This window comes from Schistocerca serialis, chromosome 7, assembly GCF_023864345.2.
Source record: "Schistocerca serialis cubense isolate TAMUIC-IGC-003099 chromosome 7, iqSchSeri2.2, whole genome shotgun sequence".
In the NCBI taxonomy this organism is placed as follows: Eukaryota; Metazoa; Arthropoda; class Insecta; order Orthoptera; family Acrididae; genus Schistocerca; species Schistocerca serialis.
This window is the reverse complement of record NC_064644.1, coordinates 490,300,998-490,373,086: the sequence shown is the minus strand read 5'-3', so window position 1 is coordinate 490,373,086 and position 72,089 is coordinate 490,300,998. Positions and strand designations below refer to the sequence as shown.

At 41.9% G+C, this 72,089-nt stretch overlaps 1 protein-coding gene across 1 annotated transcript; it reads right to left on the bottom strand.

Annotated features, from left to right (window-relative positions):
• Nucleotides 1–30,043: 30,043 nt before the first annotated feature.
• LOC126412270 (DNA-directed RNA polymerase III subunit RPC7-like) lies at nt 30,044–70,758 on the bottom strand. Its single transcript, XM_050081777.1, has 4 exons — nt 70,684–70,758; nt 70,338–70,567; nt 53,140–53,430; nt 30,044–30,602 (listed from the first exon to the last, which is right to left on the bottom strand). The coding sequence occupies exons 2-4, from the start codon at nt 70,478–70,480 to the stop codon at nt 30,368–30,370; spliced, it is 669 nt and encodes a 222-aa protein (XP_049937734.1). The 5' UTR covers nt 70,481–70,567; nt 70,684–70,758; the 3' UTR covers nt 30,044–30,367.
• Nucleotides 70,759–72,089: the final 1,331 nt, after the last annotated feature.

Genomic DNA, 72,089 nt, shown 5'->3' with positions numbered 1-72,089 from the left:
TGCGAATACAACCAACCATTTTGCTTAAAATGAAGATATTCAAAGAGTAAACAAACGTATCTAACGAGATGTACCACAACTGCATGTGTACATTTTATCAGCAAATATCATTTCAAAAAATTACTAATAATATACTGTCGAGAATTTATTTCGCAGGCATAGTGTAAAATGAATTTATTTTAACAAATAAAAATATTTTGGCCCCATCCGTTTCGTGTTAAAACGCTTTTCACGGTATACAGGGAAATCTCTCACTTGAGAGGTGGTAACTGCACGCCTAGCACGTTAGAGCTTGGTCGCAGTGCGGGATATATGTTTAACGGGAGCCGGAACGAAGAAAAGGACAAAATTAACGTTTTTTGGTTTTTTCATTATACAATTATTTTGGAGTTTTCTGAATAAAACAAATCAAGTTTCACCCTTCTAAGTGAATTCTAAGTGTGTTTTTATCGCTGCAAAGTTGATGCGCCGTGTAAACGGTTTTAGCGACTTGGTGTGTCAACTCTGACGGCGCCGCTCACTGGCTGCAAGTAGGGTATCTTTGCGGAGTTAGACAGTGTTTTGTTTTCCAACGTCGTATGGCTTGATCTCTGTGACAAGTGACTGTTCATATCGGTAAACATAAACGCTATACCGTGTGTGTTGACTTGTGGAGTTTGCTTTGTGTTGTTTAGCTGTTCAATTTTGCGTATTTGACGAATTTTGCTCGTACCTGTTTTACATTTTTGGTTTGTGGATATCAATATGCCCCGTTTTAGTAATCGAGTGTTAAAGAAAAGGCACAATGAGTGGAAGAAAAAATCTTTTGTTGTTTTGAAGGGAGATGCTGCTCAGACTGCTTCACCGACTACTCGAAATGAATGTGATAGAACTTCTTCCAGCAAGAAACTTTGTCATGGCAATGAAAAATTTGAAAACTATGAATGATGTGAATGAAATAATTAAAATTTCCTTGCTCTCTAATATTTTGAAACATAACGTATTATGCCAAGTTTGCGAAGAAAGAGGACTGGAATTGAAAATAACTCCACACATTGGTTTGGCATGTAAAATGTTATTGAAGTGTAACAAATGTGCTGCAGAAGTTTCGTTTTCTAATTCTAACAGTGTTCCTCGTATTGGTAATACTGGAAAGAAGGTGTATCATATAAATGTTAGGCTAGTGTATGGCTTGCGTTGCATTGGCAAGGGCAGCGCTGCAGGGACAATGTTATGTGGAATTATGAACTTGCCAAAGCCGCCAACCAAGTTTGGATTTTATAATGAATTGGTGGGATCTTCTACTGAAGATATTGCTCAAGTAACAATGAAGAAAGCAGTTGAAGAAGCTGTGACAGGTAATGGGAATTGTAGAGATTTAACTATTGCCTTAGATGGATCATGGGAATGTAGAGATCATAAATCTCTAAATGGAATTGTGACAGCTACCAGTGGAGACAGGTACAAAGTAATTTATGTTGCTATTCTCTCAAAACATTGTAGATGTAAGGGCAATACCAAGGACGAACATAGTGAAAATTGTTAAGCAAATTTTCACAGCACGAGTGGAGCAATGGAAGTAGATGGAGGGAAAGCAATTTTTTCCAGATCACAGGAGTGGTATAATGTACGATATACTAACTATCCAGGAGAAGGTGATTCTAAGGGATATAAAGCTGTAGAGGAACTCAAACCTTATGACAATGAAATTCACATTAAAAAGCAGGAGTGCATTGGACATGTACAGAAGCACATGGGGGTCGCTTGCGCAAACTAAAGCAGACATTAGGATCCCAGAAACTTAGTGATGGTAAGACCCTTGGAGGAAGATGGACAGATGAAGCAATTGATAGATTGTAGAGGTGTTATGGGTGTGCAATTAGGCAAAATACAAGAAGTGCTGAGCATATGAGGAAAGCAGTGTGGGCATTATTTTTCATACTGCATTAACAAAGAGCATCCACGACATGCACTGTGCCCCATAGGTGATGACTCCTGGTGTAGGTACCAATCAGGAAAGGAATATGCCCATAAAAAACAGTTTTCCAAATGGTGTAATTGATGTAATTATGCCCACATTCAGAGATTTATCACAGCCACATTTATTGGAAAAGTGTTTACATGGGAAAACACAAAATCCAAATGAAAGTGTAACTAATTTAATTTGGATTAGGATTCCAAAAAGAGTGTTTGTACAGATGAAAACATTGCATTTTGGAGTGTATGATGCAGCGGCAACATAGGCTACAGTGAAGGAAACATTATCAAATGTGATGTGCTGAAATGTTTAGGTTTCCAACCAGGACACAACACCATTTCCACAATGCACCTAATTGATGAAGAAACACTAAGAGGTGCTGGAGGAAGAGAAAAAGCCTACAACTTGCAGCAAACGGGAAGAAAAGACCAGTGAAAAGGAAATTAACACTGGAAAAAGAAGAGGATGCTGATAATCCATCATAAGGGGCAGGAATGTATCTAAAAACTTTGGAAGCCGTTTCCTGTAACTTAAAATTTTCATCTTTGAGGAACATTTTCTCAAAAACTGCTAACAGTATACCAATGAAATTTATACACAATATTGTTTACTTGTTTTCCTTCTTTTTTATAACAAATTGTAAAAAAATATTATATAATTCAAGAGTTATAGAAAAAAATGTGCAAAATTTTAGAGAAAAAAATAAGCATCTGTTTGGAAAAAATGTAAAACAAAAACCAATAAATATTTCTTAACATGGCATTATAACTTTGTAGAGAAATATTCACTGAACATGTAGTCCAAATTTCAGTGCAATACGTTTAATGGTTTTAGAAAAAATGTTCCTTCTATTTGCTAAAATTAACATGGAGGAGATGGATCGTTCCGGCTCCCCTTCATTGGCAGCCCATTCAGTGCTTTAGGCTGCGGCCAGCTGAGTAGCCCAGTGCTGCTGGCTGGCAGTGCAGACACGTCACACGAGGAGCTGAGCCCGCACACTGGGTGGGTCAAGCCCGTCAGCTAGCAGTGCTGGGTGGCAAGCTGCCATGCAGGACTCTGCCGTGTAGTTACACATCGAGGGTCGCGACGTACTCAGAAGCTCACCCTTAGATCGGAGTTAATGCGGCATTTGACATCATCCACCTCTGGCACGCAGGTGGCTGTGCATAGGGGTGAGATGGCGATGGGATTAAGCTGAGCTTTTTCGGGTCCCTGTGGTAGAAGACAGTACAAAATTACTAGTATGGCAGATAATGAGGTAGGTATTGCGATGCTACGAAAATGAGATTCTGGGTTGGCTTCTTGGCCAGCTTCTTCACATATTTACAATGAACATGGAGAAGAGGTGAGACACTGGTTTATAGCTCAAGTGCTAAGACGCAATTAACGTAAGTGTAAAACATAGATGAGGCTTGTAACTTCACTTAATTATTAACCAACTAGCTTAGCGCCCACTGCTTGGCTCGCATAGGCTGTATGGTCTGCAAGATTTTTTTTGTTTTCCTTTACTCGAATTTTTATATTGATCACAAATTGCAACACCTTCTGAACTTTTCAAGCTATTTAAGACCACAGAAGCATGGTCTATTCCAAATATACAGTCTTAGACATAAAAACTGACCGCCATCCGGCTGCCACAGAGTCCGAGTCGTTCACTTAAGGTGGCCAATAAAACCGACCGCCCCTCACAACGCTAAGTCCGGCCATCTGCACAATCTGGCAACCCTGTTAGACGCAGAAGTGTCAGGAGGAAGTGTTGTCTACTTCCAAGATGACGTTGTGTTGGGTGAGCACGTGGTCTAATGGTAATCGTCGCGAATTGTAAGGAAGTTATGAGTCCGATTGAACATCAAAGATAATTGGCTTCACATTCTAACCACCAGTAATAACTAACACTGCCAGAAACAATTCCGCAGGACAGCTCGTGGCTGCGTCGCGATCACAACAGCTTACGCTCGAGTATTTTGTCGCGCTGCAGCAGCTACCGGCCACCGGCCAAACGCCACCCGCCACCTGAAATCGGTGCCACCCAGGTGAAGGTGGCGCGACGCTGCCAGTGTGTGTATTAACTGCCATTTTCAAATTTAAAGTTTTAGTTATCATCTTGCAGTTAAGCATTGGATTTTCCATACTTGAAAATCATGAACTACGGTTAAATATTGTAAAATTGAGTTGCAAGTGGAAAAAGGTGTAACATCAGCAACAAAATATTTACTTTTGGTCTAATAGAGGGGTGAATGCAGAGGAGGCACTCGAAAGATTTGAACTGTGTGTTGAGTGAGTGCTTTTGGGAAAAATATGCCTGAAACAAATATTCTTGTTTCAACAAAGATCGTTCCGGCATGAATGATTTTCCGCCTTAAGGAAGTCTCGACTACCTATATAACTGATGGATTACCATTTAACCATCATGCTACATTTACATTCAACAGACAAGGTCCAGAAGTCTGGTGTAGGTGTACTGCATGCACAAATTCGAAACAACAAAAATCAACAGTGGCTATTATTGCAGTTTTGTTTGAACGTCATGAGGTCGCTCATTGAGCATTCCTACGCAATAGTGTTACTGGTGATAAGTTATGATGCCTTTATCCTTAATTTCCTAAGAAGAAAAGAAAGACTGAGCCCTACAAAAAGACATAAACTCGAGCAAAGAGTAGTGTGAACACAATATTTTCCATCTGATAACTCCAAAAGTGTGTTTTGCACTACAAACTCTTCCACAACGATTTGCCCATCACAGCTGGAATTTGGTGCTAACAACTGAGACACCTTTCGGTCGCAGTGTAAGAAAATCGACCGACAAAACTACATCACGTCTGCTACTGCATAACACACTATGTTGATTTGAAAAACAAAACTATCCAGGAGCTCGATAGGGAAGTCATCTTTCAGGCACTTGTATTGATAGGTAAATCATCTCTCAGGCACTTGAGATCGATTACTCGTAACCTTTTACCTTTCCCGTTCTAGATCGATCAACTGTCAAGGCAGTTCATTTCTAGACGAAAATGCTCTTCAAACTACACTGATTTAATGATATCGTTAGATCCAGTAGGTTTCTACTGGCATAGAATTGGTAAACTACTTTAGCATTGTCAGATTGTTTTACATATTGTGGAAGAATATACTGTTGCTGATTAATTTCTCTTTGATGATTACTGCCATGTTCAATAAACTAATGGAGTCTGGTGAACTCCATCTGTCATCTGATAATTGTGAAAAATTACTTTTTTCATCTGCATAGCACGGCAGTATAAACTTAATGGTCTCGTAGGATTCCTACATTTAATTTCGTTGTGATCGTTTTCAATGACAGTAGAGGAGGAGCAAAACCATCTGACTTTAAATATACTTTACCAGCGAGATTTGAATCTCTGGCTACAGTTGCACTAGTACATCCAGTGAGGTATCAAGAATGTGAGCAGTCAATCATTGCTGTAGTATAGCCTGAGGCGGAAGAGGCAGGTTACCCACAAAGTAAGCGATGAGACACATTCTAATTATCGTATCTAGTAACCATCTCGCAAACATAAGTTTTACAAATCGCTGTCACTTATTAAATATGAATTGTTCATAAAATTACAACTATATCTAGTGAAATGAGTAGGTTAATGCTGCTCCAGTCCATCACTTGAGTTGCCAAACACTTTCCTAATAGCACTTAAAAAATAGAAGTATATATATAGGGAAACATTCCACGTGGGAAAAATATAACTAAAAACAAAGATGATGTGACTTACCAAACGAAAGTGCTGACAGGTCGATAGACACACAAACAAACACACAAAATTCAAGCTTTCGCAACCAATGGTTGCTTCATCAGGAAAGAGGGAAGGAGAGGGAAAGACGAAAGGATGTGGGTTTTAAGGGAGAGGGTAAGTTATATATATATATATATATATATATATATATATATATAGGGTTATTACAAATGATTGAAGCGATTTCACAGCTCTACAATGACTTTATTATTTGAGATATTTTCACAATGCTTTGCACACACATACAAAAACTCAAAAAGTTTTTTTAGGCATTCACAAATGTTCGATATGTGCCCCTTTAGTGATTCGGCAGACATCAAGCCGATAATCAAGTTCCTCCCACACTCGGCGCAGCATGTCCCCATCAATGAGTTCGAAAGCATCGTTGATGCGAGCTCGCAGTTCTGGCACATTTCTTGGTAGAGGAGGTTTAAACACTGAATCTTTCACAGAACCCCACAGAAAGAAATTGCATGGGGTTAAGTCAGGAGAGCGTGGAGGCCATGACATGAATTGCTGATCATGATCTCCACCACGACCGATCCATCGGTTTTCCAATCTCCTGTTTAAGAAATGCCTTTTCCGTAAGATTTTCCAAACCGTCGGCTGTGGTACGTTTAGCTCCCTGCTTGCTTTATTCGTCGACTTCCACGGGCTTTGCGTGAAACTTGCCCGCACGCGTTCAACTGTTTCTTCGCTCACTGCAGGCCGACCCGTTGATTTCCCCTTACAGAGGCATCCAGAAGCTTTAAACTGAGCATACCATCGCCGAATGGAGTTAGCAGTTGGTGGATCTTTGTTGAACTTCGTCCTGAAGTGTCGTTGCACTGTTATGACTGACTGATGTGAGTGCATTTCAAGCATGACATATGCTTTCTCGGCTCCTGTCGCCATTTTGTCTCACTGCGCTCTCAAGCGCTCTGGCGGCAGAAACCTGAAGTGCAGCTTCAGCCGAACAAAACTTCATGAGTTTTTCTACTTATCTGTAGTGTGTTGTGACGATATGTCAATGAATGGAGCTACAGTGAATTTATGAAATCGCTTCAATCATTTGTAATAGCCCTGTATATATGTGTGTGTGTGTGTGTGGCGTCTGTTCTTTCGGACACTACAATTCGAAACACTGCCTTGTTAATCAATTAAATGTCGAAGGAAGGCCTGTCACAGGGCGTTAAAATTACAGCTACGGCGGCAGATGAAAATTTGTGCTTGACCAGGTTCGACCCGGATTCGTGGTGTCTTTTCTTTCGCACATGTCCGAAAGAACAGACATCACATATATATGCATATACAGGGTGTTTCAGGAAGAATAGTAGATATTTTAGCAGGTGGTGGTGTAGACGAATTGCATTAAAAATTCCATATAAATGTGTCTACTTTTTATTGAGTACAGAGATACAGCTGTTAGAACGTAACCCTAAAAAAAACTCAAAGCAAAGGAAAATGAGCACGTTCAAAGTTTATTTTCAAAAATTCCCCTATCAATTTCAATGCCCTTTTGACTTCACTTGGTAACCAAAATGGTTCAAATGGCTCTAGGACTATGGGACTTAACATCTGAGGTCATCAGTCCCCTAGACTTAGAACTACTTAAACCTAACTAACCTAAGGACATCACACACATCCATGCCCGAGGAAGGAATGTGTGGGTTCAATGATTTCACATAAGTATTTATTGACCTTGTTTATTGTTCCATATTTTGTAATTTTTGTGTTTTGATGTGTTTTGTGGCAAGGAATTCGGTTTCTGAGAAAGAAATTTGTAGTAAAACTTTCTCGGCACATTCTTTGAAGACTTCAATCTCACGAATTGCTGTATGTTCAATTCCGGAAAGGGTTGCAAGATCATCAGCAAAGGCATGTTGGTGTTATGCTGTTTTATTCCTAGCCTAATCGGTCTCCATCTGTTTCTGTTTCTCATTTCTTTTTCCCATTCTTTGATGACTTTATCTAGGTCAATGTTAAGGAGTAATGGGGAGAGGACATCGCCCTGCCAGATGCCAGTCTTGATGGAGAAGGGTTGTGAGATATCTCCGTTGAATTTGGAAGTTGTGTCTTTTAGTGTTTGTTGGATGCACCTTGTTGTTTTAGGCTGGAGGTTGCTTTCTTCGAGTATATTAGAAAGGGATTGTCGGTAGATGGAATCGTAGATTTCCTCAAGTCGACGAATGTGCAGACGGTTGGGAGATTTCTTATGGCTTGTATTTTCAGTGTGGACTTCATGTTGAAACCAAGCGAAGTGGCGCAGGTAGCACACTGGACTCGCATTTGGGAGGACGACGGTTCAATCCCGCGTCCGGCCATCCTGATTTAGGTTTTCTGTGATTTCCCTAAATTGTTCCAGGCAAATTCCGGGATGGTTCCTTTGAAAGGGCACGGCCGGCCTCCTTCCCCATCCTTCCCTACTCCGATGAGTCTGATCACCTTGCAGTTTGGTGTCTTCCCCCAAACAACCCAACCCAATCCATGTCGAAAATTTGTTCGGTGCCAAATCTGTGTGGTCTGAATCCTGCTTGATATTCACCAATTAGGTAATCGATTTGTTCTTGTGCGCTTTGAAATAGGCATGCAGAGATGATTATTTAGGAGACTGAAAGGAAGGAAATTCCTCTGTAGTTATTCACATCAGATTGTCTCCTTTTTTGCGGAGTGGATGGATCAGTGAAAATATCCAGTCGTCTTGGAGTTTTTCACTTTGCCAGATTTCCTGCATGATCTGTGTGGATTCCTGTAGTGATCATGGTCCAAGATTTTTCAGTGGTTCTGCGATGATTCCGTCCCCTCCTGACGACTTTCCATTGTTGAGTTTCTTGATGTGGTGCTGGATTTCTTTTTGTGTCGGTGGATCGGCATCGGGTTTTGTGTATCTTGGGGACGTGTGTGGGAATTTTCTTGCTTGGTGATGGCGAGTTTTCCATTATGTTTCTTGAAGGTCAAATCTTGTGGTGAGTAACCTTTAATTTTGTTTGCGAAAGTTCTGTAGAAATTCCTGCTGTTGTAGTTTCTGAAGTTGTCCTCAATCGATTTCAGCTGTTCGGTGATGTAGTTTGAGTTTGGTTTCCTGATAGTTCTCTTTGTCTGTTTGCAGATGTCGGGGAAGTGTTGTAAGGTTCCTGTCTGTTTGTTGCTGTAGTATTTTTGGGAGGCTATGCCGGTGATTGATGATAGCCTGATAGCAGTTGGAGTCTCATCATGGGTGTTCTGCCTTTTTTTAAGAGGGATTAATTCTTTGGCTTTTCTCATAATTTTACTGTAGAAGTCAATCCAGTTGTTCCTCAGTTCTTTCTCCCATTCTTCTGTGATACTGGTTTCTTGAATTTTGCATGTATCGAATTTTTGGATACAGAGATTTTTGAGCTGAATTCTATTCGGAGGTAATTTCGCATTAACTCATGTGAGGTAGTGGTTTCACTCAATGTTAGTGCCTAATCGGACTTTGAATGTCGTGAATGATTCCGTAGTGGGCGTAGGAGATGACAACGTTGTCGATCTGATACTCACCAAGATGCTCGATCGAGGATCGCCATATTTTCTGTTTTTCTGTTTCTTTCCTAAAGTGGGTAGACATCATTTTGAGGTTGAGTTGTTGGCAAATGTCAATCAGACGTGTGCCGTTTGTATTAGTGTTTTGGAGTGCTTAAATTTTAACGATGATTTTTCTGTAGGTTTTTTTCTGTCCCAAACTGAGCGTTGAAGTCTTCCATTAGGGTTTCCACGCCGTCTTGGTGAGTTTTGCTCATCGGTTTTTAGAATGTGTTCCAGAATTTTTCGACATATTCGGGGTTTTCTTCTTTTCGATGTTGGTGGGGGCATGTTCATTGATGAGTGTATATATTTTATTGGCGCTCTGAATGCGCATAGTCGTAAGTCGATTGTCTATGGGTGTGATATCTGAAGTGTCGGCAGAAGTGCCAACACCGTGTTGTTTGAGGAAGCCGAAATGCACGCTATAAACTCAAGCAGGCTGGCGTGAGGTCTGAAACAGGATACGGAATGAATGCTATAAAGAAAAGTACGTAGCTGCTGGAATACTTAACTTTAATCCATCATTTGTATACATCGTTCTTGATGAGACATGCTTCATACGATAACTATCAATTGCTATGGCGCCTTGCTAGGTCGTAGCCATTGACTTAGCTGAAGGCTATTCTAACTATCTTCTCTGCAAATAAACGAGGTTTCGTCAGTGTTGCATCGCTAGCTAAGTCGTCCGTACAACTGGGGCGAGTGCTAGTAAGTCTCTCTAGACCTGCCATGTGGCGGCGCTCGGTCTGCTATCACTGATAGTGGCGACACGCGGGTCCGACGTACACTAACGGACCGATTAAAAGGCTACCACCTAGTAAGTGTGGTGTCTGGCGGTGACACCACAATATCTTTGAAAGAGTTGATGATGGGTCTGTGTAGGAGAAATGCCATGCTGTAGATTGGTACGCCTTTCGCTACCTTTTGTTGCGTTTCGTTCTTGAAGATGCGATAGTTTCCGTAGTGCAAGGTTTCATTGCCAGTAGTCATGTTTCTTGAAGAGCAAGGATGAGAATTTTTTGTCGGTCGATTTCTTATGCAAGATTATATAGTTTTCCTTTTTGGATCAATGTATAGATATTTAGTGTTCCAATGCATGGGTGCTAATTTTGAATTTGATTTAATGAAAATTATTGTTCTTTCTACTTTAAGACAAACTTTGTTTAATAATAAGAATTTTGGATATAGGTCTGCTTGTAGGGAAGTTTACCAGAGATCTCTGATATTCTCTACTGTGCTAGACTGGACTCCCCAGAATCCGAAAGTCAAATTACCATACGTCGACAGGTGGGTTGTGTACCACATGGGGTAAAGTTGAATTTACTTGCACAGTTCATGTTTGATTGTGTTTTATTGGTTTGACTTGAATGATACCAGGACCAGATAGGACAAGAGGTTGTTAAAGCCTTTGGAACCAAACATTTTCAGCCGAGCTCACTGAGCTAACAGAAGCTGACCAGAGTACCAGTGATTTTCACTCAGACGTGTCTGGTTTTTGGGTTCACCGGGTTGAATAGCTGTTGAGGATTGTGTTAGTATTTGGTCAACTCCAAGTATTTGATTCCCTCAGTACCACCCATATCTAAGAGCCTTCCCCTAGCCGCCATCTGCGGAGACGCCCGATGGAGTGTCTAAAAACCTCACACGGGATTATTACTATTATTGCTATTATTATTTTTATTACGTCATCAGCAAATCCGATATGGTGTATCTTCCCACCGCTGAAATAGATGCGTATTGTTCAATATTTGCATCACATAAATATAGGTTATAATGACGTTACATTGCTGCTATTTGACAAACTCCTCACTTTTTCTTAGCAGCTGCTGCCTGTTACTCTATCAAAGGAATTTATGTGTGCAGCATTTTTGCAATACAGACGTTCAAATTATCCGATTTCTGTAGTTTCAGGTCGATACCAGATCGTGCTAATCGGATTCAGCCAGTCAGTCTTAATGTGGACTTCCGACTTCGACTCTCATTATATGATAGACTCGGTAAATCATTCCTAATCGGACTGTTGGATCTAGATCACTTACCTGCGATAGGGTTTGAACTCTTAATCACTGTGGAAAATACTAATACAGTGTGCTGTTTACAAATACGTTATTTAAATATAAATATATGAAGTAACGAGATAGCAATTTATTTACAGGACCACAGCCCCATCCCACAGAGAAGAGCAGTGCAAGATTGGTTTCAGGGCCAAGAAAGGATAAAACTGTTGCCGTTTGTACCATGATCACCGGACCTCAACCCGATACAGAATATGTGGGCAGAGGTAACGAGCCTATTGCCATGTGGACCTACAAATGCAAGCGACCTTTGGGTGAACAGAGAAAACATATGATGGGAAGTAAACCATCACGCTACACTATCGAGGACCTTGGTGGAATCAATGTCCCGACGCCTTTGAGAAATCTTGCATAATGATGCTGGGTGAGTTGGTTACTAAATGTATACTTGTCCACCAAACCCATGTGGACAATCATATGATAATAATCAGTCAAGCTTTGCTTTGTCGCAGCTCTTTAGCATACAAGCCCATTTACTTTCAGTCTCCTCCTCACAATTCTTCCAGTGCAAGGTAACTGAAAAATCTCATCCACTCGATGCCAACTGAGGAATTGATTGACGCATGTGCTGTTCAACACACAGCATTCGCCACTCTCTCTGGAATCAATAACTATATGTGTGTGTGTGTGTGTGTGTGTGTGTGTGTGTGTGTGTGTGTGTGTGTGTGTGTGTGTTTTCATGTTCACGCACAATCTGAATCGATACTATTAACATGAGAGAGACAAGCAACAATGAATATTGCATCAAATATAACTGTAAAGTATTTTACTGTGATAGAAAGTTACAAACGGAATTTTTACCCAACCCATGTCCAGCATATTACGTTAAGTAAATAAAATCTATTAACTCCAAAATATCGTTAGTAGAGACAGTGCACTCTTGTTGTCACGGCTCGCGAAAAGTGCAGCGATTCGCAGTGCCCAACACCGCCGCGATCTGTTTATGTTAGCTGAGCATGGGCACTGCAGCAGACGCTTTGCCGTAAACAGAAAGAAATCGCCTTGGCTCTGACTGCAGTGAGCGGACTTCACTGCCTGCATGTTCTTATAGTAACCAACGTGAGACTCTACTCACAGGTGCCATGGAACAATTGGAACGGGTATCATGTCATCAGTCATCAGAATATTAACCAGTGATGAAATGTCCACTCTATTTGAATCTCATGAAAATAGGAACTTTCTCTCCAAGTAATGTGAGGTGATATCAAAATTTATCCAACGTACAAAAATTAACTGCAGAGCTTTCATGCACGCATTAGTAACTCACTAGGAAATATTATGTCTTGGAAGCACATTCTTCATTTCCTCCTCTCATATCAACGCCCCTGTTTTAGTATAACGTGAGGAAATAAACACAAAAAAACTGAAGTTTCCGAGAAGCATATAAGTAATTTACTTTTCTCATGTCATAGCTTTTCTTTTAGTATGAAGTGAAAAATAAGCCGGGCGGTGTAGCCGTGCGGTTCTAGGCGCTACAGTCTGGAACCGCGTGATCGCTACGGTCGCAGGTTCGAATCCTGCCTCGGGCATCGATGTGTGTGCTGTCCTTAGGTTAGTTAGGTTTAAGTAGTTCTAAGTTATAGGGGACTGATGACCTCAGATGTTAAGTCCCATAGTGCTCAGAGCCATTTGAACCAAGTGAAAAATAAACAGTTTAGAGTTCTGAAACATAATATGACAGCAGATTCTTATCGTAGGCCGAATGGAAACGCAAAAAGCAAGGAGCTCTTCATTCTTTTCTCCAACGGCCGCACGGGATTAGGCTATCGGTCTAAGGCGCTGCATTCATGGACTGTGCGGCTGATCCCGGCGGAGGTTCGAGTCGGGCATGGGTGTGTATGTTTGTCCTTAGGATAATTTATGTTAAATAGTGTGTAAGCTTAGGGACTGATGACCTTAGCAGTTGTACTTTTTTTTCTCCAACGTTCTGTTTCCTTTCTAAGGCGCTGCATTCATGGACTGTGCGGCTGATCCCGGCGGAGGTTCGAGTCGGGCATGGGTGTGTATGTTTGTCCTTAGGATAATTTAGGTTAAATAGTGTGTAAGCTTAGGGACTGATGACCTTAGCAGTTGTACTTTTTTTTCTCCAACGTTCTGTTTCCTTTCATGCATTACTACCGCTCGCAGATTCTTATTTAAGGACTTGTGGGCATCAAGTTCTTCAGCAGAATGAGCGTTATGTTATTGTGCTAATTACGCTATGGAAAAAAACACAACAAAGACGAGTTGCCCTAGAGCAATGAAGATACTTGCACATGTCTATATTCAGCAATGCTGCCGCAACACTTTACAGAATTCATAAGGCAGGCAACACAATTGTGAGTGCACTTCAGACTTCATTCAGTAAGTCGTCAGGAGACGGACGGAAACTTCAAATTAACGTCGCTTTCCGAGTCATATTCAATCCAGAATGAGGTGATATTAAGGTAGTTGAGTGTTCTAGCAATTATACTTTGATAATGCCCATATGAGTATTCCGATAGCCAAAAGAACCCGCTAGTGTGAAACCGTCGGGACCATTACGTTGAAACTGCAAGAACTCGAGACAATACGTGGACTCTTCCCTTCGCTAGGTAACCTCTTACTGTTATTTATGATTCTCTCTGTCCTCAGCGTGATGCAAATGGAACCTCACATTCATGAGGCGCTTTCCGCTATTCTTGACAAAAAACGGCACCTGGTAATCACTGCAACAACTAATAATAAATAATGTCGTGTGGCTAGGGCCTCCCGTCGGGTAGACCTCTCGCCTGGTGCAAGTCTTTCGATTTGACGCCACTTCGGCGACTGACGCGTCGATGGGGATGAAATGCTGATGATAAGGACAACACAACACCCAGTCCCTGAGCGGAGAAAATCTCCGACCCAGCCGGGAATCGAACCTTCTTTTTTTTGTAACCATATATATTTATTTAAATATATTAACAATGATACATTTAAAAAAAGACATTTTATTCTATTAACCTATTATATTCCTGGTGTTGGTTAATATTACTGTCATTTTATAGGTTTCCGTTTTTATATGTTTTCCTTTTTCGTTTTTCTCTTATTGTTGTTCCTTGAACCCTTTTACACGGCCATTTGTCATCTCTTTTTTTCCTTTCTTTTTTTTTTTTGGGGGGGGGGGGGGGGGGGTAGACATTGCAGGACAGGCATATTGATTTTGAGTTCATGTTTCTGTATGTCATGCACTTGTGATGCCACAGGCACGTTGTGCATTCTGGTTTGATCTCTTCCTCTAGTTTACACTGTTAGGTGGGACAGTATTAGGGAAACATCACCATGATAGATGGAGCAGAAGTGGAAGAAACTTTTTTACATATACTACAGATTATACATAAATTGAAGAAGAGAGAAAATTTTGTCATATTAGAAAGGAAGCAGAAAGGAGAGTGTGAGTAAACAATATAATTTTACAGGCACATAGTACAGGAAATCATTAAAAAAATGAGTAGTTGGCACTTTCCATTAAGTAATGCTTCTCTCCTAGACAATATAGTACAAATAATGAAAAATAAAATTAACTAAAAAAACTGGTAGTACTACTGGGCATACTTTTGACACTGTTTTGGCTGCGAGCGTGGCAGATGTTTGGTGAGAAGCACTTTGTATCACTGATTTCATTAAGAAGAAACACTTTATAATACTATACTTCATTATTTGATGCGAGAGGAGAAAGCACTTTATCTTCTCGGTGGCACTTATTCACTATCACTGCACACGTTCTTCTTGTGGTGAATGTGGTGAGGTGGCTGGTGGCGGTGCTGAGGGTCACAGGCTGGGGAGGACTCTGGCGATCGCTGTCTGCAGTGGAATCTGCAGGAAGTTTCTGAAGTTCCCGCGGTATCGCCTGTGCTGCTGGGCCGTCTTGTTCTCCTCCCAGAGGTCCATCGGGAAGGTCTGCTGGTCGATCAGCCTCCGCGCTACGATGGCATGTGCCGTCATGGCGAGAATTCAGAGAGTCGCCAGTCGCTTGGGTCGTGGAAATGGGTTGCAGTCTGGGGCTGTGATTGCTTCCACTGTGATGCTTCCACTGTGATGCTTCCTGGCGTCGTTCTGTTGATGTGGGCCACCATCTGCTGGCATGCTTCCCAGATGTTGATGGCATTCCCGCAGGTGAATCGTTGCTCGAGGGTGTCGGTCATGGCACATACGTCGCACTTGTCACTTACGATGAGTTCTATCTCCGCCAGTCTTTGGTTGGTTGGTACCGTTCTGTTAACTATTTTGTACCATGTCTCCTTCGCATGTTTAAGCAACACGTTTTCCAAGACGTTTCCCCATATTTGTTTCCAATTGTATTGCGGGAGTTTGTGTTCAATTTTGTTTTTAGCCGGCTTCCCTCTGAGGGCCCAGTATATTCTCTTGGCTGTTCTGTGGCTGGGGTTCGCCACGGTGTCCGGAACGTCCGGGCCCTTACGATTGACAGTCTGTCGCGCTGACCACTCAGCTACCGGGGCCGGACACTGCTACAACTGTCTGATGATTATGGTACTGGTTGTCAGTGGTTATGGTGGTGTTATGCTGTCAACCTGCTTACAATAACGTTAATGGTTGTGCACATAATCTAGCGCTGAATACCTAAGTAAAGACAGTGAGGTGGCGTCGTCGCTCCTCTTTATTTGACATCAGCTTATCTGATTTAACGAACAAAGTACTCCATTCACGAGCTGCTAATGATACGGTATGACTACAGAGATCATCGTGCGGGTATTACATTAATTCTGCAGTGAATTGCTTAACAAGTATTACCGTCGGCTATGCGGCTGAAATGACTCACTGCACAGGTACTCTTCGTTGCACTTGGTTAAGCGATCAGCTCACTGCAATCCTGCTTCTACTGTTCATAAATACTTGTTTACTGACCGTTCGTTATTCGACTAAATATGCGCTATACTCTGATTCGCATGTATACGACATGGGTTAGCACCATGGGTTAGCGCCATCACAAAGCAATGCCTAAGGAATGGATGTCGTTGAAGTCTCGTTATGTTGATGGCAAGATAATTGTTCGAAAATCACCCGTATTGCCTCAGAAAACAATGGCATCTTAAATATCGAAAGACAGACGTCCACACTGTCACAGGGCGTTGAAATACAGCAACGGCGGCAGAAGAAAATTTGTGGCTGACCGGGTTTCAGACCTGGACATCCTGCTTACAAGGCGGACGCGCTGACCATTGCACTATCGGGACACAACGGCCAACCTGCCTGTAGGACCTATCTACACACGCTCCTAGTCAGACGGAAATTCCCATCTTTGCCGCATACCACATACGCGCTACCCCGCCGTCCATTATTCCACTCGTTCACAGCCACACTGTATTCCCGCTATGGTATGGATGATGACGTGCGTCTAGCACTAAAAACTTCCGATGGTCCATCGAGACCTGAATAATTATACAGGACATTTCAGGAGGTAGTAGTATGGACAAATTGCAAAAAAAAGAATGCCATATAACATGTGTCCAATTTTTATTGAGTACATACAGCTGGGTTCAATGCATTTTCGTTTCGTTTGTTGGTCCTTACAGGACCCTGTTGTCTACACTTCCTTGAAAATGAAGTTCCAGCATTATTGGAAGAGGTTCCTTTGGCTACAAGAAAGCGTATGTTCTTCCAGCAAGACGGGACTTCTGCACATTCTAATCGTCAGGTGACACATCATCCAAAACTAAAATTTGCCGGAAGATGGATCAGTAGATATGGGTACTTTTCTTGGCCACCAAGGTCTCCAGACCTTATCTTTTTGGTTTCTGCCTATGTGGATGGTTGAAAGATAAAGTAAACCCGAGAGCCGATTTGATCGTTCGCGTTATGAATAGTGCAGCCCTCATAAAAGAAAGCTAAGACGACATCAGTAGCCAGCCGCTGTGGCCGAGCGGTTCTAGGCGCTTCAGTCCGGAACCGCGCTACTGCTACGGTCGCAGGTATGAATCCTTCCTCGGGCATGGATGTGTGTGATGTCCTTAGGTTAGTTAGGTTTAAGTAGTTCTAAATCTAGGGGACTGATGACCTCAGATGTTAAGTCCCATAGTCCTAGAGCAATCTGAAATATTTTGAACGACCTCAGAAGAGTTACACATGGTGTTACCAAAAGAAGTCAAAATGGCATTGAAATTGGTGCGGGAATGTTTGAAAATAAACTTTGAATGTGCTCATTTGCCTTTGTTTTGAGTTTTTTAGGGTTACGTTTGTTGTGTCTAGACAAGACAGCCTAGACACAATGAGAGGAAGCCGAAAGGCACGCGCTAAGTTAAAGCAGGATGGCGTGAGGTCTGAAACAGGATACGTAATGAATGCCATAAAGAAAAGTACGTAGCTTCTGGAATACTTAACTTTAATCCATCCTTTTGGTACATCTGGAGATTGTGGCGATACAAGTGAGACTCTTTAGATACATGTAATGTTACTAATGGCGCCTTGCTAGGTCGTAGCTATTGACTTAGCTGAAGGCTATTCTAACTATTGGCTCGGCTAATGAGCAATGCTTCGTCAGTGTGCATAGCTAGCTACGTCGCCCGTACAACTAGGGCGAGTGCTAGTCCGTATCTCGAGACCTGCCTTGTGGTGGCGCTCGGTCTGCGAACCCTGACAGTGGTGACACGCGGGTCCGACATGTACTAATGGACCGCGGCCGATTTAAAACTGCCACCTAGCAAGTGTGGTGTCTGGCAGTGACACCACAACGTTCTAGCAGCTGTATCTCTTTACTCAATAAAAAGTAGACACATTTATATGGAATTTTTTATGAAATTCGTCTATACCACCACCTGCTAAAATATCTACTATTCTTCCTGAAACACCCTGTAGGTTCATATATGTGTGGTATCTGTTCTTTCGGACATGTGTGTGAGAAAAGACATCACGAATCCGGGTTGGAACCTGGTCAGGCACAAAGTTTCATCTGCCGCCGTAGCTGTAATTTTAACGCCCTGTGACAGCCTGGACAAAACACACACACACACACACACACACACACACACACACACACACACACTTCTATCTCAAGTGCTATTCGGAAAGTGTTTGGCAACTCAGTGACGGACTGGAGCAGCATTAACCTACTCATTTCACTAGATATAGTTGTAATTTTATGAACAATTCACCTTTAATAAGTGACAGCGATTTGGAAAACACGTTTGCGAGATGGTTACTAGATGCGATAACCAGATTGTGTCTCATCATTTACTTTGTGCGTAACCTGCTTCTTCTGCCTCGGCCTATACTACAGCAATGAGTGAGTGCTCACAATCTTGATACCTCACTGGATGTACTAGTGCAACTGTAGCCAGAGATTCAAATCGCGCTGGAAAAGTATATTTCAAGTCAGATGGTTTTGCTCCTCCTCTACTGTCACTGAAAACGATCACAACGAAATTAAATATAGGAATCCTACGAGACCCTTAAGTTTATACTGTGGTGTTGTGCAGATTAAAAAAGTAATTTTTCAAAATTATCAGATGACAGATGGAGTTCGCCAGACTCCATTAATTATGACTGCTTTTTGAATTGTTTCGAAGGTACTTTTCTTCCGCTGATTGTAACTATCTTTTAAATGTTAGAGCTGGAAGAAGAGAAACGTCAGATTCTCGCCATATGGGATATTCGAATTCAACTTAAGTCTTCACGTTTCGAGCAACGGCAGAATATCCGTCAGAAAAGCTGACAACAAGAAGCCAGGTCATCTCTGTCTTCTGGCGGCTGTGCCAATGTCAGTGATCTCAATAACAATATTTTATAGCAAAGATACTTTGCCAACTCAACCACTGGAGAAGCTCCAAAATTGTGAATCGCGCCCTGTGAATACGCTTTGAAGGTTTCGGTCCAATTAAGACAGTAAAAAATTTTGGTTCAAATGGCTCTGAGCACTATGGGACTTAAGAGCTGAGGTTATCAGTCCCCTAGAACTTAAAACTACTTAAACCTAACTAACCTAAGGACTTCACACACATCCATGCGCGAGGCAGGATTCAAACCTGCGACCGTAGCGGTCGCACGGTTCCAGACTGTAGCGCCTAGAACCGCTCGGCCACTCGGACCGGCCATAAATAATTTCGCAGTCATTAATTTGTGACTTTTCGTTTGCACTCAGTGCATCGATGTGTTACAAGTAATTACACTCTAGCCCCTAAACCTAGTTAGAGAAATGCGAATAAGACTCATTGACATATAGTGAGGATATTCTGGCCCTTGACACCCACAGCTTTGAGACGAAGCTTATAGTCATTTCCGAGGTCACTCTCAGAAGACATCAGCTGGTATCCTTCCTGGTAGTATAACTGAAACACTGCAACTACGCAGAATATGTATGGCAACTCTGTGACGCCGAGTTACTTCCTTGCTAAATTCACTTGATATTATCATGTCATTTCAGTTGAATAATGTGAGTGATTTTCTCCTGAGATGTGATGAAAGGACATAAGTTAATGCTTCTGAGTCCACGAACGTCGGTCTACACGGAAAATACAACTACTCTCGTCTCTTGTGCTGCGATTTGTCTGTCATAGAGGCTACTGTGCCAATAAGTAAGACACATATACCGCACCTTTCCGCTAGCTCCGAGGTACTGCGCTTGCCCACCCAGTGCAAGTTGCTTTCCTTCGCCTTCCGAGATTCGCTGAAAGCCGGGTTTTTAATTCTTTTTGTAGCAGAGCTACAAGCAGGCAAGTAGAAACTCAATAAGGCAATCGTAAGACAACGCTCGAGCAAAAGTCGTCTTCCTACTTTTAGTACCCCATAGTGTCAGAGCCAAAACCTTCTGGTACTGCAAATATTCATAATGCCACTTTTGTTTTCTTCACTTGGGCGGCACTCGATTTCAGGCGGCGGGTGGCGTCTTACCGGTGGCGGTAGCCGCTGCAGCGCGAGGAAATACTCGAGCGTAAGCTGTTGTGATCGCGACGCAGCCACGAACTGTCCTGCGGAATTGTTTCTGGAAGTATTAGTTATTACTGGTGGTTAGAATGTGAAGCCAATTATCTTCGATGTTCAATCAGACTCATAACTTTAGACGAGAGTAAAAAAAACTGTAAGCTTAGATTTCGCGACGATTACCAGTAGACCACGCTCTTACCCAACGTAACGTCTTCTCGGAAGTAGACAACACCAGCTCCTGACACTTCCACATCTGACAGTGTTGTCATATTGTGTAGATGGTCAGACTTGGAGTTGTCAGGGGCGGTCGGTTTTATTGGCCACCTTAAGTGAACGACTCGGACTTAGTTTCTGTGGCGTCCGGCCGGCGCTCAGTTTTTATGTCTAAGACTGTACATCTGAGCAAAAAGCGACTGTGGTAGCTGGAGTCCAAGGTTTTCGTACTGAAACACGTACTTTATATTTTGAACCGGGAAGTCATACCAGTTTTCATATAGGAAGCCTTAAAAATTCTGTGGTAGTTCTTTAATAATCATTTATTTTCAGAAAAATTTCATCCACTATTTTATCCTTTTAGTGGCTGAATTTCCAAAAATGATAAACACGTATTTTTTTCTGACAGGGAAACCAAATAACAATTTTAGTAGTTCTAGCTTCAAAGTTGACTTAATAACGTCATATCTTCAGAAAGACTTTCATCTGCTATCTCAACCCCTTAGAAGCGGAATTTCAGACAATCTCTCGTACACTGTATAAGGCCTCGCCAAATTTAAAATTTCCGCCTTTGGCGGTTTGGGCTTGGCAATGATGAATCAGTGAATTAGTTTGGCCCTATCTCACCCACTTAGGGGTTGAATTTCTAAAACGAGTGGAACACTTACTTTTTTCATTTCTGGCCGAGAAGCCAAATATCAATTTTCAAAGATTTAGCTTTAAAAATGCTTTCATAATGCAATGTTTTCATAAAACATTGCAGACCTATTTCACCATATTAGGGATTGAATTTCAAAAAACAATTAAATACATACTTTTTTATTTCTAACAGAGAAGCTAAACACACATTTTCATAGATTTAGCTTCCAAAATGAAATATTTCCATAAAAATTTTGATACCCAACTTCACCCCTTTAGGGGTTGAATATATAAAAACACTGAATCACAATTTTTTATTCTTAACTCAGAAATCAATACCATTTTCCACAGATGTGGCTTTAAAAATACCTTAGTTCTTCTTTATTAACAATTTATTTTCTTAAAAACGTTTCATCTCCTATTTTGCCCCTTAGGTGTTGAATTTACAAAACTGTTGAAATACACATTTTTTTAATTTATCACCAAGAAACCTAATACCAATTATTTTTGCAGTTCTAGCTTCAAAATTTCCTTAATAGCACCCTTTCACCCCACATTTCACTCCCTTAAAGATGGAATCTCGAAAAATCCCTTCTTAATCGACGCCTGCTGTATATGATCAACACTCAGTGTAAATTTCAAGTTGCTGTCCTCAGTGATTTGAACTGGTTGATGGTGAGTCAGTGAATCAGTCAGTCGGGACATTGCCTTTTGTATACAGGATCTAACAAAAACGCATAGCACAAACTGTACGACACATTCCTCTCATGTAGATTAAGAAATTATGTTATGATCAAAAGTACCTGGACACCTGGCTGAAAATAACTTACAAGTTCGTGGTGCCCACCATTGGTAATGCTCGAATTTAGTATGGTGTTGGCCTATGCTTAGCCTCAATGACAGCTTCCACTCTCACAGACATACGTTCAGTAAGTTTCTGGGTTTCTTTGGGAATGGCAGCCCATTCTCCATGGAGTGCTTCACTGAGGAGAGGTATCAATGTTGATTGGTGAGGTCTGCCATGAAGTCGGCGTTCCAAAACATACCAAAGGTGAAACTTCCTGGCATACCAGAGGTGTTCTATAGGATTCAGGTCCAGACTCTGCGCAGGCCACTTCACTACAGGGATCTTATTGTCATGTAACCACTCCGCCACAGGATGTGCATTATGATCAGGTGCTTGATCGAGTTGAAAGATGCAGTTGCCATCCCTGAATTGCTCTTCAACAGTGGGAAGCAAGAAGGTGCTTAAACCATTTGCTGTGATAGTGCCATGAAACACAACAAGGGGTGCAAGCCCCCTTCATGAAAAACACAAGCACACCAACGCCTTCGAATTTTACTGTTGGCACTACACATGCTGGCAGATGACATTCACCGGGCATTCGCCATACACACACTCTGCCATCGGATCACCACATTGTATACTATGATTCATCACTCCACACGACATTTTTCCACTGTTCAGTTGTCTAATGTTTGCACTCCTTACACCAAGTGAGGCATCGTTTGGCATCTGCTGTTGTGATGTGTGGCTTATGAGCATCCGCTTGACCATGAAATCCAAGTTTTCTCACCTCCTGCCTAATTGTCATAGCACTTGCAGTGGACCCTGATGCAGTTTGGAATTCCTGTGTGATGGTCTGGACAGATGTCTGCCCATTACACGTTATGAACCTCTTCAACTGTCAGCAGTCTCTGTCAGTCAACTGACGAGGTCAGCCTGTATGCTTGTGTGCTATCGATGTTTAGAAGTGTGGAAATATCGTTACAAACGTATGACACAAGTGACACCCAATCATCTGAACATGACCGAAGTCCGCAAGTTCCACAGAGCACCCCATTCTGCTCTCTCAACATGTCTAATGACAAATGAGGTCATTGGTATGGAGTACCTGGCAGTAGATGGCAGTATGATGCTCCTAATACGGAAAAGTATCTTTTTGGTGGTGTCCAGATACTTTTGATCACATAGTGTATGAACATGGATTAGGAAACGCTTTCATTTTCTCCAACTCATTAATTATGGGGAACATATGCAAACAGAATACACCAGCAAATCACATGCAACTCTTTCTCACAGGAGATGTCCAATGTGCCCTCCATCTGCATTGATACATGTATCTCAGATGCACTGATGTATCCCTGGACTATTATGTATGGTTTCACAGCCTTCTATAATACAGGCATAGGGTCTCTGAACATCTTGTGCTGGGATTCCATACACAAGAACTTTCAAATGCCCCCCACAAATGAAAGTCCAGTGGGTTTATGTCGAGTGAGCATGGAGGCCAGGCAGTAACAGGTTCGGTAATGGATTGATAGGTATAGGTGGACCAATTACCTGGCATCCACGCTTTTTGGACCTAAGGCCACTAGACTTATTTGTGGGGGCACTTGAAAGCTCTTGTGTATGGAAGCCAAGCACAAGATTTTCAGTCTCCATGCCCATGTTACGAAAGGTTGCGAAACCTTGCAGATTTGTACAAACTAGGGTAATATTTCATGTTGAAGTCAGTGGCGGGTTGTAACTATACTTTTGTAATCATCATGGAAATGGCTTGTTTCCGGATCCATGTTTACTGGAAAGTTATTGCTTCTGCCATCATATACTTTCAGTTGTGCCACATTTTGCTGTTAATTATAACGCACCCAGTATGCAGGTGTTTAACCTGGAACAACTAAATCTCTCAAAAAATAAGCACTATTCCAAAAAAGTCTTCCATACAAAAAGTTAATAATTTTGAAGGGGACACCTGTCCCTGCTAGAACTGGTTCCCCTCTGACTCCTCCCCACACATGGGGAATCAAACTTTTTATTTTCAATTGGCAACAACGCGCACCCCCCCCCCCCCCCCCCTCCCTTCCACTTTTATTGCATATTTGGATTCTACACCAGAAATACCTAGCCCTAATACACCATTTCCATTTGTGGTAGATGTCACAGCAACCAACAAAAATTCAGTTTTCTGGCATTTGCAATTGAAAACTGACACACGATTCAGCATTACACTTGCTATAAACATGTAAACTTTTTTGTTCTAAACAGTTGGTATTTATGTTAAAAATGTTATTTATTTTTGTAAATTTAATTGCACAGTAGAATGTTTACATTACAAATTTAAAAGTCTGGCAAATGAGATAATTTTAATGCAATGTAGTTTTCTGTTTCCTTCACCGTTGATTTCGCTCAGTACCAACAACATCGGGACGATTCATTTCGCTGAGTCTCCTTGAATCTCACCATCAGGGGCAGCTGCTAAGTGGCAGTAACCAAGCAGTACCGGGTTTGAGAACCAAACTGGTTATAACTGGGTTCGCTCAGTACCAACAACATCGGGACGATTCATTTCGCTGAGTCTCCTTGAATCTCACCATCAGGGGCAGCTGCTAAGTGGCAGTAACCAAGCAGTACCGGGTTTGAGAACCAAACTGGTTATAACTGGGTTCTAACCTCAAGCTCACTCATAATATAAGGGATGTTAGGTAACACTAGTAGGACTAACTTCATTCACAGTCAACTGCCAGTCTCCTCCCACAAGGAAATCACCATACACCTCACCCAACTGTGCAAGTTATATTCAATCTCACCAAGTGGAACCCACACACCTGAAGCAACTGTGTGAGTTACAATCACAGTCACCCCAACTCCACCAAAAAGATTCAGTCTCCCCTTTCCTCATACTTATCATTTATTACTAGAGCTTTCTTGTGGGCCTATACATTCCAGGTGTGTGCATCATAAGGAGACATTCATGTTTGTTTGGGGTCAGGATGTTGGGTCTCAATTATAAATATATACTAGTAAAGTAATTATATTATTATTCAAATTATGCCAGTTTCATCATTTTAGGACGGGGAAAGGTGTACTGCTGCTTATGAGAATGTGCAGGAATGTGGAGCCACGGTACAGCTGTTAGGCACAGTTGGGAAGTAGTTCCGTGGGGGAGGGGAGGGGGGGGGGGGGGGCAGCAAGAGGGCAGTGGAAAAGGAGAGAAGAAGAGAAGGGAAAACAAACTAGTGGCAGAAGAGAAGGCAGTATAGTGCTAGAGTCAGAGCAGGCAAGGTTACAGGTAGGTGAAGATGAGGGAGTTACAGCAAAATAGGATGTATATTATACAGAAAGTTGCAAATTGGACAATTCGGGAAATCTGGCAATGACAGGAAGGATCCAGATAGCATGGTAGTGAAGCAGTCATCGAGGTGAACCACTGTGTTGGGCAGCATCTTTAGTAACCGGTGGCCCATCTGTCTCTTGGCCACAGTTTGTCAATTGCCATCCATGTAGACAGCCAGCTTGTTAATTGTCATGGTCACATAGAAAGGATAACAGTGGTTATAGCATACTTTGTAGAGCACATGACTGCTTTCACCAGTAGCCCTGCCTCTAATGGGATATGAGATGCCTGTTACTGGACCAAAGTAATACGGGTGGGAGGACATATTGCATATAGGTCTATTGCAGGGATGTGAGACACGGGGCAAAGGGTACGGCGCAGGGGCAGAATGGGGATGGACACAAATATTGTGTAGGTTCAGTGGGTGGCAAAATACTACTGTGGGATGAGTGGGAAGTTAGTGGATAGGATATTCTTCACTTCACGACACAAGAGGTGGTTGAAACCCCAGTGATGAATGCTATTCTGTTGCTCCACTCCCGGATGGCATTGACTCACGAGGTGAGTTCTCCTTTGTGGCTGGATGGGGGGTACATATATAATTAACATTTGTCATCATAGTACAGATAAAACTCAATGACCATACTGCACAAATTAAGAAATATAATATGTGCTTTTTCATTAAGAGTATCTATCCTCATTGTATTCACCACAGTCTGTATACCAATTTCCTCTCCACTCCACGCCTTGTAGTAAAAACTGTAGTGGGCAGTAACTAAACCAGTTTGAATTTTGTTTGAAGAATAAACACTTTTTTTACTCTCACAGTCTCTTGCCTTCTCTCCTGAACTGGCGTACTAAATTGTTTTCCATGTTATGTTGTGAAATTTTGTATTTTTGGTCAAATGCTCCACAGCATGCCGCCTCCTGCTTCTGTTTTCGTACACTTTGGATGCCACATCCCAAAGACAAAAGAAGGCCTGAAAATTTTCCCCGTTGTCTCCACGGCAGGCAAGCAGGAACTGGCTACAAGAAGTCACATAAAACTGTCGCATGTTCCCCGTTACCACTGGGGACCCGATACTTGCGGCTGTTGTATCGCGATAGTCATGTAACAAGAAAAATGTCATGGAATGACTGCATACCTCGGCCCAAATTCTGTGAGTTATGTCACTACGTGTGTACGAGGCTCAAGCAGCAGGAACTAGGGGCCTGTGAGACGAGGCAGTGGCTCACACTGAACCAGGGGCTATGTATCATTCGACCTCAAGGGCAGCAGGTTGTCCAAGGCAAATTAAGATGCCTGCCCAACTTTGGGAGCAGGGAGGCACTGTCAATTAATGTGGAAAGTTTTATTACAAATAACTGTTACAGTGCAGCTACCCCCAGAAAGGTTATATAGGAAAGCCCTTTAACAGATGGTTACATTCACATTCAATCTATTTTCTGCAAATACAGCACTCAGAATTTCTTCTGAAGATAACACATTGCAGAATTTGAATGACTTGGTAGAAACTCTTCCTCAGTATGCAGCTTTGTGAATGGTAAAGATGAAGTTACACCAATGAGAAATGTTAAAAATTTATTCACTGTTAGTGAAAAGTTTATCATATAAGAAACTCAAGAAATCTTTGTGCAGGACTAATAATAAATGCCCTGGTCGGCTTTCCGATATCTGTTTTACTTACAAAGCATACCATTGCTTTATTTTGTGAACTTCACACAGCGGCAGTTTTAGAGCCGTGTCTTCGGCTGGAATCTCATCAACTGGTGTAGAAATGACTTCAGTAATGAGACCTGCTTCAAAATGACCTTGATGACCAGTGAAGGTGTCTCTGGAGACGCCCCGGACACAGGTGGAATACCAACCTGTCGCCCACTATACAGCCTGACAACAGGAGTGATGGTCTGGGTTGCCATTTCTTTTCACAGCAGAACCCCTTTGGCTGTGAACCGCAGCACCCTTTACATGGCACACATGGCAATAGCTTCTAGCGCTTTTCTTCATGATTGCCAACCATATCTTGCCCAGCAAGGTCTCTGGATCTTTTCCCGATTGAGAATGTTTGCAGTACTATGGATAGGGCTCTCAAACCAGCTCAGGATTTTGACGATCGAACGTACCAATTGGACAGAATTTGGTGTGATATCCCTCAGAAGGATATTCAACAACTTATGAATCAATTCCAATCTGAATAACTGCTTGCATTAGGGCTAGAGGTGGATGACCACATTATTGACTTGTTCAATTTATGAAGCTCTTTGTCTACAACAAATTGTCCAATTTTTCTAAAGTTGTAATCCTTTAGTTGTCTGTGCATGTAGATCACATCTACCAATTTCCATCTCATTCCAATAATTCCTTCATCGTGCTTGTCTTTCATTTTCTCTGTCTTAGTGTATTTACATACTGTTACATCGGAGGTTACCAAACTTTTTTTCACAGTGGGCCAGATAACTGACAAAGTGACAAGGGTGGGCTGCACCATCATTCTGTACTACATATAGATACAATAATTGAACATTAAAAATGGTAAGTTTAAGCACGTAGCAGTCAGGAGGTCTCCTATTTTCTCTGAATAATAATGTCCTTTTTCTAAAAATAATATATATATTTTAAATTTTATCACAACAGCTCATGCACCATACATTTCATAAAGCACTTTGAAATCCCATCGGCGGGCCAGATGAGCTGATGTCATGGACAAGATTCGTCCCATGGGCCATAGTTTAGCAACCCATGTTACACCAAACTACACATTGACAAGTGGGAGATTGGACTGTCTCCACCTGGTGTGTTTTCCTCCCCAATAATTAACATATTTTTTCCAAAATTCATTCGATTTCTAAAATAGTCATTTTTATGATCTGTAGTAGACACATGAAAACTTCAACTTCATAATCAGGCCAAGATAATTGTAACTTCATTATGAAAACCATCCATCTGAATATTCTGAATCAATTGGTATGATTAATTTGGCCAGAGATCATGTTAACTAGAAAATATCATTATTTGAAAATATTCACACAGCACAGGTTTGCAGATCTGGGGTGAGCTAGGAGGCATTTCAGTATTAGGACCTAAACAATTCAGTAGTGCAGCACTCCAAGTTTACAATAATGTATTTTATTTTTTTATGATAAACAGGACTTGAGCTACCTAGGGGCATTGAAATAAATCACTAGGGAAGTTTGAGAATCTGTGCTGGACTGGGACTCTAAGCAGGATGCTCCACTTTTCTAGAGCAGTTGCTCTAACTGCCTCAGCTATCCTGACACACTTCACAGCCAACCCAAACTCTCAACCTACCATCAGCCCTGGATCTACAATATTTCCGAACTAGGAAAAAAATTTGGCATTACCGATGGAACAGGCAGCACATTTCAATCCATGATTTTATTTTTCCAAAGTTTCATAATCTTCCATGTTAACAGAATTTAAAGTTCAGAGAGGCTGCCACTTTTCATAGTAAATTGTGTCATTACTTCTATGAGATTCTGGACTTTGACTACCTACTTTTAATGCCATAATTTTTCTGTACAACATGACATACAGCATTGATTGATTAACTTACTAATTAATAATGTCATGTAATTCACTAATTTGTAACATGGCACCTAGGCATGTAAATGAGGGGAAGTCACATTGCAGAAGAAATTTTTTATAAATTAGAACCAATAACATTGTGGTTTCAGTTGCCTGAAACTGCAGTCGTGTGTGTGAGTTGCGTCTGCATGAGCGCGCGCGCGTGTGTGTGTGTGTGTGTGTGTGTGTGTGTGTGTGTGTGTGTTTGTGTGTTTGTGTGTTTCTATTATTGACAAAGGCCACTGGCGAAAAGCCTGAAGTGTGAAAATCTTTTTATTGTGCCTATCTGTAGACTCAACATCTCTACTATATGCTGAGTAGAAACTTTTCTTCTCATAATATTGTTACAATAACATTTTCTGTAATCCAAAATTCTATTGGTTCTTGTAGTTCATAAAAAACAGTAAATTCCAACCTAGCCAAATTTTAAAGTATTGTAAGTTTTCAAAGTAAGAGTTTATTCTTACACCACTCTTTATAATACCCAACTCTATCATGGAATCGTTAGTCTGTGGTGACACTAATGGAGTAATTATGCCTATGCCCACCTATATAGCAAATGTACCATAGCTGCCCTGTGGATATGTTACACCAAAAAAGTGCATCACATTCAAGGCGTGTTCTATATCCTGCCACTTGTTACTCAATACTTCAGTGACAGTTTTTGATAATCACTTTTAATGTGACTGTACTGATCTCCAACAATGACCTACAATGACAGTGTTGTTTGATGAGAACAAAATCTGACTGCACTTCTAGCTAACATTAATAATTCTATTTGAATTGAATAACATTGAGATATCCTGCCTTAACTATGTTGCTATTGAAGAAAGTGTTCCGTTTTGCGATTTCAATGATAATTTCTTGCCACTGTTAAATCAACTGCCATATTGGTATTAGGTTACCGTACTCACGTTGCAACTCGACAATGACTGCCGGATGCAATACATAGCTACCTATTTATCCGTATCGAACTAAAGTATGTGAGGCTTGAACTGGCCATGAACTGCAGATCAGACAACATCGAAGTGATACTGAAGTGTTTGAACTTCCAAGTTTTGGTGTGGACGACATTGACAACAGCCTCCTTTCACCACCAACTTTCCAACCAGTTTTTGAAGGTGCCAGCTACTGAAGGCATCTGTGCAAGTAAATCAGGTGGGCTACACGGTGCTTCCTTTTTGGGAAAGGAAGAGTTGCCATACAACTACTAATTTTACGATGTCACACAATATGGACATCTTAGACACAAAATATTTATCAGATAAGATCTACTATTAAAAGAAATCTTAAACACACAAACAATCAACTGTTTATTTTGATTCTTTAATCTGTGGGAAATGGCAAATTGCCTGTGGCTTCTGAATCAGGTCCTTTTAGCAATGTGCGTTTGACGATTTTTCTGATTTTTCGCCAGCACGAGTGCTGGCAATCTCCAAGATTCACCCTCCAAACATTACAAAAATCATTAATCAAACATTGGCCAAAGAACCCCAAGACAGAAGCCAGCACGCTATTTGTCAACAAGTGGCAATGTAAGCCATTACAATTACGTTGTATTTTACATATTTACATGATAAAAACCTATCACACTATTTACATTCATTTACACATCAATATACAGGTCCATCCTCCAAATTGTCATCATCGTCATCTAGATAGCCCTCCCCATTGTCAAAATAATTATTTGCATAATCTGTTCCATCGTCCATTTCCTCATCGGGGTCTTCAATCTCCTCTTCGTCTTTGTCTTCAGTATCATCTGCATCCTTTTCCTCAGATTCCTTCTGTTCTTCTTCCTCTTCTGCATCTCCTAGCTGACCTTCTGTCTTTTCTAGTTCTTCTAACCTAAACCACACAATATTATTATAATTTACAATACTATTCAAAAATCAAATATCATTCTTTTTTCTCACCTGGCATTAGCATATTTGTTATATGAGAAGTGACAAAATATTTATTAATGAAGCAAGAAAGTATAATTTGTGACAAAATGAAATGGTGAGAAACAGAGAGAAATTATTTGACTTGGATTTATTTGTCTGAAATTATTCAAGTAGTAAAGATGGTCAAAGAAGTCAGTAACAAGTTTACCATGTATAAGAAGAATGCATTGAGTACGAGAATGACATTTTTTTTCCCTTTTCAGAAAGTTATGGGAAAAGAGACGGTGTAGTTTTATGCAAGAAAGAAATGTTTGAGGAATCATGAATATAATTAGCCATGAACTGTCAGTATTCATTCACTAAGATAACCAATTGGCTTCTATACAACTGTACCACATATTACAAAATTATTCTATTGATGTGTGAATTAAATTGTTTTACTCTCAATGACTGCTACAATATAAGACATTAATTTAAGAAACCACCTGAGCTGCCAGAATTGGCACCTAATTACAACATATTTCAAACAAATCTTGCTACAGTTTCAAGATAACATGAGTTACATTCATGGGTCTACAAGAGTATCACAGGTTTTAACCTAGAAATCCTGTTAGTTTAAATTTTACCAAAGTGGTTGCAACATGAGGCCATAAGAAGTATTTCAGATGCACTCACTATTTGGATTCTAACCACAAAGGCTATATGACAGTGACAGTTTTTCCAGCTGCAATCCATTCTTGGTGCTATGCATATGCTGCCAAATCTGAGCACAGTTTATCCCTATGCCAACTGACTTTGGTAATGATTTCACACTGCGTCATAGAATAGACTGCATCTCAGATTCTGGAAATATATCTGTTATTAATCTTGTTTAAAATGTTCTCCATACCCAGGATGAATTTTTACTCTGCAGTGAAGTGTGTTCCAATTTAAAACTTCCTGACAGATTAAAACTGTGCGCCAGACCACCACTTGAACCCATGATCTTTGTCTTTCGCAGGCAAGTGCTCCACTGGCTACACTGTCCACACAGGATCCACCTCACAACCTTTACTTTTGATATTATTGCAGTTAATGTTAACGGTACATCATTTTATTCCTTTTTGGAGGTGATACAAGCATTATTGTCAAGCCAGTCAAAGAAGGAGGGAAAACACTATAGCTGATCTCACACAGAGGATGGTTCACCATAAGTCTGCTAGACCACGTGCTTGATGCCAGTTAGCAGGTGGAAGTGATGGCTACCTCACATGGTGAACCTCTCACACGGCGTATGATTCAGTGCAAAAGGAAGCTGCTTAACTTGACTCAGTGAGCGGCAAAGTATGCAAGACAGCTGCATAGCAATCTTTATCAAACAATTGTAAAGAAACTATCTGGTAAAAAAGTGTGATTTGTTGCTTATCTTATTATTTCATTCTCCACTTCATGATGAATTGCCTATCATTTCATTAATGGACATTGTTATTGTGATCTTTTGACATTAAGTAAATTATTGCAAGAAATTTTTGCAGTGAAAAGTAAAGGTTGTCTCTATTGTGTGTAAGCATAGCTCGCACCACCAGCCAGCACCACAGGTGTCAACAGGTCGACAACCCACTCCACAGACGGAATGTAGCCCAGCGATTGCCACACCAAGAAGCCACAGCGAAGGCACCGCCAGAGAAGTGACAAGTGCTGGTGCCACAGCAGAGTGTGTCGTTCCAAGTTAGCTTGACTACCGAGAAGACTATGTTATACCTGTGTACTTCACACTGCATCATCTGCTTCTAGCAAGTCCACACCAGCAACTTAACTTCAGAATCTGCTGTCTGAGCTGAGTTGTACAAAGCTGAGTATTCTTCAATAAATGTGTGTGTTCTTATCACTAATCATTATCAGTGTTTCAATGTTCTCCTCCTCCTCCTCTCACAGTGTTTCTCTCAGCGCACTGTAAACAGTTGAGGGCTACAACATGTAAAATCTCCTTTTCAGGTTGCACCAAAAGTGTGATACAACAGCTGATGCCACGCAGGAAAAGGATCTGTGCAAGTTACAGAATTAATTTTTGATTTTACCCACTTACCCTTGTTACTTCTTATCTATTTCTTGTTATTTCTTTCTATATGCATGGTACATCAGTGTGTGGACTTTTGATTCAGGACAGACACTACTACTGAGACGAGTGTGTTATTTTGTGTGTGGCATCTAACCGAAATTCCTTACAGGGGTGGCTTCTGCATCACAAGACGATTCTCTAATGCCCGTTATTCAGTTACAGAGTGAGCAAACGCAGCAGTTGCTGCAAGCTGTGATGGAGCTAACAACAACAACAGCAGAATCTACAAGCGGCACAGCAGCCTCAACCGCAGCCTCCAACGGCTATTCCACCATTCCACAGTTTCAACAAACAGCATGAGGACTGGTCAGAATTTTTAGCTCAATTGATGAACCATATGGAGGGGCACCAAATGCAAGGTAAAAAGAGCAAAGCATTCTTTTCATAGTGGGCACAGAAGATTACAGGATAATAGTGAATTATTTTCCTGACGAACAACCAGAACAGTTAAGAGTTTTAAGACTTTAGTTAGCAAGTTAATCACTTACTTTGATGAACAACAACTCATGGCTGCTGCAAGGTTCAAGCTTTTCCACCTTCAGTGAGCAGCAGCTCGAACTCAAACAGCAGATCATTGAATTACAAGGTTTAGCTTTGAATTGCAAATTTTTGTGTCGTCGTGGACAATCATACAGCGATGTCATGCTGTATGACACTATAACTCAAAATATTTGTGACAATAGAATTCGTGCTTCTATTTTGAAACAAATTGATCCTTCTTTAGATGCCACACAGGCAGAATGCTGGTAGACAAAAAACCATAGCAAAGTCCTGCCCAAAGTACTTTAGTCACCATAAGCATGCTCAGTGCCCAAGTTGCGATGCTACTTCTTGTTTTTGTGTTACAAAAGGCCATGTTCAGTCAGTGTGCATGTAAAAGCTGCATGAATGACAAATTCCCAAGCAACATGCCACCAAACCAGTTCAAATCATTAATGTTGCCAACAGCACACCCATCCATGGAACAGTGCAGCCCAGTGGCTGTAGTAAATGTTGTGAAAGGTCACCCAATTACAAAACTTAGTGAACACCAGATGGGTGATTTTCATGTGCCAAACAAGTCATGCTGATGCAAACACAGGTCCACTACTAAATCTTTGCCCACTGCATATGTCATGCACTTTAGCAGCCCACAGCAATGACAGGAATGTAGTCAGGACAAGGTGATTGTTACTTTGATAGTAGCTAAGAAAGATGTCAAATTGCAACTGGACAATGGTGCTTCCATTACACTTCTGAACAAACTTACTCATGAACGATTAGGGTCACTAATACTAAGACCAGCTACACGTGTTGTCAGCGTATAATGAACAGTTAACTCCAGTTTTAGGAACGTTCAGTATGTCAGCTACTTTTCAATGTGTAACAAAGGCAGTTGCATTCACAGCGCATTCTGCCAAATCTTCACAGAATATTTTTGACTTAGACACTCTTGACATTTTCGGATTGACAATCCATAATTCAGTGTTGCAAATTTCAACAGACGTCACTACAGACAAGCTTCAAGCTGTGTAGTAAACTTTTCAGTGACGGGTTGTACGAACAGTTCTTTAGCTCACGTATCAGACAAAGACAATGCACAACTATAGTTTTGTTGGGCTAGGCAACTGGCCATTGCCATTAGGAAACAGGTCACTGAACATTTATGGCAATGGCAAGCTGACAGGGTCATCACGGCCAATCAGTGCAAGTCAGTGGTCTTCCCCATTATTCATCCTTTGCAAACTTTCAGGATGTCTTTGTGTTGATTTTAAGTTGACTGAGAACTCTCAGACAGTGATAAACACATACCCCTTGCCCCTGCCCAAAGGAACTGATGGACGAGGGTAATTATTTTTCCAAAATAGACTTGGGGGATGCTTATGTTCAATTACTTTTAGAACAAGTAACTGCTAAGGTGCCTTCTTGCTCAAATTACCTGGATGACATTGTCATGTTCGACATTCTGCAGAACATTTAGCCAATCTCACGTGCCTTTTTCAAGTACGGTTATCAGCAGGCCTCAAGACAAGTGCCCTTTTTTCCAGATGGAAATGGAGTATCTGGAACATGTCATCAATGTGCAGGGTATTCATACTCACCCCACCGAGACTAATTTGCGAGCCATCAAAGATTTGCTGGCTCCCAAAAATCTAAAGGAATTGCAAGCCAGTGTTAGACAAACTGAACTACTACTTCAAGTTCATTCCTCACAGCTCTTAGACTGCAGCTCTGCTTCACAAGTTACAGTGTAAATGTTCCGTTTGCATGGATCAGGGAATTTCAGCTGACTTTTAATCGATTGAAATGGGCAATACTTAGTACCACATGCTTCATATGTTTTGATCCAGCTAAGCCAATTGTGTTAGCGGTTGATGCTTCTTCTATTGGCCTATGCACCATTCTGTCGCAACATGTTGAATCAACAGATCATCTAACAGCAGTTGCCCCAAACTTCTGACTAAGATTCAGGAAAATTACAGTCAGATTGATAAAAAAGCATTGGTGATCATTTATAGTGCCGCCAAGTTTCATCGTTACCTCTATGGAAGGAAGTCCTACTTGGTCACGGATCTTAACCCACTCACTCTTCCACCCAATCAACGCTGTCCTGCCAAATACAGCGCAAAAATTGCAACAATGGGCTTTCCTGCCGACAAAGTACAACTATGAAATGTTATATCACCCTATGGCTCAACATTTCAATGCTGATATGTTTTCAAGGTTACAGGCGGACAAGGATGGTCAGTTTGACTCCTCTGATGCATCGTGTTGTCGAATAAACACACTGGATGCTTCCTCAGTTCACGATTTCTCAATGGTCTTGCATCGCACAGCACAGGAGACAGCTACAATTGCAGATTTAGACACTGTGATGAATTACACGCACATGGGATGACCAAGGAGAGTGAAAAACATAGTTCTGCTGGACGTATGTTTGTACTTCGTTCACCGCCAACCCTTGTCAGCACCGTGTGATGTTTTACTGTTACCAACTGCGAATAACCAGGCCCGGGTTATCATCCCATGCGCCTTTCAGCAGGATGTTGTAAGGTTGTTGCAGTAGGGGTACTGAGGTACTGCGAGGTCAAAACAGCTTGACCGACGCCATTATTCTTGGCCAGGGCTGGATGCCCAGACTGAAGACATGACATCTTCCCTTTGTGGTTCCGATAAACTCTATGACATTGGCCAGTCCTATCAAAACACTTACTTCAATTTTTTGCATCAAGGGCTTGCGAGAAGTGCTAGTGCCTGACAATGGACCACAGCTCACCTAACAGAAAACTGAACAATTTTGCACGACCAACAGTACTGTATCTGAGACCATGACACCGTTCCACCTGAAATCAAATGGTGAAGCTGAACACTTCGTGCAAACATTCAAGGCACAGATGAATAAATTCCGTAGAACTCAGTTAAAGGAGCAGGCATTGCAACTGTTCCTGTTCAACTACCATGTGATGCCTTAAGATGGACCTTCCCTGGCTGAACTTCTGCAAGGCTGCCAGCATCGCACCCTGCTTCATCTGCTGCACGCACCAAAGACGAGCACTGGTCAGTACAAAAATTCTCATTTTCAGATCCTGAATACAGTGCACTTCAGGACCTTCCAGCCTGACAGCAATGGCAACAGGGGACTGCTTTGTGTGTCCTTTGACACAACATGTGCTTGGTTTCTTTCCTCACAGGGTTGCTGCTCAAAAGACAATGGGAACCAGTGTCACTCTCTGACACTTGATTCTGCTGCTATCTTTCATTCAACAGTTTCAGCACACAGTCAGGAGCTAGGGTCACGGCCATCTGCTGCAGAACATATGGCATGTCAGCCTGAGGTGCTTGCCATGGAGGTAGATGCAACCTCATCCCCGATGCTATCATAACAGCAATCACAGCAGTGGTCCTCCAGCGTTCAAGACTCCAGCCCTACATGTCGGCTTGTGTCCTCCCTGCAGTTTGCCAAATGTTCCCGTGAGGGCTCAGGGTGAATGCTAAGGTGCAGACGGAAGCCAGTCACTGGGTGCAGTCCCAATTTCCGTCCCATCTGCTGCATCTCCACTCAGACCTCCTCCCTTGCCTTCAGTTTGCACTGCAGCCATATGCAACCACGGTCAGAAGATTTGGGGGGGAAGAGTGTGGTGTCACAAGCACAGCTTGCACCACCAGGCATTAACAGGTCGACAACCCACTCCAGAGACAGAATATAACTCAGTGATTGCTGCACCACAAAGCTGCAGCAGTGGCACCACCAGACAAGTGATACGTGCCGGTGTCGCAGCAGAACATGCAGTTCCACGTCAGCTCTACTACCGAGAAGACCGTCTTCTCCTTGTGTACTTCGCGTCACATTATCTGCTTCTAGCGATTCCATAACAGCCCGTCTTCAGTGAACATTCTAGTGGGACAAGAACTGTTAACCATCTATCCTTAGCTTCTGGAATAGTAGTTGAACTTCAGTATTTGCTGCCTGAGCTGATTTGTAGAAAGTAGAGTATCCGTCACTAAATGTGTGCTTTCTCGTCACTGATCATTATCAGTCTTTCAGTGTACTCCTCGTTCTCCTCTCATACTGCCCTCAGCACACTATAAATATATGAGGGTGGTGACGAGTGAAATCTCCTATTGTGGTTGTATCAAAAGTATGACAACAGCTACGAATCTGCATTTCTGCGTTTGGTGCATGTTAAGTCATATGTTGCTGCGTATGAAATGTAGTGAACATATTTAATTATTTTTTTTAACTTGGGAAGATATTGCTATCTATCACCAATTTCAAGAAAATGGATTGTACGTAAAGTGCTTCATCCCAAAAACGTGTGCCAGTGATAAAACCAGAATGAGATATTCGTAAAATTCCTTGCATCTCAAATGGTTTCACACATCAAAATAATAACTCTAAGGCAAAAGGTCATATGTAATTAAAGACGCTGTAGAAACAAATGTATAAGATAAGGACCTAATTGTAATGGACACTTAATACTGTAATAGAGGATTAAGGAGTTCAGAAGTTTTTAGTCCAGATATGTATTCATGAGTACTGTCAGACATGGAGACGAGGGCAGAATCTCAAAGAATTGTAGCATTAGAACAAGTGAAATATGAATCACTGGAAATTAATGTGAGTAATTCAGTGCTGGTCGTAGTTTATGGCACTCAAACAGAAAGAGAAGAAGTGGCAAAGCAGTTGGCCCCAGGGGTAAAGCCTGATTACAAAATGTCTTGCTGCTGTCACTAATTGCAAAATTCAGTAATCTCCACAGATGGAACTCGCCACTAAAATATGTAAAGTAAATTCTAACATGCAAGCAGAAAATTCTCATGTGTAGTTGGAAATGGTAAGATTAAAAACTGAAACGAGGCATGAAATTGGTGAATAGTTTACAAAATGTAGCTTTTAAATAGAATAGCAGGTGGAGAGACCATTGAAAAAGATGACTACTAAGGTAGATTCTGATACTGTTGCAGCATCCTATAATGGTGATGAACCACATAAAGAATCAATCTCAAAAATGGTGGAAATGAATGGGACTGGTTATCATTCCTCAACAGATGCTATGGAATTAGAGAGAGAGAGTGAGAGAGTACAAGACTAAGATTAATAATGAAGTTAACTAGCGTAAGTGGAACAGAATTATAATTTTAAGGGGCATGTGAAAGACAAAACACAGGTGCTGGTTGCAGAGCTTGAGTTGTTTCAAAGAATATAGTTGTGGATAATCTGATAATGGATGCGCAATTGATAAAAAGCAAGCACACTAAGTTTTCAAGACAGGTATATGTTCGCTTCGTTTGCTACTTCAGCAGATGCAGCTTCAGTTGCTGTAGGGAATTTAATTACTATCACCCACATGGAAATGTGCACCCAAAATTGTTCACATAGGAATTACTGGATGTGTTACCTATACCCTGGTCAGAGCAAGAATAAATTTCTTTTGGTTGGTTGACTGACTGGAATGAAAGGGAAGGAGGTGGAGGGGAAAGGAGGGGGCAGAGGAGGGATGGATGGGGATCACAGAGGAGGGGAGGGAGTGTTGAAGCAACAGGTCATGAATGGAATCAGGGCCACAGACTGAATGGTGGGCAGAGAAGATGGCCAGAAGTCCCTGTTCAGTAAAATGTTCATTGTAAGTTCCTGCCTGAGAATGGGAACCTACAGATCTGTACAAAGGCCATCTGGGAGGGCTAGATGCAGGATGGAAGATGGCCATTGGCAACCTTGCAGGGTTTTATTTTATTTTAGGGTGCAAAAACAACTAGAGTCATACACACCCATGTCAGAACCATAGAACACAAAAAGGGTGGGCGGGATGAAAGGAGTTAAAAACAACTACACATTAAGCCCAATCAATGAAAGGAAAGACAGCTGCAAACAGGGACTTCGAGAAAGGTCCATAAAATACGCCATAGAGAAATGGAAGTCCTGAACTAAAGATTAAATGCCCTTCACCATATTGCTACAACAGATAAAAAGTACGATGTGGTCTACAGCCCACGCGTCATTTGCTAAAAAGGCCAATAACTAAGATGGCAAACATAAATGAGAATGTAAGAGGTTAAAAAAAGGGGCATTCTGACAGGAAATAGCAAACCATCAAAGATTGAGAACAATGAGCACAAAGTGGGGGAGGGGGTCCCCTACTTAACAAATGGCAATGGCTAAGTGGGGGAGGGGGGGGTCCCCTACTTAACAAATGGCAATGGCTAAAAAGACAGTGCCTAATATGCAGCCTAGCTAAAATGATCTCACGGCAAGAGGGCCGAGAGGTGGTCATCCAAGCTGCTTGGATAGGCTTAATTCCCCAAAGCTTGTTCCCATGAACAGAGGACCAGTGGTGGTGCCAAAGTGATACCACCTGCTGACAGACGGCAACACAGAGACTCGTCGGAGGGAATGGAAGAACTAGCAGGCCGCGGTACGAGGACTGCAATGTTGGCAGCAGCATCAGCGGCCTCTTTTCCCATCTGGCCAATGTGACCATGAACCCACATAAACATCACAGTGGCTCCATCAAGAGTGAACAAGTGACAGCTTTCCTAGACCCACTGCACTAAGGTATGGGCAATGTACAGCACACAGAGGCTCTGAAGGGTACAGACAGTTGGAGCAGATGACGCAATTGAAAAACCTGTGTCTCTGAATGAACTGCGTGGCCAGATACAGGGCAAGGAGCTCTGCTGCAAATACTGAGCAGTGTTCCAGAAGCCAATACTATAAAATCGTTGGTGCCAATGACAAAAGCACACCCGACACCACGGTCAGTCCAAGAGCCATCAGTGTACACAAAGGTACTATCGCGGAGTTCCATGTGAAGATCGTGAAACTTACAGCGATAGAGTGAGGTTGGAGTAGTGTCCTTAGAAAGAAAATGAAGGCCAAGGTGAACACGGGCCGCTGTACAAAGCCAAGGTGGTGAAGGGCTCACACCCACCGGGAAAGTTGCTGGTAGCTTGAAGTTAAGCTGCCATAGCAAGAGCCAAAAGAGAATTCCAGGAGGTAACAGAAGAGAGAGAGACCCCACACTGGTGATCAAAAGTGTCATTGAAGGAGGCGGCACAAGATGGATGGCCATGCATAGCAGACAAATGGCATGCATACCTGCTGAGGAAAAAGTCACGGCAGTATAGCAACGGTGGTTCAGCAGCTTCTGCATGCAGACTCAACTGGGCTAGTGTAAAAGGCGTCAGCGGCCAAATGGATGCCGCGATGCTGGGTAGTATTAAGACAGCATAAGGGGGACAGATGTGCAGATGAATAAACAAAGTACCCATTGCCTAGTTTTGAACAGACAAGGGACCAGTACGAACAGAAGAGGGTGGCCCAGCCTGCTCCCCAGGAAGTATCGCTAAGGACCCATACAGCATACAGTGGGTGGCCAGATAAGGCACGTGAGAGGACCAAGAAAGTTTCCTATCGAGCATGAGCCCACAAATTTCATAGTTTTAGTGAGCAGAAGAGCAACAGGCCCAAGATGTAAAGACGGTGGAAGAAACCAATTGCTCCACCAGAAATTCATACAAACAGTTTTGTCAGTGAAAATGTGAAAGCCATTGTCAATGTTCCTGGAGTAAAGACGATCGGGACATTGCTGAAGACACCACTCAAGGAGAGAAGCCCGTGAAGAACTGCAATAGATTGCAAAATCATCAACGAAAAGGGAGCTGGAGATGCCCAAGAGAGACAGGCCATAATATGGTTAATGGCAATAGCAAAGAGGATGACACCCAGGATGGAACGCCAAGGCACACTATTTTCTTCGATAAAGGTGTCCAACAAGGCAGAACCCACTTGTACCTTGAAAATTCAGTCATTTAAAAATTGACGAAGGAAACAGAGCTTGTGACCTCGGGTGCTCCACATGTAGAGAGCACGGAGGATACCAATCGTCCAGCAGATGTCGTAGGCTTTCTCCAAATAAAAAAACATGACCACAATCTGATATTGCCATAGAAAACCATTCATAATAAAGTGAATAAAATGAAGAGATGGTCAATTGTAGAACGGCGTGCTTGAAATACACGTTGCGCATTAGTTGACAAATGGCGAGACCAGCTGGGCATGAATCATATGTCCCATCCCCTTGCAAACACAGCTGGTGAGAGCACTGGGACAATAACTGGAAGGAAGGTGTTTGTCTTTTTTGGGCTTAGGCATGGTTATGACTGTCTTCAAGCCAGCATCTGGGAAACATGCCCCCTGCCCAGATGCAACTTTACATGTGAAGGAGGTGGTACTTGCCCACAAAAGAAAGGTTCTGCAACATCTGAATGTGAACATCATCTGGCCCTAGGACAGAGGATGGGGGTAAAGTGAGGGCATTATCTAGCTCCCTCATAGTAAAGGCGGCTTTGTAGCACTCACGATTCTGAGAAGAGAAAGGTATCGCCCGAGCCTTCTCCACTCATTTCCGATGGAGGAAGGCAGGGTGATAGTGGGTGGAGCTACAAATCTCACAAAGAAGCAGCCCAAGGTGTTGGAGGTTGCAACAGGATCAACTACGACACTGTTTGCTATGGTCCGCCTGGAAATTGGTCCCAGAGAGCCATCGGAGGTTGCTCCACACAACGGAAGAGGGTGTGAAGCTGTTACAAAAACTAGTAAAGGAAATCCAGCTAGTTATTTTGCTATCCCAAAAAGCACGACACTGTGCATGGAAGCGTTTATAATGAATGCAGTGTGCATCATAGGTTGACTGTTAAAAACAGCACGTCTCTACATGTGAACTGGGTCGCGGCACACCTCAGTCCGTCAAGGCATCAGGACACAGCACAGTAAAGAGGAATAGGAGGAATGAAACATTCTGCGTTGGTAAGGATGACATTTGTAAGATATTCCACTGTGGTGTGCATACTGTAAGACCTTCGGTACACACACCATCAGATTATTTGACTTGTCACTCTAACGAAGTAGGCGAGTGTCAGCAATGTGTCTCGTGGTCTTATCGTGGCGTGTTTATCTTCTGCCGTTAGGTCAGATGACAGAAATGCCACTTGCATGCTTAGAGTAGCAGATTGATGGTGACCAGGTTTAAACAGAACTTGATTAATCTTCACACACATTTATTAAAATAATAACAATCATAAACCTTACTTAACTTGGTTCTGGATGCTATTTACAATTGACAATCTGAAGTTACTTTGGTCTTGGTACGTTAATCTTATTCTCACATAACTCTGATACTTGACGAAGTGTCTATACATTTCTCTTCATGGCTATGTACAGGAATATGATAATCTTATTAGGCGCAGACTGAAACTTGACTATAGAGTAATGCAGACTAATGCACAGACTAATGCAGACTGACTAATCAGAGGTCTGTACACTCGTTATAATACCTCGAGCGTTCAGGTATCACTGCGCAAGTGTGATCCGCAAGGAGAAAAGGTTCCACGTTAGCAGCAATCTCATTGGCTGCGTGACATATTAATACACGGATCGGCGAAAGCAGAATTTGGTTAGTCTCTAAGACAGCGCCATCTCGTAGTGCGGAGACGGACGAGCGCTGCGCCTGCGCTGTTGTGCTTAGCGGTGCGCGCTCTACTGGGAAAGTTGTGTACGCACTGACTACGCGGAACTATGTACACAACATCTACCTGGTCATCAAAACTGGGGAAATATTTGTTGAAGGTCGCCAGGGCGGAGTAAAGCCTCATATCGACCTTAGAAAGCTACGATTTGGATGTGCATCTAGGTGTGGTACGAGTCAGCAAACAGATAACACACAGGAAATGGTCGCTCAAGTACATGCTAGAGAATGGACCACTTGAGATGATGGGTGCTCCCGCGTGAAGGCAGATGAGGTTAAGCTGACAGAGATCAGTCAAGAGGGCACCTGTCTGACAGGTTCTGGAAGAGCCCCGAAGGGGATGGTGCGTATTAAAGTCACCAAGTAGCAGCAAGGGGTGAGGGAGTTGCCAATAAGCTTGAGGAAGTCTGCAGTGGTGACACTGAATGACGGAGGGATGTAAATGGTACAAAGGGAGAAGATCAAGTGAGAAAGGAAAATGCAAACTGCAACAGCTTGAAGCCGGATAGTCAGGAAGATGGGTTGACTATGTATGTTATCCCTGGTGAGCAGCATGACTCCCAGTTGAGACGGAATGCCTTCCTCGGGAGGAAGGTCAAAATGGACCGGGAAGAAATGCGAGAGCTCAAAGCAGTTGTGAGGATGCAATTTTGTTTCCTGGAGGCAAAAAAGAAGTAGACACTGTGATTCCAAGAGCAGCCGTAAGTCCCCTTCGTTGGATCGAAGGCTGCGATCATTCCAATGGAAGAGTCTCGTGACGAGGAAAGGGGAAGAGAGAAAAAAACGGAGTCACCTCGGCTGCTGGTGAGTACCCGCCTTTGAAGGCTGACTGCTACAGGGTGCAGAGGCTGGAGGATCTGGCTCCATGAGATCTACAGACATGTCAGCATTCTCCTTCTGTCTGTCTGTGGGGTCCAGGGCAGAAACACGGTTGGCAGTGTGCACTGACAACAAGGAGGTCAGCTGGACGAAAGTATCACACGGTGACACTGTCTAAGACTGCTTGCCTTTGTTCCATTTCTTGGTGCCTTTGCAGTTGACAGGGGAAGACTCAGATGTTTGTTGGCTGCAGGGACGTAAGAAGTCTTTGCGGTAGTATTCCTTCTGTTCTTTTCAGCCTGACAGTTGTTTAGCAGGTGACCTCGCCCTGGGAGACAAAAGTTGGTGGCTTGTTACACTGCTGGAGGGGAGACAGTGATGCTACCATGAAACTGGGCGATTTTACAACAGCAGTGCTGAATCTGAGGTTGCTTGTCTGTGTGACCCTGTCCATGGAGCGAAACGTAGCAAGAACAGTACTTTAAGTGCCATACAGTAGAACACAGGGCTTCTGACTATGCAACGACTTGCGACTGACCGGGTAAGACAGTTTTTCCTTTGCCCAGATCCTCTGGACAGCCCGCTCATCGAGATATATGGGACATCTCAGGAAGAGGTGGTATGGTCACCATTGCAATTGATAAAGCAGGGAGAGGGCCGTGGACAATCGCCCTCATGGACATCCCTACCACAGGTTACACATTTGGACGGGTGTCAACAGGATGTTCGAGTGTGGTTGAAACGATGACACTGCTAGCAGCGCATCGGGTTCGGAATGTACAGTCAGACTGTGATAACCTCATAGCTAGCTTTGATCTCAGACTGAAGCATCACTATCAAAAGTGAGAAAAAAAAGTGTGTGTGGGTACTAAGGATGCACTACCATTTTCATCATCCGACGGACTGCGATGATACGCAGATCAGAAAGGCACGTTTGGTTTCCTGCCTCGGTCAGATCATCAAGCAGATTATTGTAAGTAACACCATGGGAAGAATTCACCATTCAAGGGGGCCGGCAATTGCATCAACACCTTTCTGAATAATACACACATTTACTATAGCAAAGGACTGACCGTCTTCAGTATGTGAAACCACAAGGAACAGTTGTGCAACTGGGATGTTTTTTTAATTGTTAGCCTAATTCTGTTTACATTTAGTAGACACTGGCTACGGAGATGATGGGACACTGGCTACGGAGATGATGGGACACTGGCTACGGAGATGATGGGACACTGGCTACGGAGATGATGGGACACTGGCTACGGAGATGATGGGACACTGGCTACGGAGATGATGGGACACTGGCTACGGAGATGATGGGACACTGGCTACGGAGATGATGGGACACTGGCTACGGAGATGATGGGACACTGGCTACGGAGATGATGGGACACTGGCTACGGAGATGATGGGACACTGGCTACGGAGATGATGGGACACTGGCTACGGAGATGATGGGACACTGGCTACGGAGATGATGGGACACTGGCTACGGAGATGATGGGACACTGGCTACGGAGATGATGGGACACTGGCTACGGAGATGATGGGACACTGGCTACGGAGATGATGGGACACTGGCTACGGAGATGATGGGACACTGGCTACGGAGATGATGGGACACTGGCTACGGAGATGATGGGACACTGGCTACGGAGATGATGGGACACTGGCTACGGAGATGATGGGACACTGGCTACGGAGATGATGGGACACTGGCTACGGAGATGATGGGACACTGGCTACGGAGATGATGGGACACTGGCTACGGAGATGATGGGACACTGGCTACGGAGATGATGGGACACTGGCTACGGAGATGATGGGACACTGGCTACGGAGAGGATGGGACACTGGCTACGGAGAGGATGGGACACTGGCTACGGAGAGGATGAGACACTGGCTACGGAGAGGATGAGACACTGGCTACGGAGAGGATGAGACACTGGCTACGGAGAGGATGAGACACTGGCTACGGAGAGGATGAGACACTGGCTACGGAGAGGATGAGACACTGGCTACGGAGAGGATGAGACACTGGCTACGGAGAGGATGAGACACTGGCTACGGAGAGGATGAGACACTGGCTACGGAGAGGATGAGACACTGGCTACGGAGAGGATGAGACACTGGCTACGGAGAGGATGAGACACTGGCTACGGAGAGGATGAGACACTGGCTACGGAGAGGATGAGACACTGGCTACGGAGAGGATGAGACACTGGCTACGGAGAGGATGAGACACTGGCTATGGAGATGATGAGACACTGGCTATGGAGATGATGATTGTCTCACTGCGAGAAAATCCCCCATTATTGTCAGCGACTCCGATGGTGCGCTCCTTACAACTGGGGGCCCCTCTCAGGGGGGTGCACCCACCTTAGGTGATTGTTCACACCTCCTGAACACCTAACAGAGGGACCAATCAGAAATTTGAGAAGGTAGCAGCTCAGGCAGTCATCCCTCCTTGGCCTGGCCTGTACCAGGGGGTACGTGCGAATTCTACCTGTCAACCCGAGACTGGGAGTTACCCATTACCCAGTTACCTATTATGCATCTTATGCGTGGGCTGGCCTTTAAGAGTGCCCAGGGAGGAAGAAGAAGAGGAACCTCAAATACCAAAGCTGAGGGAGGATAGGACAAGGGGAACGAAGAAAGAAAAAAGGAACGAATAACAATGGAGAGACTGTACTGGTATTGACCACTGAAAATGCAGAACATATTTCCAAAAACATCCCAGGCATTTTCCCCATGGGAAGGGGGAGAATAGCAAGAGGATAGACATGCAGCACGAAAGGGAAAAGATGCTGTGAAGGCTGGGGTCCCAGGGTCCCATGTTAGCCAAGCACGAACCCGTCAAACAACAGTGAGCCCACAGACGGGGGAGGGGGGGGGGGGGCTGGGAGAGTGGGGCAGAAGGCAGAAGAACCTATGGAGGAGACAAATTGTTCCCAACAAAGTACGAGAATCCTTTAGTGAGAACAGTATGAATGATGATAACAAAAAGAGAACAGTAAGGATTAAGTTAACAGATAATTTTTGACCACGTATCTAGGTCAAGGCAGTTATGGATCTAGGTGAAAGGTTAAGACAATAAGTGTGGTCTGACAACTGAATCAGATACACTGATGCCCACAGTTGGGGAAAAAAAGAGGCAAAAATTATGGATCAGTGTGTACAGCAGCAGAAAGTCTGAAGGTGTCGACGGCATCACATCAAAGCACTGATCACCATTGCCTTCTTATATCACCCTTGAGTAAGGTGGAGAACTAAACTCCTGTTCAATTTTGTCCACAGTGTGAAGTGATGATTCGTATGAGAAAGTGAATAGAGATAAACGGATTAAATAATGAACGAAATGTGTGGTGGCTAAGCAAAGCATATACATGTCAAAGTGAAACAACACTTTCACAAGGCCATATATCTGGGAGAGATTTAGATGCTTATTAAATGAGAGTTAAATATTTGTAATAGACAATAAAGGTTGGTTGGCTAATTGGCATACTTAATGGCAGAATGGAAACATAATTAGTAGAATTGGTGGAAAAGCTAGTCTCTGCAGAAAATTTAATTAATTACAATGTTAGTGATGGGAAGAGTGGAGAAAAGATTCCCAGCTAATAGCATCAATGATCAGAAATATGGTTTATGTTTTTCTTTAAGTCATTGAAAGTTTAAAAACAAAGGAGGCTAGGTGAGATATGGCATTGTACTACCATAACACAGTGTACACTCCAGTCAAAAATTCAACCAATTAAACATACTCATTATGGAAAGTAACTAACTGGTAAACATCTTCATTGAAGCAATATTTTTTACACTAAGAATGGTGACAACAGCATAAAGATCAGAGTGTATTTAGTGGGGATATTTGTGTTTTAATCCAGCGGGCCTATCAAATTATTCAGGGATGTGAGGATACAAGTGGGCCACATGGCATGTGTGGGAGGCAGCTGCAGTTAGTGGGCCTCAATATCACCAGTCAACATGGAGTGGAGCCAGTGGGGTCTTGAAAGGGAAGGAGTACACGCAGTGATACTGAGAAAGAACTGAAGGTAAAACTTAAGACATAGTTTATGGGGATGAACGGGCACCTTTTCACTTCAGTTCTGTTGACAAGGTCATCAGTATTTATTAATGCAAGATTCACAGTTTGTCTCCAGGCCGGAAAACAGCAGACAATAATATAATGAGAAGCAGAGTTAATATTCAGTAAACAATAGCGTTTGACATTGCTGCCAATAAGAAGTGTGAGAAGCGGCATGAAGCACCACTGTTAGAGCACATGTGGCTCAGAGTTTGGATGGGGTGAGAGTGTCGTTCCACTGGGATTGCACAGTAAGTGTCCTAAAGTACACACAGTGCTAGTAACATTGTCCAAGTAAAGTCACACAAACAGTGAACTTTATGACTGTGTTTGAAGTACGCTGAAGTGCCAAAAAGACTGGTATAGGCATGCATATTCAAATACAGTTATATACAAACAGGCAGAATATGGCACTGTGGTCGGCAATGCCTACATAAGACAAGAGTCTGGCGCAGTTGTTAGATCGGTTACTGCTGCTACAACAGCAGTTTATCAAGATTTACTTAGTGAGTCTGAACATGGTGTTAAAGTCGGTGCACGAGGAATGAGACACAGCATCTCCGAAAATGCGATGAAGTGGGGATTTTCCTTTACATCGATTCCACGAGTGTACTGTGAATATAAGGAATCCGGTAAAAACATCAAATCTCCAACATCCCTTCGGCTGCAAAAAGATACTGCAAGAACGAGACGAAAGACAACTGAAGAGAATCGTTCAACGTGACAGAAGTGCAACCTTCCACAAATTGCTGCAGATTTCAATGCTGTGCCATCACCAAGTGTCAGCATGCAAACAATTCAAAGAAACATCATTGATATGGGCTTTCGGACCTGAAGGCTCACTTGTGTACCCTTGATGACTGCACAACACAAAGCTTTACACCTTGCCTGGACCCGTCAACATGGGCATTGGACTGTTGATGGAAACACATTGCCTGGTCGGACAAGTCTCTTTCAAATTGTATCGAGCAGATGGATGTGCAGGTATGGATACAACCTCATGAATCCATGGGCCCTGCATGTCAGCAGGGGACTGTTCAAGCTGGTGGAACCCCTGTAATGGTGTGGGATGTATGCAGTTAGACACCTGATACATCTAGATATGACTAACCAGTGACAAATACATAACCATCCTGTCTGATCACTGGGATTGATTCTTGTCCATTGTGCATTCCGAAAGACTTGGGCAATTCCAGCAGGACAATGCGACACCCTACATGTCCGGAATTGTTACAAAGTCGCTCCAGGAACGCTCTTCAGAGTTTAAACAGTTCCGCTGGCCACCGAACTCCCCAGACATGATATTATTGAGCATATCTCTGATTTCTTGCAACATGCTGTTCAAAAGAGATCTCCAGTCCCCCATAGTCTTACGGATTTATGGACAGCCCTGCAGGATTTGTGGTGTCAGTTCCCTCCAGCACTACTTCACACGTTAGTTGAATCCATGCCATGTCATGCTGCGGTACTTCTGCTTGCTCGTGTGGGCCCTGCACAATATTAGGCAGGTATACCAGTTTCTTTGGCTCTTCAGTGTATATTTCAGCTGGTCACAAACTGTCAATTCTTAGAAGCAAATGTTAATAAACAAAGCTTATGGCATGTGTGATGCGTTTATCCCGGGTGTGAAGGTACGTGAGTGTGGTAAACTGGCAAGCTGTTAATTACCTACGTGTTGTGATACCATTGTCGCCAATGATCCTTTGATTGCTATTCACAGTCTGTGGGATTTACTGACTTGGGGAATGCCAAATTATGTATTTGCAGGTTTCCTAACTATCCTGGTGAGGTGGGCGAAGTCCCATGTGGCAAAACGTTTTAAAAGCAATCCCCAACGTAATTAGCTGTTTTTGTACATTCGGAATACAAATGTAGATGCAGAACTGTGCCTGATCAATAATTCACAGAAAAAGGATACCAGCAATGGTAATTATTCCTTAAAATTTTATTATTTAAGCAACTAGTTTAAACATTTAATTAATGTCATCCTCAGGCTGTTATTTGAAAAATAAATGCAGACATCCAAACACTGGCGACAGAGAATATGTACCATATACAATGAACTTGATACCATCCACTTCTATTAATTTAATATGTTCACTCCAAACACAGAACTATGTGCAGAGAGATGTGTAGTGGCATTTATAAAACAGGAACTTATGTGTGTGAGGTTTCTTGTGTGGCCTTTGTATCTCGAGCAGCACCACACACACATTGGAGCACCAGCTTTGATCTTGTTTTATCTAATTTCAAATGTGCATCCTTATTTTGAGGACACTGAGCTTCTGAAATATAGTTCACTTCTACCATGGCAGAATTCACATGTTGGAGCACAGCATACTGATAACTGCCCTAAAGGTAAGGTCCGGTGAGGGTCACAGGTTGGAGAAGTGTGGCTGGTTTGAGGTTGCAGTACTTTGTTAGATTCATAATAAAAAGTAACCTGGCCGAGAGAGTATCACAAATGTTAAACTGACACTTTCCACACAATAATGTTCACCCCAATATCATCCACAGTGGGTCGTTGGCTCACTGGTGAACTGGCAGACTATGGATACAAAGGTTTCGGGAAGGATAGCCAGTCAGTCCTGGAATATTTTTGTGTCACTTATCACTACTTTCACCTCTAGCAACTCCTGCCTACATGAAAAATGGTGAGATGCACTATGGTTCAGAGTCTAGGTTAAACAATAAGTCCCACTATAACAGGCTGTGTAGGTCAGAGGAATGTAACCTCTGACAGGATCGTGTCTAGCAGAGTACTGTGGTGTTCGGATCGATCTTTGGGTTAATGACAGCTCTATCTGATCAGCATGGAACTGATTTTTAAGCAGTGTCAAATTGTAATAAGCAACTGAATTTTTGTTTATAACCTCCTTAGACATCCTGATGAAGATTATGATTGTCGTTGAAAGTAAGCCTTTTTATTCTGATTTGACGCGGCAAGACTATTAAGAATGTCTTATACAAGAATGCTGCATGAAAACTACGTTTGCATATGTCACCTAACATTCTACTGCTGTTTTCTCTTTTTGGCAACAATGCATGCATTTGAGATGCGTATTGTTGTACTATTTTCTGAAGCAATATACCACACAATTTTTAAAATCTTTGCTTAATTATAATGTTAAAGGTGTTGAAATTTGTATTAAGGTTAGCCACAAAATGCAATTAATTATTATGGTTCCAAATCCAGTTTTTGTGTGTTGCACATGTGTTTCTCTAGGCAGAACAGTCAATATAACGTTTCACTCTTTCTCAGAAGCCTGTCTGTGCATAAAATGCTATTCTTGAGGAGGAGGAAGATGCAATGGATATATGAAGCTAATGTACAATCAGATGAATATTCTGGTGAAGAAGATGGGGATGGAAAAATAGAAAATCTTGGACCAAGGCAACTTCATGCTGGTCCAGAAGTGGTACTGACCTACAAAAACAGGTTAGGTGATGAACCTGAGACAGATTGCTCTCATGATGATAAACCACAAAATGTCATTTCAGATGAAATAGAAAAGCTACAGATCTCAAAAACTTAATAAGAGATTGGAGGATCTGCAAAGTGATAACGCTTTATTTCCTGAGAATGATCACAGTAAATACAGAAGCTTGTCTCCAGTGCTTTGCTTTGAACTGTTTTGGAACGATGAAATAATTAAATTTCTCAGTACCGAATCTACAAAATACGCTTTGTTCAAGAACTGCCCAGTTACCAAAATAACACAATAGGAGATAAAATGTTTTCTAGGAATTCTAATTCTCTTGGGCTATAGCAGGAGATGTTACCGGGATTCAGGGTTGGTCATGAGAAATGAAATGGTGCACAAGATGATGAGAAGAGACAAATTTGAAACAATGAAGAGATTCATTCACTCATGTCCTAACACAAAAATTAATGCAAATAATAAAATGTGAAAACTTTGTCCATTAACAGATATGTTAAGAAAAGTTACAGCCTGAGCAAGATTTGTATTACAATGAGAGCATGATACAGTATTTTGGCAGGTATGGATGCAAACAATTTCTCAAAGTTCCAGGAATTCAGCCAGGTGACACAGATATTCCCAGAAGTTATTTGAAAGTTATATACACCAGGAGAAACTCAGGTCTCACAATTTCTCAAAGGTAAACCCATTAGATTTGGGTACAAAGCACAGTGCCTAAACACAAACATGGGTTGTCTATCGGATTTTTAAATACACCAAGGAACTGATCCACAATGGAACGAAGTGTCTGAGAAGGCATTTGGAAAATGTGTTGTACCTCTGATTCAAATGATTGATTTACATGCTGATAAAAGTAAAAAATCTGCCCTACAGGTTTTATTTTGACAATCTGTTTACATAGCCAACATTGTTGGTTCACCTAAAAGAACGAGATTATGGTGCAACTGGCACTATTAGTGAGAATTTTCTGCCTAAAGAATGTCAACTTATACCCTATAAGACAATGTCCAAAAGGAATAAGACATGAGATTATGATTACAAGAGCTGCACGGAAAGTGGAATGATGATTACCAGATGGCTAGATATTTTTGCTGTAACAATCGTTTCAACTAGCTATGCGATCAATCCAGTGAGCTCTGAGCTGATATTCCAGACAAGAGAAGAAAAAAGTAATTGTACTCCAAGCATATGTTATTGGAGAATACAACAAAAATATGGGGAGAACTGACCAAATGCACAAAAATATAGCATTATATAGAGTGAGCATCAGAGGAAAGAAATAGTGGTAGCCAATTTTTATGTGGCTACTGGATACGTCTGTACATAATGTGTGGCTTCTCTACAAAAAGGCAGCTATGAATATGCCACAACTGTAATTTCAGTGTTATAATGTGAAATGTTACCTGACTTCCAATGCGGCAATCCCTACAGGCCCTGATCACCCTGCAGGTAACCCATATCAAGGCAGAGTGCTGTTTGACATCAGAAATAATTAAAGAGGTCATTTGGTAGATATGATGCCACAGGAAAAAAAAGGACAACACTGCACTACAGAAAACTACAAAGGAATTCCAAGAACAATGAGCTGCAAATGTGATGATGGTTTGTGCATAGTGTGTGTTGCACCATACCACAGAAAATGAATGCTGTTGCCTTCATGTAACGTAAATGACAGACACTGCTTTATTTTATTTACTGTCATCTATTTCACTTTAAATGTATGATCTTCCTAGCATGACATATGTTACACCCTCTTTTGCTTAAATTATTAATTACTTTTTGTTTAGCTTCTTGTAGTAGTTTCATTAATTACAATGAACAACTAAATGTCTGATTTATAAAATTCAGAAGTGAAAATTAATTGAGGCAGAAGTGGGTTAATCTTAATAAGAAGTACTGAGATACCAAATCTTAATAATACTCACTAATATCTCCCTCCCACTTGTGTCAAATAGAAACATCAGACTCTTTGAGAGAGGGGGGAAAAAGAGACTATGTGTCAGATTAGCAAGTGACAGTCATTCTTTATAATAAATCGAATAACTTACCTGGTAGTTATGTCGACAGCCTTTGACGCTGTTGAAGTAGCATTTGATTTCTTTGCCTTTTCTCGTTTTGCTTTGTCTTTTACGACAGGCCTCAGTTCCAAGGGAAGGTGAGAAGTGGGAAAAGTAAGCGGCTGCTGCTTCGACTTGCTTGACACAGCCGCTTGGTAACGATCCGAGTAGCGCTCAATGTCAGAGCGAACTGTCTGTGCCACAAGGTATGCAGGAGAGTCGTGCAAGCATTCGATGAAATCTCTCCGCAATTCCACACAGTACTCATCTTCCGGAGTGGGTCTGACAAAAAATTGTCTCATTTAACAAAATTGTATTATATGCCAGAAAAATCTGTCAATATGTGTATATGTTAGCACTGGCACTGATGCAGCAGTTAAACTACAAAAGAATGCTGAGGTTCTCACTGAAAAACTAAGCTATATGCTCCTACTGAAAAATTGAAAGTAAATAAATTACAGTTCAGTTGCTTCAAACAATAAAAAATCCATCACAAAATAATAAAAATATGAAAAGAAGAGGTATTTACCAGGAGACAGTCATACTGAAAGAAGACTGTTAGATATTATAAGTTGGCGAACAAGAGTCCACCTCCAGATATAAGAAAAAAAAAAAAAACCACCACAAACAAAAAGATGACAGAGGCCATGTGCTTGCAAATTGTGCATGAAAGAATGTGAATATTTCTACACAGTCTGCTTTCAGTGTGCCTGCCTGCAGCTCAACTATGTGGTGAGTAGCAGTTTATTCTGTATCATATTACAGTTCAAGTGTTTGATCCACTTTCTATTGCACTACGGAAGACCAAGGCCATTACTAAAATAACTTGACAGAAATATGGTTAAAAATTATGCTTGCAATTTATGAGCTAAAATTCTTAACTAAAATCTGATACATACTACATTCCCATTCACACATCCACACAGAAGGATACTGTATGCAAAACTGTAAAATTCTCTCAAAGGACATGTTACAAAATTCTTTGTTAAAATACAAGGAAATTATAATACAGCAGCTAAAATAATGTGTGATCACACACCGGTAAATCCTCTCATTGAAGGAGGAAGCCACGCATCACAGTATGATTTAATCAGAAGCCAGTTAACATGCCCCTGTTGCCAGAAGACGTCCAGAGCCATACCACTGGCTTCCCCAACTGCAGCTTATTGTGCCTGAAGCCTATACAGATTGCCCAACTACTGTAATAATTATCTCAATTTATACATTAACATATTTTCCCGTATTGTTTGAGTATAATTCGTTGTGGCCTATGTGGCAAGTAAGCTAGCCGCTTTGGCAGGGAGGCGTGTGTTCCCACAAAATGCGAACTGCTTACAATCTGCCCTCTGGGAACCCATAGTGTGTAGCCAATAGGATTGCAGGAGACAAATCATGTTCACTGCTGGCCGCCGTGAAACTGTTGTCTCTGAGATACAAGCTCTCAATGGCATCGGTTACTGCCTGCTTGTGAGGCGTTTCATTCCTAATTCCATCACAGACTTCAGTTTTTGTGACATGCTCCCTCTGTCCTGCCAGAATTGGCCAGTCTCTCTCTCACTGGCCTGCACACACCTGACAGCACTCTTTATAATGAATAAATTTCCTTCTTGCTCATAAAAATCTACATCTTATGATTTAACAACCTCTTAAGGTGTCCAAACTTTAAATGTCACAACTAGACTCTCTCTGCACTTGCACATATCTCTTCTAGTGCCAAATGACAGACCATCCCGTACCTCAGTAGCAATGTGGCATTACACATCATGGCATAGTATTTTGCACACCAGATCCTTGTGTTATCTTCAGGAAATAACACTAAGCACCCAACAGAGTGCCGTTCCTTAAACATCAGTATAAATAACAACATAGTTGCAGTCATACCATACAATTTTGTAACACACTGGCTTTGAAACACGACCCAGTGTACCCTGAAGAAATAGTTCTTGGCCTTGTCAACCACAATTTTGTCTTCCATCTGAAGTTAGAAACATGGTCTGCCTCAAGGGCCATTAGGTTACCGTATTTACTCGAATCTAAGCCGCACTTTTTTTCCGGTTTTTGTAATCCAAAAAACCGCCTGCGGCTTAGAATCGAGTGCAAAGCAAGCGGAAGTTCTTAAAAATGTCGGTGGGTGCCGCCACAACTTAGTTCTGCCGCCGAATATATGTAGCGCTACACAGGCATGCTCTGTAGGCACAAAGATAAATACAGGCGCCAAAACCTCTGCGTCAGTAAATAAATTTAAAAAAAAAGGTGGAAGACAAGCTTTTTTTCTCTGCGCCGAGTTTCGACCACTGCATTTTCATACATTATCCAACGAAGTAAATACAAATTCCGTATTGTTCATCTTCGAATGTAGCAGCATTTCAATGTACTACGAAAACCCGACTGGCAAGAATGTTTAGGATGTTTGTCAATGTGGCCAACTCTACGTTCTGAATTTTTTCCTATCTGTGAGAAGAGATGGTTGCTAATAGGAACTTTTATAAATTGTGAATCACATGCAGTATTCTCGTCACCATAAGAATAATACGAACATAAACATTTTGCCATGTACTGTTTCATGTTTGCTGCTATCTCATTTAAATCCTGTCTGCGTAATAAACCACAAAACTAGAGTGAGACAACAGCAAACGCGGAAGAATATACATACCATGTCATGTTTATATTCGTATTAATTCTTATGCTAAACAGTGATACAGTCAGAAATGAAGCGAGGCAATTGACTAGATTTTTAAATCTAAGATGACTAATTTCTGTGCAGAATGTAATGTACTAAAGAGGCGCCTGCAAAGATTTACAAACGGAGAAAATTTTTCGCTAAACTCTTGTTCAGAACATCTTATATCATACGCAGTCTATTCTTTGGTTCTTTTTGATCATTATCAAAGAAAGCAGCAGTGTAAGTAACAACAAGTAGCAGTCTCTTGCCATTGTTTCGCTAATGAGACGATTCCTCTCTCTCTCTTTTTTTTTTTCTTTTCTTTTTTTAATTGTAAGCGGCGGTAGCGCGCACAAAGCAAGCCATGCCGCGATCGGCGACAGGCCGTAAACACGCAGTATCAGAGTACGACAAAGCATGACACAGTACCGTAATGCATATTCAGCGTAGAGTGACGTAAACACCTATAACAAAGAAAACTGCGCTTATCAGATCAAAGAAAAATAAGCAATCAATTCAAAACAGATGAAGCACGTGAAAAAGGAAGGGTACCCGTATAAATACGGACGGAGCGCCTGACGCATAGCAATGGCTACCTGGTAAAGCTTAACTGCTAAGCTTACGACTCGAACCAAACTACTGTAGCTGTATCGTCATTCATTCGACCTAAATTGTCTCATATTACAGTGGACCAACTTTGTTTCGATTTGGAGATGCAGCCTAAAACTTTTCTCTTCCCTTGAATTTCGAGTCTCAAATTTCAGGTACGGCTTAGATTCGGGAAATTTTTTTTCCCTTGATTTTGAATCTCATTTTTCAGGTGAGGCTTATATTCGAGTGCGGCTTAGACTCGAGTAAATACGGTAGTTCACAAATACTCCTTCCAATGCTGACCAATTGACTGTAAACAACGGCATTGACTGTCGTGTCGAATGTAAGCTGTATGCATAACACAACATAAGGAGCTGCTGCCAGGTACGCGACAGGCCTTCAACTTAAACACAAAGACTAGGAATATGTAGACAGAAGAACATGCCTAATTCCCTCACAGTGAACAGTATTTGCAATATTAAGCTCCAAGCGATAGCTGAGCCATAAGCCACATAGGGACACAAACACCCTACAGGTGCGACAACCAAGTAAGTTGATAGTTTGAAACATTTCATTTGTTAGTATGGGCATATTAAAAAGGTGAATAGTACAATTATAATTTAAAAAAATTTTTTCTCCAGTATTTTATGTGAACATTAAACTCTAGAAAAATTTACAGCTCCAGCCAGTTCCATAAAGTATACTCTGTGTCACTTCTTTTTCTCAAGCATTCAAGAATTATTTAAGCCAAGAGTCTTACTGATAACATATCAGTGCTCACAAAACATTGTTACTTTACACAGAATAGTGTTCTAGTGGCCAAAACCAGCTGTAATAAAAAATATATGTTATTCATTCAAATTAGCCTAATCTCATTTTTCAGATGAAAATTTAAAACCCATAAAATCTCTCCACTCCATTCATCTTTACTGTCAGTCACAACTGACTAGCAATCACTGGGAGGATGACCGGAATACGACCAAGTCATCTAAAAAGAATGGACCTTACCACAAGATGGAACTGAGTGTGTAAGAACATTGATATCAATTACAAATAGTCATGTTTAAAACACTTCCACGAGTGGCCTCATTCTCTCAGTCTCATTTCTGCTGATTATGTCTGGTCAAGCAAAATAGCTTGAAGGTGGGTAGATGCTGCACCGACTGTCGACAAACTAGGTCTATTTATTATCAAACAAGCCTTGGTAGCTGCACAGTTTTGCTGGATCACCGCCTGAAAGTGCTGAAGTTGGACTTATCCTTAAAATGAATAGCCAGAAGGTTCCTTTTAACGTTCAAAATTGGTAGTCCACCAATGATTAATCAGGTCTTTAAGATCAGAAATGTAGTGACCAGGCCTCTTACTGTCTCTAATGTTTACAAACAGGTAGGTAGTATGGACATATATAGAGCATAATAGTTCTTTTTTTACCAAATAATAAAAGAACAAGCAGTACGGACCAATAGTTGCTTCACTCACAATTAAGTAAAGAAGTCAGAGCTGTTGTTAGTGACATTGTCTGAATGATCCAACACGTATTTTGACAGTCTACTGCTCGTTACTATAAAAAAGGTTCTGTCATCCCAGTTTGCACGAACAGAGAAGCAACTCAAAAGGTTCCCAAGTCTGGGCTGAACAACAGACTAGCTATACCAGACAAAGGCTATGACCAAAATGAACAAAATAACTGAAAATGTCACGAGCTAGGGCCTTATGAAGACTCACTCCAGGGTATTACTGAACTTTATTAATTTATAATAGTTTACAATTCCCTCCAGTCGAAAAGTTCATTTTTTATTGGCTGCTGATTTTTTCATGTTTTGTTGTGGTCTTCAGTCCTGAGACTGGTTTGATGCAGCTCTCCATGCTACTCTATCCTGTGCAAGCTTTTTCATCTCCCAGTACCTACTGCAACCTACATCCTTCTGAATCTGCTTAGTGTATTCATCTCTTGGTCTCCCTCTACGATTTTTACCCTCCACGCTGCCCTCCAATACTAAATTGGTGATCCCTTGATGCCTCAGAACATGTCCTACCAACCGATCCCTTCTTCTGGTCAAGTTGTGCCACAAACTTCTCTTCTCCCCAATCCTATTTTTTCATATTTTGTTTATATATTATTTCTCATGAGCAGTATCTATCAGGGCATACAGTACTAATTTATGCCTACACAATGAGAATTCTGCATTGGTAACCACAGGCTCTATCTTGTATGTCAAAATTTAGTTATCGAAAATTTAGTGACTTTTAATTTATGACCCTTGCCCGTCAATACGAGTGTAACTGGATTCAGAAAAACCAGGTAATCAAAAGTATATCAACAGATCACAGAAATTTACAGTAATTTGGCTATAAATGGCACCAAAAGTTGGACCAGGTGAAATCTTTAATTAACAATATCTTTTAAGCTAATTAAGTATGTAATTAATATAAATACCCCCACCCTCTGTGAACCATAGACTTTGCCATTGGGGGTCTTACAGATAGCCGTGCTGTAGGTGCAATCACATCGGAGGGGTATCTGCTGAGAGCCCAGATAAATGTATGGTCCCTGAAGAGGAGCAGCAGCCTTATCAGTAGTTGAAGGGCTATAGCCTGGAGACTGGCTGATCTGGCCTAGTAACATCGAACAAAACTGCCTTGCTGTGATGGTAATGTGAACAGCTACAAGCAAGAGGAAACTACAGCTGTAACTTTTCCCCGAGGGCTCGCAGCTCTACTGCATGGTTAGATGATGGCTTTCTTTTGGGTAAAATATCCCGGAGGTAAAATAGTCCCCCATTCAAACCTCTAGGCGGAGACTATGCAGGAGAATGTCATAATCAGGAAAAACAAAACTGGCAGTCTATGTATCCGAACGCAGAATGTTAGACTGGGGAGGTAGGTTAGAAAACTTGAAAGAGGAAATTGATAGGTTGAAGTTAGATATAGTGGGAATTAGTTAAGTTCGGTGGCAGGAGGAACAAGACTTCTGGTCAGGTGGATACAAGGTTACAAATACAAAAGCAAACAGGGGTAATGCAGGAGTAGGTTTAATAATGAATAAAAAAACAGGAGCATGGGTAAGCTACTACGAACAGCATAGTGAATGCATTATCATAGCCCAAGACACAAGCCCACACCCACTGCAGTACTAGAAGTTCATATGCCAACCAGCTCTGCAGATGATGAAGAGAATGAAGAAACATATGAAGAGATAAGAGAAATTATTCTGTTGGTAAAGGAAACAATTTTATTATGTTGGGGGACTGGAATCTGATAGCAGGAAAAAGAAGAAAAGGAAAAACTGTAGGTGAATATTGACTGGGTGAAATGAATGAAAGAAGAAGCCATCTGGTAGAATGTTGCATAGAGCATAATTTCATTGTCACTAACACATGGTTTCACAATCATGAAAGGAAATTATATGCATGGACAAGATCTGGAGACATCAGAAGGTTTCAGGTTGATTACATAATGATAAGATGCATTTTGGAACCAGATCTTAAATTGTAAGACATTTCCAGGGGCAGATGTGGACTCTGACCACAATTAATTGGTTATGAACTCTAGATTAAAACTAAAGAAATTGCAAAAAAAAAAAAAAGGGTATAAAGGCATTGGGATCCAGATAAGTTGAAAGAAACCAGAGGTTTTGTGAGTTTCAGAGGGTGCATTTGGCAACAATTGACTACAACAGGGGAAAGGAATAAAGTAGAAGACGAATGGGTAGCTTTAAGAGATGAATTAGTGAAGGCAGCAAAGAATCAAAGAGGTAAAAAAACAAGGCCTACTAGAAATCTGTGGATAACAAAGGAGGTATGGAATTTAAATGATGAAAAGATAAAATATAAAAATGAAGCAGGCAAATGGGAGTACAAATTCGCATGAATGGACACAGGCAGACAGCGTTTGCTGGTAATGAGGATCACCCTGTGGTTAAACATGCCTTGGTGCACGGCCAGCACATCTTGACGCAGTGTTACACCGTCCGGGTTATCTGGATACTTCCCACTAACACCAACCTGTCAGAACTCCGGAGATGGGAACTTGCCCTTCAGTATATCCTCTCTTCTCGTTACCCACCAGGCCTCAACCTCCGCAAATTTCAAGTTGCCGCCATTCATACCTCACCTGTCATTCAACAACATCTCTGCCTCTGTACTTCCGCCAAAAAAAGGTACTTCCGCCTCGACTGACATCTCTGTCCAAACTCTTTGCCTTTACAAATGTCTGCTTGTGTCTGTGATACCTGTCCTTTTTCCCCTTAAGGTAAGTCTTTCCGCTCCCGGGATTGGAATGACTCCTTACCCTCTCCCTTAAAACCCACATCCTTTCGTCTTTCCCTCTCCTTCCCTCTTTCCTGATGAAGCAACCATCGATTGCAAAAGCTTGAATTTTGTGTGTATGTTTGTGTTTGTTTGTGTGTGTATCAACATGCCGGTGCTTTTGTTTGGTAAGTCACATCATCATTGTTTTTAGATACATCTAAAAAGTAAGGTTGACAGGAGTGGAAAATGGCTAAGCAGGAATGGCTAGAGGACAAATGTAAGGATATAAAACCATATATCACTAGGGGAAATATAAATACTGCCTACAGGAAAATTAAAGAAGCCTTTGGAGAAAAAAGAAGCAGTCATATGAATATCAAGAACTCAGATGGAAAACACCCACTTGCTCTGTTTGGTTAAGTAATGGACTTTGGCACAAAGACATTGAAAAGGTAATAAGACTGTCTGAGGACTGGTGGCACTTTAGGTATCGCAAAGCCCGACAATGATGACGGATGGCAATGGCAATGGCCGTAGTCCAACAAGGTACGGGCCAGCAGTAAAAGGTAAAAGGAGTCCATCGAGTGGGGGACTGCAATGATGACAAGGCAAATAATTGTATCAGACATGTCACAGATGACTATCAATACAACCTAACAAAGAGAGGGTGAACATTACCTGGGAGGTATACAGAAGCCAACCAGTATTACGGAAAGCCCAGGGGAGTAACCTGATCAGGGAGTTAGAGCATCAACGGGAAGTGGCCACTATTGATGAGGTCATTTTGCAGCGACCACTGTAATGAAGGGAGAAGGGGAGAGGAAGTGAGTGAAAGATCTATAGCAATGAAATGGGCTTGTCTACAAGGAGACCTCAATCAAATGAAGCACTGCCCCACATGGGGTGATGGGCATTAAAACCCCGAGGAGGAGGAAGGGAGGGGAGGGGAGAGTTGTTCTAGGAAGGTAGTTAGGGCAGCAGCTGTAGCTGGCCAAGCAGGAAGGAGTTAGATATTGCAAACTGTGACCCCAGAGCGTAAGTGTATTTTGAAAGCAACCGCTTCCAATTCAGTACAAATGGGAATCCATGTACAAACAAAGTCTGTATGGACCAATATGTAGATACCAACCAGAAGCCCTCAAAGTGCCAACCTGGTTTTAACAGAAAGTATGGAAACTACAAAGGGCTGGTGAATGAGTATCAGTAAAATAAGACTCCTGGAGAATGGGGACACAATCTACAGAGTAAAAGAAAATAAGGAATTCCAATTCTGGAAGGAGATGGTAGTAGCTATTACAATTCCACTGAATGAGGATGGAACGGGAATCCAAATGCAAGGCAAACGGGCTGAATCCCACTTGGTTGGTGGTTGGATGTGCGGCTTCCATAACACCGATCACAATTAACCTTGACCTTCTCTGGGAGAGTGTCCCTCTCAAATGCCAGAATAAAGGTGCCAGTATCAATGCAATTGTCCTTACAGCCTTTACGGACAAAATGAACACCCCACCTTCCAGTGGCCCAGAGTTTCTCAACAGTTTGAAGGATGAGGTCCCCATGGAAAATGTCTCCTAGAACCATATTCAAAGACTGGCGAGGAATAATGGACACCAGGAGGTGGCCAAGATGGTCACAGGCACAAAGGGCCACAGATTGGGTGACAGAAGCATATAGGTTAAACTCCTTCTGTTCATTCAGCAGTATTTCTGGTTGTCGTTTATTGTGCACATAAATCTCCATTTTCTCAAGTAGATTCAATAACTGTCACTTTGGTGCCCTATGCAACACTTTCATATTATTCTCTGTTTCCTACCGAATGTTTTTCTCCATCTAATGTGTACCAAAAGCACTCTTATTTTGGCTACACATATCCTCTCTGAAACAAGTCTTGAAATTCCTTCCTTACATAGCACCAGGGACTTTTAGAGATTTAGTGTCAGCAAACTTAACTTAGTTGGTTACACACTGTTTTTGTTTTGTAACAAATCTGAAAATGGCAGTAGCCGAAACCGGTAATAGTGAAGTGTAAAAATTTTTGTGATCAAGACGGACCTATAAAATAAAGTACCAAAAATATTATCACAGACTCATTTTCAGACTTTATGTCTTCAATTGATAAAGCAGAAAGCAGGAGAGGAGCTTAAGAGATGTAATAGATCACCCAGATGGCAGAAAAAAACACTACAACTCCACTGGAGAATTGTGCTGTTTGTATACTGTGAGGGCGTGAAAGGACTAAGGAGGTTGGTTATGTTCTAGGTTCACCTGCTGCCACTGGTTGAGAAGCTATTACATTAAGACACGTAGATTACGAGACATCATGTGTGGCGCAATTTGGAGCCTCAGAGGCTACTGGGGTTGCTGCCGCAGCCAAAGAAGCAGAACATGCAGGGTCCAGTGGCCTCAGGTCCACTGGGATTTCCTTTGTCTTGGATGAGTTCTTTTTGTCTTTCTGTTATTTAGAAGGTTTGAACGACTAGGAGGGTTTCACTGAATTAAGATCATGAATTCCTACAACCGGCAGCCTGTTGTTCCTTCAGCTACTGACAGGTATCCAGTTGCTGGCAGATGTCTTTGAGGGATTGTCCTGAGGGACTCCTTCCTGGTGTAAGAAGCCAGATGAGGGTGATGCATCTCCAGCTATGGGATGGGACTCGAGGTCCCTGGTGGATGGAGAACCATTGCCTCCAAAGTAGGTGTTGGGGAAGCAGCAGGAGGAGAGCCCCCAACCATCAGAGGGCAGGCATAGTCGAGCGACCATGATGGCTCACAAAAGGATGCATAATAAAGTACCATCAGCAGAGGGGGCGACATCATCATAGCCTATAGCATACAATGTTGCCATGTGTGCAGGGTGCAGACATTCATTTGTTCTCAGCCTCTTGATATGTCAGTCTGTACAGAGTCTTATATTTTGTATTTTTTCTCTCTGAAAGCTGGTGCAGTCTGGTGAGCAGGCAGAACTGTGCTCTTCACAGTTTATGCAAACAGAGGAGGAGCACAGGGAACATTCAAGTTGTCCGCAACTCCTACAGACTGGGCTGGCGTCGCAATGCGAAGACACATGCCCAAATTTCATACATTTGAAGCACTGCGCACTGTATGGCGGAGGGTGAGCAGGGGGAGGGGGTCAGCAGAACATACAATATCACTTCACACCAGTATACGATCACCTTGACCTTTTCAGGTGACGAATTACCCTCAAAAACCAAAATGAAGGCACCAGTAGCAATCCAATTGTCCTTGGCCCCCTATGGAAACGACGGACAAGAGTACACTCCATTGCTCCAAATTGATGCGTAGCTCATTTTCAGACTTGAAGACGAGGTCATAATGGAAAATGATACCTTGAACCATGTTTAGACTAATGGGGAGTTGTGGTCACGAAAATGTTACCCAGCTTGTCACACAAGCAACCAACGCCTGTGACTGGGCTGGAAATGCTGTTTTAATCAAAATTGACCCACTATTCGTTTTGGAGATGGCTGCAACTTCCACAAATTTACCCTCTATATTCTCTACAAAGAATAAAGGCTTTGTGAGCAAAAAAGAATCCCCATCTGTCCTTGTACACAGCAGGTACTGGGGGAGTATTTCTCTGCCTGTCGCTTAGCCTGGCATTTCTCCCACAGCGTAGCCAGAGAAGGAAACATTTTGGGGTCATATCTCTATGCACTGACCAAGTTCTTTCCTTCTGAAGACCTTCTGAAGACTTGCTGGAGCCATGTGACCACCAGTGGGAGAAAGCTTCATCTGCTTCATATGCAGGTCATCCACCATGATGACAGTGCAGGTAGCCAAGCACATACTCACAAAAGAGTTGTAAGCCCCTTGGGGGAGGGGGGCCATAGTGGGAATACTACAGTTCACATTAGCCAACTTCCATTCTATCGGCAAAAGGAACCACATAACACAGCTGTCCACCACTTCTTTTCATCCTGTTTGAAAATCTCAAGCTGACTATTCGGTCAGAAGCTACAGGTCAAATGAACAAGGTGACATCTGAGGGAGCTGTGACACGTAGCGAGGCAGTGTGTTGACCCGCTCCCATATGTGATGTCTGTCCGGTCGAGATGACACACTGACACAGGCATTGTACCCTTCTCTATCTCCCGCATCGGGCTCTGAGAGCCTAGTCCTTACAGGTGAGTCTGTAATACTGTTCTGTCTCTTTAAGTCTGGTATCAAACAGATAGCAGTACTTAAGGGCAGATTCTGGTGATCACCACTAGAGTGGCTGACACGAAAGTAGAGTCCTCACGATCATGGCCACTGCAGCTTTGTTGCCATGTAGGTATTGTTAGTGGTGCGGTAGGTCAGAGCAGCTGAAAGCTGAGTTAAGGCGCTATATCGAGTGTTTACGTCTGATCTCAGTGTCTTACTGTCTTTATAAAGGTGCTCTGATGTGTGTTCAGTGGTGAACAACAATGCAGGAGCAACGACTTACTTGTAGTACTACTCCGGTGTGTGGAAAGAGTGGAAAGACATTCATAAACAATTGAAAATTATCATATTGAATGTACTCAAGTTTTTTACTGAACTTACAATGAAGAAGCAAGGAATAACTTAAATTTTGCGCAAATTCATAAACTTACTGCTAAAGCACTTGGTGCCTCCAAGTCAACTGTAGGCCATATTAGCAAATCTGTGTCATTGGCAGAATCTTCAGGTACGAACGAGTGTTCAGATTCTCCAAGAAAGGGATTCGAATGTGAACAGAAATCAACCTACTTTGACAATTTTAACAATGAGCTCACGCGTAGAACTGTACTTGGATATTACGACAGAGGACCACAGTTGGAATACTACAGTTCACATTAGCCAACTTCCGTTCTTTCGGCAAAAGGAACCACATAACACAACTGTCCACCACTTCTTTTCATCCTGTTTGAAAATGTGAAGCTGACTATTCGGTCAGAAGCTACAGGTCAAATGAACAAGGTGACAGGAGGATATGCAACGAATTGACACATGGTGCAAGGAATGGCAATTGAATCACAATGTCGACAAGTGTAATGTGCTGCGAATACATAGAAAGATAGATCCCTTATCATTTAGCTACAATATAGCGGGTCAGCAACTGGAAGCAGTTAATTCCATAAATTATCTGGGAGTACGCATTAGGAGTGATTTAAAATGGAATGATCACATAAAGTTGATCGTTGGTAAAGCAGATACCAGACAGATTCATTGGAAGAATCCTAAGGAAATGCAATCCGAAAACAAAGGAAGTAGGTTACAGTACGCTTGTTCGCCCGCTGCTTGAATACTGCTCAGCAGTGTGGGATCTGTACCAGACAGGGTTGATAGAAGAGATAGAGAAGATCCAACAGAGAGCAGCGCGCTTCGTAACAGGATCATTTAGAAATCGCGAAAGCGTTACGGAGATGATAGATAAACTCCACAGCGCGGTACGGGCTTTTGTTGAAGTTTCGAGAACATACCTTCACCGAAGGGTCAAGCAGTATATTGCTCCCTCCTATGTATATCTCACGAAGGGACCATGAGGATAAAATCAGAGAGATTAGAACCCACATAGAAGCATACCGACAATCCTTCTTTCCACAAACAATACGAGACTGGAATAGAAGGGAGAACCGATAGAGGTACTCAAGGTACCCTCCGCCACACACCGTCAGGTGGCTTGCGGAGTATGGATGTAGATGTAGAAGTAGAGGATAACGTCCAATGACTAAAAAATACAGGCTGACCTCCGTGAAAAAATTAATTACTCAGGTTCAGAGTCCTCCATTCTTCGTCTTCTCCGCTCCCTTGGTTTCCGATTCAAGAAGTGTAATGAGGGGTGGAAATTCTTAATGGAACACAGACACACTGCAGCAGCAAAAATGAAGTTTTTTCATACAATGCACTTCTTGCGTGCTGAAGGCACCAGGCCTGTAGTGTATTTGGATGAAACTTGGGTTTCACAGAACCACACCAATAAGCATATATAGCACGACTCCAAACGAAATGCAGTTCGAAAGTGCCTACTGGTAGAGGTGGCCAATTAATCATCACCCACACTGGTTCATTAACCACAGGATTCATACCAGAGGCCAAACTTTTTTTTTTTGTGGTGGTGAAAATTCTTGCCAATCCAATTACCATTCAGAAATGGAGAAGTTTTTTAGAATTGGTTTATTCGGCTGTTGTCTGCGCTGGAAGAAGGGTCAATTACCATGATGGATAAGACAAGTTACCACTCCATTCAGATAGAAAAGCTACCACATTCAAATTGGTGCAAGGCAGATATTATGGAGTGGTTAAAGAGAAAGAATGTTTCATTTTCATTCAATGAAATGAAGACTGATCTCCTGCCTGAGGAAGAAATCGTAGGTGCCAAAAAGACTTACGAATTAGATCAAGTGGCAAATGAAATGGGTCACCAAGTGGTAAGTCTACCACCATATCACTGCCAGTGTAATCCCACATTGAATTGGTGTGGGCCCAAGTAAAGCAAGAAGTAGCGAAAAGAAATACTACTTTAAAACTTGATGATGTCGAGAAGCTAAGACACGAAGCTCTTGACAATGTTACTCAGCAGGACTGGGAGAGGTGTGTAAAACAAGCAGAAGCACTGCAAGAAACTGATTTCTTGAACCAGGGTATAAGAGGCACCATAGTGGAATCTGTGATGATACACCTGGCTGAAACAAACGATAGTGAATCTGAAGACACTGAGCCAGAAGATCCTTCAGTTTAGGTAAGTGCTGTCTATGTAAAAAGCTGACTTGATTTAAATGTTTGTCTATTCATCTTAGTTATAGAAGACATACTGCGAATGTTTTTCCCTTACAGTAGACGTCTGATAAATTTATCAGAAGTGGTGGCAATTAGTTTACTCGACAGTAACTGTCAATTAAAATAAGATTGTCAAGTCTGCATTAATTAACAAAAACCTGAATCAAATGTCTTTACATTTGGATATAATCTTACTGCATTCGGTTTACTTGTACATTCGAAATTTAACTCCTTTTTTTCATAGAATGATTTACTGGCTGTTTCATAGTAAGGGTAATGCAGTTCATAAAATGACAAAATGTTGTGGTGCTTCTGTATCAACGGTATATATAAACAGTGCACTAACATTAGAACAGTCCCAGCACCTATTCTGATTCTCCGAGAAGAGCACAGAAATCTATGATATTTGACAACTTTTACAAAAAGGTAGAACATAGAATTGTATTACTTTCATATGACAGAGGACAGTATCCAATGGCTAGAGAAATACAGGGTAATGTCCATGATAAAATTTATTATTCTGGCCAGTCACTTCAATGCACTGTCTTCTCTGCTCACTTGGTTTTTAGTTCAGAAACTGTAATGATGGATGAAATTTGTAACACAAGGCAGAGAATATTACAGTAGTAAGAAAGAGGTTTCTGTGTACCAAGCACGTATTGCATGCCGAGTATAATAGGCTTACAGCAATTTAGATAAAACTTGGATTTCACAAAACCTTTCAAAAAATATTTTGCTTAAGTTCAGTGAAAATATTGGCTTCAAAATAACAATTACTTTTGCATGGCGTATATTGGCATTTTGAGTCACGGATGCAATGAGCTTTCCGAACAAAACTCTCGGCAATGGCCTACAACGACATGTGCGCTACTGCGCACAGATTATCACAGAAGTAATTTCCCTCCGTATGTGACACGATACAATAATGATGTCTGAAATGTTACCAAAAATAATTCTTAACAACTTTCTTGTGGGAAGTTTCTTTGCAGCCCTACAGAACAAAAATTCATTAGCGACTACATTTTTTTCTATGCAGTCGGCACAGTTTCACACCTCTTATATTATTATTTTTTATCTCAGAATACTTTTACATTTCTGAAATAAAAGATTCAGCTTTTGCATCTGTAAACTTTGAGGATGTTCATATATATTTTTCAGTCCAATTACATTAGTGATTCTGTTACTGCCGCAGGTTGAAGTAAAAAATTATTTTCCTCCAAAATTTCTTGTAAGGTTAGTTTTAATTTTTTTCCTAGCAGCTAATGAGAATTTTCTTTTGGAAAGTACTCCATCATATTCTAGACTAAAAATAGAGTTGCCAAATATTTTTAAATTTTTACAAACGTTTGAAATTATCACTAAAAAACTGGCAATGCTGTAAGATGACGAGATGACCTTGAAGCCCTATTTTCGTGCCAGTTACTGAAGTTGTGGGGAGGCATTAACAGTTCAAAATAGTGGCCAGACGAGAGCACTCCACACGATGTCAAAATCAGCTCTGTCTCTGAAACGATCTCACCGAAAACCAACTAGCCATCTCAAAAGACCAACACTGTCAGCTGTGCCTTCCAGTCACCCCCAGTGAGTATCGTCACCTCTCCTAACTGACTTCCAGACGCCACACTTATTGTGCCCTCATTTTCACCCACAAATCTGACCTCAGTTCATGCCATAAAGAGACCGCCGCAGGCAATAGATTTTGGAGGCCCCCAGTGACTGCAGCACTGTCTGCAGCTGTCAAAGGCACAGCACCATAAGGAGAACTGGTCCCTACAGCCTGGTTAAAGGAGATGAAGGATCTAATATCTCACCACTCCAGTAACAAGAAAATTGAGTAGTGTGTGGCAGCAATAGTAGTTCCAATTTCAGTAGTCATGACATCAGGGGAACGCAGTAACACCATTCGAAGCAATAAATACTCCTCTTGATGGCTGGATCAGCAGTTTTTATCTTGCTATTGAGGCCTCTGTACACCAGTCCTTAAATATGGCAGTTATCTCACTTTCTGTATCTGTACATCGAGTTGGAAATATTGACAGTGTATGTTGTCTTTAGATGATTTTTGGCTTTGTTCATAGGTACTAATTTGAGCTCACATTACTTGCAATCTTAACTTTCACTTCCAACTAAATTCCGAGTCATTGACTTACTTATAATATTGCTTCCTGTAGCTGCATGATTCACAGCAATGATCTGCACAGTTTGTGTCCGACTCTGACTCATAAGGACAGTTATAATAACCAAATTTAAATCCTGATAAAGTACTGCATTTCAACTCAGTAGCCGACAGAAAGGTCAGAATAAAATTTACATGAAGTCACTTTCAAATAAACTGAAAAACCATTCTTATGCCTTTCATTAAATCAATTTAGTGACAACAGCTTTCAATTTAATAACAGCCAATCACAAAGATGTCACAGATCAGTCAGTACACTCATGTATCTAATCCAGGATGATGGTAGGAAACTGCAACAGACTTTCTAAACCACTAAAACAAAGTTTCCATACATTGGGAGTGTGGTCGGTGAGAGGAAAGTCCGAGTACAAACACTCCATCAACCAGAATATGCTCAGTCCAAAGAGTAAAAATTCGAAATTGGGCCACGAGCAGTAATCTGAAGTATAAGCAACAGACGAGCTGCCGAGGGCGGGAAATCTTGAGGCACGGGGACAATGAGAACACGCTTGGGCTCGGGCAAACAGCTCGGGTCAGAGGCAACTGCCGGCACCGTTGCGAGACATCGAAGAATCTATTTTTCAAGTTCTATCTCGTGTAGAGGTCACTGCACCATACATGTTTGAAAATGATCTGAAAAGTGCCTGTTGGATGGTGAACATAAGTATATGTACTCCCAGTTTTAAAAAGACTTGCACTTCACTTTTTGGAGTGGCACAAACGCATTCCTTTGCTACTTCGAGTAATTCCCAGCTAGATAAGTCCTTACGTGTGGTGCACAGGTCTATTCTCCAGTGGTGGGTACAGAGGTGGTGGCTGCAGCACAGGAGTTGGCATTGACTCTCCAACGCCAAAACCCAACTGCTCTACTCCCGACAGCTGGGAACCACGGCCCCTTCCTCGTCCAACCATTATCTTCTAGTTTTAGTTCACAAACTTAGGAACAGGCTTTCTTTCAGTCTCTCTTTCTTCTTCTTCTTCTTCGTCTTGGAAATTTTCCTATGTTTAAAGAAACCTTATGGTCATGTCATGTAATTCAGAAAAAAAACATACAATTAATTTCAAAATTAAGAATAGTCTGTCTCCACTACCAGAAGCATTTGAAACACACTTACTGGATCATATATCACTTTCACAATGAGTGAACAACTTGGGCACGTAGCTACTTCTTCCCCAGCTTTCAGCTCCTCCTGTAAAAAAACTTTTTACACTAATACATCTGCTCAGAATGTGCTATTAATTTTTCAAATTTAGAACAGTAATACAATACCAATATTTTATACTGAACTCATATTAATAAGAAAGACTACAAATCCTGATTTAAGAATCATATTAGTAACAACTGATTTCCATGTGTTACTTTCTACAGTATCATCAGCAGCCGGTTTACTCGCTGTTGAAAGTTGTGACCCCACTTATTCATTTATTTCTTAAGTAATTGGATCTTAGACTACCCATACCCATCCACACTAGTCTTTAGCTCTTCTTAATATATGTGCTGGGGATTTCTTTGACCAACATGGAAAGATAAACTTCTTGTGGTGATAAGTTGTTCTATAATGGAAGAATTTGTTCTTTTCTCTGTTCAGATACATGTAACATCTTCAGCCAACACCACATTACAAAGGCATCAATTCAGCTGTTGTCACTAGTTTTCACGGTCCAGGTTTCATACCCATACAAGAACACAGAGAACACAAATGATTCTGCCAGATGCATCTTTGTTGTTTTGGATATTATTTAGTTCTGTCAGATCTTCATGAGTTTAGCTAATGTGGCTCGGCCAAGGATGAGTCATCTTTTTATTTCTTTATCACACTTTCCAGTGTCAATGGTCAGAGTTTCTAAATATATTCACTACCTCCAAATACTTCAGATACTTTAAGAAACCTGTAAGTGCTTTTACATATTTTTCCACATACAGCAACAAATGTTTCATCATGAAATGCAGTAGACAATCCACTCAAACAAATCTCATTTTAGTCTATTCCGCAAAGATAAGTAAGCTAAACTTCCACACAGAATTTCAAAACATCAATATTTTCACAAAAACACATTTTTACCTGAACAGTGAGGTGACCAAAACCTGAACAGTTTGGATGGTTGGTTGGTTTAAAAAGGGGGGAGGGGAGTCGGGGGAAGTGGGGGCGGGGGGAAGTGGGGGCGGGGGGGGTGGGGGGTGGGGGGGGAGGACCAAACTGCGAGGTTATCAGTCCCTTGTTCCCAGTAAAATAATTACACAAGGGAAAGAAGAAAAGAAAGGAGACGTACAGCACAATAACAGGAGAAAGGAAGAACCAGAAGAATGACAGAAGGACAACCAACACTACTTTGGACAAAACATGAACAGAAAATGACAGAAGTAAGAAAAAAAGGGAGAAGGTGTAAAAACAAGAGAGCAAATGACTGTGGCTGGCTGACCATGAGAATAAAAAGGAAAAGCCAGCCACTCTGCGACACATTAAAACATCCACCCTAAAAGCATTAGAGTGCAGAACACAAAGGGACAAAGAACATGTGC

Excerpts from the sequence above, each read along its gene's own strand:
- LOC126412270 (XM_050081777.1), bottom strand. The coding sequence starts at position 70,480 with ATGGTTGGACGAGGAAGGGGCCGTGGTTCCCAGCTGTCGGGAGTAGAG. Across the intron at positions 53,431-70,337 it reads AATAGACCTGTGCACCACAC|ACCCACTCCGGAAGATGAGT; the intron begins GTAAGGACTTAT and ends ATTTTTTGTCAG. Across the intron at positions 30,603-53,139 it reads GCTGTCGACATAACTACCAG|GTTAGAAGAACTAGAAAAGA; the intron begins GTAAGTTATTCG and ends TGTGTGGTTTAG.